At 49.5% G+C, this 53,943-nt stretch overlaps 3 protein-coding genes across 6 annotated transcripts; 2 read left to right on the top strand and 1 right to left on the bottom strand.

The window, feature by feature from the left end:
* Positions 1 to 3,860: 3,860 nt before the first annotated feature.
* Positions 3,861 to 13,938, bottom strand: MPST (mercaptopyruvate sulfurtransferase). 2 transcript variants are annotated; one of them, XM_006207048.4, is made up of 3 exons: positions 13,827 to 13,938; positions 7,845 to 8,469; positions 3,861 to 4,452 (listed from the first exon to the last, which is right to left on the bottom strand). In XM_006207048.4, the coding sequence occupies exons 1-3, from the start codon at positions 13,839 to 13,841 to the stop codon at positions 4,154 to 4,156; spliced, it is 939 nt and encodes a 312-aa protein (XP_006207110.2). In that variant the 5' UTR covers positions 13,842 to 13,938; the 3' UTR covers positions 3,861 to 4,153. The 2 variants fall into 2 exon arrangements, with proteins under 2 accessions (XP_006207110.2, XP_031527554.1); XM_031671694.2 differs by lacking the exon at positions 13,827 to 13,938 and adding an exon at positions 13,121 to 13,306.
* On the top strand, positions 13,401 to 20,389 carry TST (thiosulfate sulfurtransferase). 2 transcript variants are annotated; one of them, XM_006207047.4, is made up of 3 exons: positions 13,401 to 13,496; positions 14,168 to 14,783; positions 19,918 to 20,389. In XM_006207047.4, the coding sequence occupies exons 1-3, from the start codon at positions 13,401 to 13,403 to the stop codon at positions 20,214 to 20,216; spliced, it is 1,011 nt and encodes a 336-aa protein (XP_006207109.3). In that variant the 3' UTR covers positions 20,217 to 20,389. The 2 variants fall into 2 exon arrangements, with proteins under 2 accessions (XP_006207109.3, XP_072829565.1); XM_072973464.1 differs by lacking the exon at positions 13,401 to 13,496 and adding an exon at positions 13,503 to 13,736.
* A 2,675-nt stretch (positions 20,390 to 23,064) lies between these two features.
* CIMIP4 (ciliary microtubule inner protein 4) lies at positions 23,065 to 37,865 on the top strand. 2 transcript variants are annotated; one of them, XM_072973463.1, is made up of 7 exons: positions 23,065 to 23,185; positions 23,259 to 23,358; positions 27,105 to 27,164; positions 29,923 to 30,356; positions 32,360 to 32,504; positions 37,399 to 37,509; positions 37,706 to 37,865. In XM_072973463.1, exons 3-7 carry the CDS (start codon positions 27,143 to 27,145, stop codon positions 37,795 to 37,797), a joined length of 804 nt encoding a protein of 267 aa, XP_072829564.1. In that variant the 5' UTR covers positions 23,065 to 23,185; positions 23,259 to 23,358; positions 27,105 to 27,142; the 3' UTR covers positions 37,798 to 37,865. The 2 variants fall into 2 exon arrangements, with proteins under 2 accessions (XP_072829564.1, XP_006207108.1); XM_006207046.4 differs by lacking the exon at positions 23,259 to 23,358.
* Positions 37,866 to 53,943: the final 16,078 nt, after the last annotated feature.

Here is a 53,943-nt window from a genome sequence, read left to right as displayed (position 1 = left end):
GGGGAATAACCCTCCCCACTGCCCCGGCTCCCAGAAGCCTTCCGGGGCCCCAGCTCACCTGGGACCTTCTGGAGGCCCCTCCCCTCTCATTCTGGGCCACACGGTTCTGCAGTTTATCACTTGCTTCCACCTAAGGATTGTGCCTGGTTTTCAGCACCCAGTGATTGCCTCCTTCTTTGGGTTTTTCCCTGCTGACTGCTACTATGTTCTTTAAGGAGTGGGAGTACATCTTTTACAGCAGAGTCCAGGAGAAATGGATCAGAATGCGCACCTAGCCCGGCAAGCCACCGAGCTTCTGGTTCCCTTATTCCTCACCTGTGAACAAAGGTGTGATCATGTGTGCACGTGTGAGTGCATTTGTAGGGGGTTTATGAAACCCCCCCAACCCAGAAAAATGCCCCACTCCCTCTTCTCTGATCCCCCTCCTCAATCCCGTCTCACAGTGATGAACGCCATGGAGTCATTTCATCCAGGATTCCAGTCCCAGCCCTACCTTTCCTGGGACCTCAAGAGAGGTATCTGACTGATGGACTCAGATCCCAGTGTCCACTGCCCCTCACCCTGTTCCTCTGTCGGTGTTCCTTGTCCCCAGCTCAACATAGTGCTTTAAGCCCTGGAATTGGTGGCATCGTCCAGAGGGAGTAGGCTCCCCCAAGAAGAAGGGGGAGACTCCGAAGAACACAGAGAGTTACAAGGAAGGACGGCTGGTGAGGAGGATCTGGCATTGCAGGGACTTGAGGACTGGAAAGTCACAGCAATGGTGGCCATTTACTAAAGGGGCAAACAGCCCCGGCAATAAAGGGATAAAGCCACAGAGTTCAGGTACCCCCAATACACGGTGTCCCACCCCCAATAGGTTAATGTGTTAACATTTTGGGTGCTTAAAATTATAAAGCTTCAGTTCACCTGAAAATTTCATCTCCTCCCCGATGACTCATTCCCCATACATTAAGAATAACAGCACTCCATTCTGCTTATACACCTGGGGTGTGATTTCCAGTAGGAATGACCTACAATATGAAACACCTTATATTGCTTTGTGCTTTATCTTACCTGACATCACACCCACCCTGTGAGTGGCAGGGCAGTTTGCTCCCATTTTTCAGATGAGATGACTGAAACCCAAACTGGAAGGGTCTGGAAAGCAGAACTTCTGGGGCCTCATGCGGTGCCAGGACCAAATCAGTACGTCGATTCATTATTCGGCCCACTGTGTGGGGTAGGGGCTTCTTCGGGCCGTGACCCCTCGAGGCCCCTTGAGGCACTGAGCCAGGGAGTGAACTCAACCCAGTGCAGCTGGTTAGGCAAGCCTGGCAAACTTTCAGCTCTCCCTGACACAGAGGGTGTGCTCAGCAAATATTTGCCGAGTAGACAAAAATTTCATCATCCTCATTGTTCTGTGTTGAAAGTTTCTGCTTGGAACACACAGGGTGGGATAGGATGGGACCCTGCAGTGAGCGGTTGATTACTCTGGGAGTTCAGACTTGCAGGAGACACGGCAGGGCTCAGAGCGACCCTGTGTCTTTCCTAGCCAGCTCCTGCAAAGTTAAACGAACCGTAGCTCTGAGGATCAAAGAAAGGCATGTCTCCATCTCCCTTCTCCCGCCTCTGGGCAGGTCCTCTCTGAACCTGCCCAGACCCATCGAGAACCTTCCCAGGAGGACAAAGCCCCAGCTCAGATCAGCCAGGGTTCCTTACTGGGTGGGTAAGGATGGTGCATCTGGGGTGGGGGAAGGGAGCCTAACCTTCCCCCCCGACCCCCCTGCTTAAATTCCAGGGCTCAGCTCAAGGTGTCTTCTTGTGGAGCTGGAGAGACACTTGGCCATCTCCCATGAGCTTGTCACATGTGTTTCCAAACCCTGAGTTACACTCCCTTCTCTCTTGGATCCTGAATTTGGGAAAAAAAGCCCAGATTTCCCTGACCCATTGGAGAGGCTCCAGCCTTGAGAATTCTAACTCCAATTTGGCTCCTCTCTCAAAATAGCTGTGCGTCCTTAGGCAAATTACTCAACCTCTCTGAACTTGTTTTCTCACTTGTAACATGAGTCTGTTGTAAAATAGATCATTTCACCATTTCTTTCTAAAAGATATACCATGGGCCTGTTTCTCCTCCCTGGCTGGGAAGCTTTCCCAGGGCAGGAACACAATTCTCAGATGCATGTTCCCTCTCTCCCAGTGCAGGAAGTACAGAGGGCACTCAACATGCTGAATAAATATACTTTAAAAAATAACTGTAACACTAGATGTTGACTCTGTGCGGTCAGCAGTTTCTATGGATTCACTTATTCAGTCCCCCTATTGTTCAAAGAAGGTACAATTACTCTCACCTTAAAAATGAAAAAATGAGGCTCAAAGAGGCTCAGCAGTGCATCCAAGGTCAGGCAGCCTTGCAAGGGGCAGCTGATCAGAACCTCTCATGTTTGCAAACAAAGCTGGCTCCTTGAAGAGGCAGGGGTGCTTCTGGGAGAGAAAACGTGGTTTGTCTGAAACCAGCACAAAAGGAAGGTTTCTAAACTGCTGTATTCAGCCCCCAGGGGAAGGGGCTTATGGTGGGGTGACAGGGATCCCCTCCATGTGGGGATCCCTGTCTACACTGGGCCTGACTGCTGTGGTCGACTGTGGCCACCGCCCCTACAGCAGCGGTGCTCAACTGGGGGTGACTTTTGCCTCTCAGGGGATATTTGGTCATGTCTGGAGACACTTTTGGTTCTCAAAATTGGTTAGTGTTGCTGGCTTCCGGATAGAGGGCAGAAATGTTGCTAAACTTCCTCTGGTGCCCAGGATGGCCCCTACAACAAAGAATCATCCGGCCCGAACGTCAGTTATGCTGAGGTTGAGCTAGAAAGCTGGGACTCCGCATTGGGTTCTTGGCCAGATCCTCGTCTGAAATCCTTTCGTCTGAAGTTTGTATTATTCCCATTTTATAGATGAGGAAGCTGAAGCTTGGAGAGGTGGGATTTTTACATCTCTTATTCAGAAAACCAGGATTCTGCCACTAGTCCCCTGCCATCCCTGTGGACTTGGGAGAGACACAGCCTCACAGGAAGCGGGGTGGGGACTGTAGGCGAGAAAAAGAGTAAATTCAGAGCCTGGAGATCTGGGTCTGGTTCCAGCTCTGTCATGAACCCGTCATGAGGTCTCAGATAAGTCACTGCCCACTCTGGTTTTTTCCTTCTAGGGTTCCTCCCAGTGCTGGCTGACCCTGGCCCTTCACTACCAAGAGGTACCTCGGGGGCTTGAAGGTGGGGAGGGATGGCCCCAGTTATGACAGGGGGCATCTGGGGCCTTCTCAGACCCCTATGTCCACCTCTGCACAAACGACAAATACAGAGGGAAGAGAAAAGAGTCCTTAAGTGTTGCAAAGCCAGGGAGAGAGGCTCTCCTTGAGCAGAAAGGATCAAAGCCCCTGGATCGCCCACCCCCTGGTAGCGCCAGAGGCTAGCCTGCAAGTGTGGCTCTCAGGGTCTAGAGCTAGATTCTCCTCCAATTAGGCTAAACCCTGCCCTCCTCCAGGAGGTCCTAGCTGGGGTGGGACAGCCTCCTATTAAGTTCTAGACCCCTCTGTCTTGAAATGAGATGTACTGCTTACCTGTCGGGGTGCTTTGGGGGAGACTCTAGGGAGAACACAGCAAAGATTCACCCTCAAGAGCCCAGAAGCCAGAAGGGAGACCCCAGAATTATGGAGCAGAAGACGGTTTGCTGGGAGACATTCTGGCCACAGGAATGGAAGGGCTCTTGGGCCCCAGCACTGCTCAGAGGGCAGGGACAGGCTCCTCAAGACCCTCTGGCTCCATGGAGCTTTGCTGGGCATCTTGGAACCACAGGCCAAAGAGCCAAGGAAAGTCAAGGCAGCCCCACAGTTGGAAGAATTGAGCACGTGGCTGTTTTATTTCCCCAGTGGTAAAACGGAAGGGAGGTGGGGCTCCAGCACAGCACCATGCGGGCAGCTCCCCTCCCCCTGTGCCCATCACTACCTTCTCTCCTGCCTCTGCTGGGAGCCTGTGTCATGGAATCCTGGCCTCTGGGATGTCACCCCACGCACCACCTGAGTTGGAGGAAGAAACACTATCCTGGTGGAAGCAGAGTCAGAACCACCAGGCTGGGCACAGCTAGAGGCTGCGTGTCACCCAAGCTTCCTGCGTCTGGCCAAGCCTCAGTGGGTCTTCCCCCGGCCCTCGGAGATGATGTCCTCCGGCTGGGCACGCATGTACCACTCCACCCAGGAGCCATCGTAGACGGGTACTTCAGGCTTGCCGCAGAGGTAGGCCCCCAGTGCCACGTGGCAGGCTGTGACGCCAGAGCCACATGTGGCCACCAGGGGCTGGGACAGGTCCACCTTCTTGTCCTGGAACAGGTGGCGGATCTCCTCGGGGCTCTTCTCCAGGCCCTCCTCAGTCAGGAAGTCCGTGAAGGGGATGTTGATTGTGCCAGGGATGTGGCCGGGCTCAATGCCTGCAGCAGGAGAACAGGAAGAGGGGAACGAATACAAGGTTGGAATGAATGAGATGCAGCCACAGGGCAACCTTCTAAGAGCATCACCTCTCATGCGTGTAGCAGCCCTCACAACCAGGAAGCCCAGGCACTATTTACAAGAATCTCATTTTACAGGTAGACATGCTGAGGGTCACTATTGCCCAACGCCACGCACCTAGCAAATTGCTGCCTGGAATGTGAACCCAGGGCTCAGACCCCACCAGAGACACCCTCTGCCCCAGGTTTCCTGATGACTATAAGCCCCGGGGCAACAAAGATAAACAAGACCTCTGCCTGGCTAGGACTTGGAGCATCTGCTGTCAACAGTGTTTGATCTGGCAGGGCAGACAGGCAATAACTGAATAATTACAAGCATGATGGCTGTTACTAAAAGGCTGCCCTAGGTGGTAGCGGGGCATAGCATACATAACAGCAATACACAGTAATAGGAGTAATCACGGCTGACATTATTGAGGGGTTAATCTGTGCTGGGCACCGTTCTGAGCCCCTCAGCTGTATCTTCCCCTTTAAGCCTCCCTAAAACTCTATGGGAAAGAAATTACTATTCTCTGTATGTATGTATATGCATGACTGAGACATTGCGCTATACACCAGAAACTGACACATTCTAGCTGACTGTACTTCAATTAAAAAAAACAAAAGAAATTACTATTCTCCCTTTTGTACAGATGAGGAGACTGAGACACAGAGAGTAACTTGCCCAAGATAGTAGGGGCAGAGGGGCCTGCAGGACACACTGCCTGGGAGGGGGAGGGTCAGGGAAGCTTCTGGGAGTAGCTCTGAAGATTCCACCAGGTTGAGGGTTCTGGGCGGTGGGGGCTGAGAGCACCCCAGGCAGAGGGCATCAGGGTGGCAGGGAGTCGCTTGGAGCTTAGAGGGGTTAACAGTCATTGTGGCAAGAAGCCCAGACAGCGAGAAGGCTGAGGATCAAGGGGACACAAAGTGGGTGGGGACACCTTAGTGAGCCTGGATTAAGACTTAGGGCTTTGAACAGGACAGAAATGGACTCATGGACAGAGAATACAGACTTGTGGTTACCGGGGGGGGGGGCGGGGTAGAGGGTGGGAAGGGATAGACTGGGATTTCAAAATTGTAGAACAGATAAACAAGATTACACTGTATAGCACAGGGAAATATACACAAAATGTTATGATAAATTCACAGAGAAAAAAATGTGACAATGAGTGTGTATATGTCCATGTATGACTGAAAAATTGTACTGAACACTGGAATTTGACACAACACTGTAAAATGAATATGAATCAATAAAAAAAATTCCTTGAAAAAAAAAAAAAAGACTTAGGGCTTTGACATAACCCTAGGGGAAATCAGACTTTCGTTTTCAAAAGATTGTTTTGACTGTAGCTTGAAGAAGAGGATGTGGACAAGGCCAGAGGGTCCTTCATTAAGAGAGGATCACCCCCCACTCGCAGCTTCACACTCTCGGGGAGCTGCTGACCCATGTCAGTATCTACTCTCAGGACTTTGTGTATAGACAGCACTCCTCCGGGTCCACGGTGAGGTTGGAATGCGTCCTGCATCCCAACTTAACAGATGCAGAAACTGGGCTCAGCCAGAGACACTACATAGAGACCAGCCAGAGCAAGGAAGATGGGCAAGCTCTCAACCCACGCTGGCCACTGTCAGAGCAGGGCTATTCCCACACCTTGAACCTCACCGAGCAAAGCACGCTTCCCCTCCCGGCCGGACCAACATGGCAAATGAGAGGCACCATTGGCCAGATCTCAGGCTGTGGACGGGACTGAAGGGGACGGTGATATGCTCCATCACTTTAGCTGAAGCCTTTACACATATCTGCTTGTCCACCTTGACAACAGGCCTGCTAGGTGTTAATCGCTCTCTCCCATTTTACAGATGAGCAAGCCTGATGGAGGGAAGCATTAAGCACCTTTGTAAAGAGCCATAGCCAGGGAAGCACATGTTAACTGTATCACTTTCCATTTCTTGAGTGCATCCTGTATGGGCAAACACAGGGCTGAGTGGTTGACATACTTGCTCTCATTTGACCCTCACTACATCCTTTAAGCTCTGTATCCTGCCCTGACTTTACAAGTGCAGAAGCTGTGGTTCAGAGATTAGGTGACCTACCAGGTGTCACACAGCCAGCACAACCTAGGGCAGCGCTCTGAACCTAGGTCTGGCTCTGGCTCATCACTGTATGTTGCTCTACCACTCCCCACCCCTACCCTTACCCAGGGCTGCTGAGCTGAAGGATCCCACAGGCTCAAGGTGGCATCCCTATTGGGCTGAACCATATTAAGCTGCCATAAATGTAGGTGCAAAAATGGTTGGATAGTAGCAATTTCCTGCAGTGTGACCCAATGTCAACATTTCTCATGGTTCCTTCCATGTGGTAGGGACCATCCGAACTCACCAAACCTCTCTGGGGCATCGGCTCCATCCAGCTACTGGGTTAGTCTACAGGATGCACTGGGAGCATGGGTCACCCCAAACAGTGAGAGGACAGGGTGAATCCAAGCTGCTCTACAAACACAGAACAGAAGCTCCAACCCCAGTTCGGGGGCATAGGGGATGTGATTTAGGGAGTGCTTCTCAGAGGAAGTGGCAAGTTCCTTGCACCCTCCTGGAAGCAAGCACGAGAGAAATGGCTGGAGGGTTACTGGCTGTTCACTGTAGTTCAAGGGACTGGAGTTTAACGCCTGCCTGTGCCGCTTACTGAGACCTGGGGCAAGAGAGCCACTCTAAGGCTCCGTTTCCTCCTCTGTCCAGTGACAGCACCCAGCTAGAGGGATCATTAAAAAGCCTACACACCAAAGTGGCTCCTGACCCGCCTGCTTTGTGGGGACCCCTCGCTAACTCATACCGGGCCTCCCCACAGGTTCCTTGCCTGGGAAATCCAGCCCCCAGGCAGAAGGCCCTGCCTCAACCCAAGCCAGCAACCACCCTCTTGTTCAGTTTCTGCTCCAACCCAGGGCAGCAACCTCTCTCTCTCTTCTTAGACTCAATCATGCCTTGGCCCCTCTAAGTGACTTTCCTCTCACTCTCCACCTCAGACTCCTCCTCCTCCTCGGCTCCATCATCCTCAGAGACGGTAACAGACTCGATCAGGCCCCATCCCTTTGGATGGGCACTTATACTGGACACCCTGGATTCCCAAAGAGTTTGGGGCAGTCACTGCCCCTAGCGCAGTGGAGGTAGGGCAAGTGTTACTGCCCCCACTTTAGAATAAAGCCAGCAAAACTTAGTGAGGCGAGTAGAAACCAAATCGGGGCGCCCACTCCACCCGGTGTCCTTTAAAGGCAAGGGTGGGGCAAGGGCCTGATCCCGCGCCCCCAGGCCCTCCCCGGCCCTCCGGGCATCACGGTTACCATCTCGGGGCTCGGGCTCTGTGCCCCGGAAGCGGCCGGCGGCGCGGGCGTCCACCACCTGGAAGCGCCTGGATTCGAGGTTCTCCTTGATGTCCTCGTACGTCTTGACATAGGCGGGGTCCAGCGTGGCGCTGAACTCCGCGGGCGTCGGGAGGCTCTTGCCCGAGCTCAGAGGGAGGCCCTGGCGCAGCCAGTTGCGGAGGCCGCCGTCGAGCAGCGACACGGTGCGGTGGCCAAAGGCGCGAAACATCCACCAGACGCGCGGCGCCGCGTACAGGCCCTGGTCGCTGCCGTCGTAGATCACGACGTGGGTGGCGGCGCCCACGCCCAGGCGGCCCGCGTACTCGGCGAAGTGCTCCGCGCTGGGCAGCATGTGGTCGTAGGGCGACGTGGGGTCGCTGCACTGGTCGATGTCAAAGAAGGCGGCGCCCGGGATGTGGCGCTCCTCGAACTCGCGGCGCGCATCGCGGCCCAGCTTGGGCAGGTACCAGGACGCATCCAGCAGCTGCAGGGGCGCCCCGGCGCGCGGGGCCCGCAGGGCCTCGGCCACCCACTGCGCCGACACGAGCGCACGGAAGAGCTGCTGCGAGGCCATGGCGACGGCGGTGATACTGGGGCTGCAAGCCTGGGCGACAAGGAAGGATGTCAGGAGGGAATCGAGGAAGAGGCAGGCACGGGGCGGGAAACTTCCGTGCCGCTAAGGGCTGGGGCTGGGCCCGGGCCCGAGGGGGCGGTAGAGCCCAGGGAGAGCAGAGTTCATGGAACGCGGAAAACCGGTGGTGGTGAACCCAGATGCAGACTTTGGTCACCCGGACCTCCCCTCTCCTCCCCTGCCAGGCCTTGGGTATATACACAGAGTAGAGTGACCAAATGACCGTGACCTTGGAGAGGACCAGGTGGGGACCCTCACCGGTGCTTGCTGTGGAGCAGAAAGGGAGAGGGCCCCAGCAGAGGAAGGCCCGCTGGCACTTCAACGTAATTAGGGGCAAAGCCTCAGCCCCTCCCTAAGGTGCAGCTCAGCTTTGCTTGCAATCAGCCAGGCCCCTGGTGGAATTCATTCACTCATTCACCAAATATTTATATAAGCAGCCTCAGAAGAATAGTTGCTGAAATTTACTGAGTCCTCCCTGTGCTGTTTACTCCTCACAATACCTTAGGACATTGCAGGACACAGGACACACTTATTTGCTAAATGGGTAGCCTCAGCTCAGAGGGTTCACCAGCCCATCCTGACAAGTCACCCCACAGCCTTCCAGGGCCAAGATGCTCCAAACACACGGAGCCCCTGGGCAAGCAGCCCCCACCCCACCCCTGCCCTGTCCATTGGTGCAAGTTAGAGAAAGGCACCCCTTCCGCCAGGCAGAGGCAGAGCCCCTCCCAGGGCACCTGGCTGGGTGAGTGGGGTGCAAAGCAACACAGCCTTCAGTAGTGAGTATGTGGGGATGCCTGTTTCTTTTTTGGGGAGGGGGGTTGTAATTAGGTTTATTTATTTATTATTGTTTTTAATGGAGGTGCCTGGGGGACCTCGGGCACGCTAAGCACTGCACTCTACCACTGGGCTATACCCTCCCCACACATGCCTGTTTTCTGAATGAGGCAACTGGCCTTAGAGATGTAAGTGCCTTGCCCTCAGTCACCAAGCTGGTTAGGGCCAGCCTCAGGATTTGAAGCCAGGTTGCAACTTCTGAGGCTGGACTTCTGCCCCAGCCCCAGGTCAAGGATGACCAAGGCCTAATGACTCAGCAGTGTGACAGCCCCCTCCCACGGTCTCATTGCTGGCTGGCTTTTCGAATCATGTTGCCCACCCTGCTTGGCCTTATGCTGGACACTGAGAAATTCTTGACTCTGCGAGGCTCTGGGAGTTAAGGCACGCCACAGGCCTGCTCAAGAGACAATGGAATCGCAGAAAGTCTGGAGTTCAGTGGGAGTACAAAGGGACCACTAGCTCAGTCTAGGGTGGGAAGGCTTCCTCGAGGAGGAGGAAGTCCAAACCGATCAGAGGCTCAGGAAACCCCAGTCTGACCTTCAGGGTGAGACTGCCAAAGAGGCCTTGGCTAAGGGGCGACCCCAGTGTCTGTGGGTTATGCCAGAGCTAGATAATGTTGGAGGACACTGTGGTTCCCTTCTTGAAGAACCCATTGTGAACCACAGCAGCCCCTGCCCGCCCCCCATTCTGGGGGCTCCTTGGTTTTTTTTATCCCAAGGGTCCATTTTGAACCCTGATTTGGGAGTAAGAGCCCCTCCAAAGTCAGTGCAAATCCCATTCCCTTGCTGAACGAGTTACATGAGGGCAGGCATGTCAGGGTCCCTGTGCTGTTTCCATTTCTTAGAGTAAAGCTTCCAACCCTCACCTCTTAGGGTGAAGATTAAATAATGAATGCCGAGGTGCCACCATAATGCCCTGCCTGTGGCTGGCTTTAATAATCATTAAAAGCGGCTTCATAAGTTAGAACACTCCCCACACCACCCACAAAAATAAACTCAAAATGGCTTAAAGACTTAAACGTAACACAGGACACCATAAATCTCCTAGAAGAGAACATAGGCAAAACATTCTCCGACATAAATCACAGCAATGTTTTCCTAGGTCAGTCTCCCAAAGCAATAGAAATAAAAGCAAAAATTAACAAACGGGACCTAATCAAACTTATGAGCTTTTGCACAGCAAAGGAAACCATCAACAAAACGAAAAGACAACCTATGGACTGGGAGAAACTATTTGCAATGACGATGCAACTGACCAAGGCTTAATTCCCCGAATGTACAAACAGTTCATACAACTCAATAACGAAAGCAACAAAACCACCCAATCCAAAAATGCGCAGAAGACCTAAATAGACATTTCTCCGAAGAGGACATACAGCTGGCCAATAGGCACATGAAATCGGCTCAATATCACAAATTATCAGAGAAATGGAAGTCAAAACTACAATGAAATATCACCTTGCACCAGTCAGAATGGCCATCATTGAAAAGCCCCCAAACGATAAATGCTGGAGAAGACGTGCAGAAAAAGGAACCCTCCCACACTGCTGGTGGGAATGTAATTTGGTGCAGCCGTTATAGAAAACATTTTAAGGACGATTCCTTAAACAACTAAAATTACAGTTACCGTATGATCCAGCGATCCCACTCTTGGGCATATATCCAGAAAGAACTCTAATTCGAAAAGATACACGCACCCCAGTGTTCACAGCATCACTATTTACAATAGCCAAGACATGGAAGCAACCTAAATGTCCACTGAGAAATGACTGGATAAAAAAGACATGATATTTATACACAATAGAGTATTACTCAGCCATAAAAAATGAAATAATGCAATTTGGAGCAACATGGATGGGGTTAGAGATACTAAGTAAAGTAAGTCAGACAGAGAAAGACAATATGATATCACTTATATGTGGAATCTTAAAAAAATAATACAAATGAACTTATTTATAAAACAGAAACACTCACAAACACAGAAAACAAACTTATGGTTACCGAAGGGGAAAGGGAGGGGGACGGATAAATTAGGAATTTGGAATCAGCAGATACAAAGTACTATATATAAAACAGTTAAACAACAAGGTCCTACTGTATAGCACAGAGAACTCTATTAAATATCTTGTAATAACCTATAGTGAAAAAATATGAAAAAGAATACATTATATGTACAACTGAGTCACTATGCTGTACTCCAGAAACTAACACAACCTTGTTTTGTTTCTCCTAACACAACCTTGTAAATCAACTACACTTTAATAGAAACCAAAACCAAAACCAAAAAAACGGCTTCAAAAGTTTCATTATTTCTTCAAAGTTACTTTTATAGGAGGCCTTTGAACCATCAACGGCAAGTCTTAACTCTTAGAATTTCAAGGACTAAGTGGGACTTGGAGGTCTGAGGTCATCCTGCTTTACCTGTTGAGCTGCTGGCAGTTCTCTCACAAAGAACCGTGGGAGGTACAGGAGGGTCTGGTAGAGCAGGCTGTGTGTGTCACTGAAGGGCAGGGACCAGGTCCCTGGGCACTCGGCAGGCCTGGATGGCTGAAGGTGGGGCTGCTCTGCGAGTCAAGGGCTCCAAGACAGATAGGACAGCCCCAGGGCCATCTCTGTAGCGTATACAACTCCACTAGGGGAAGTGTGAGCCCTGGAACACTATCTGGGGTGGGCCCTGGAATAGCAGGGCTCCAGATGGACTGGGCATTCCGCAAGGGCCTGCCCCAGCCTCGTCCTTCCTGGCTCTCTCTCTCTCCTGACTGCAAAGCGTAACGTTCAGAGGATTCGCTGGGTAAATGCTGATCAAAGTACGAATTTTTGCATCTTTCGGTAAGAATATAAGAGTTATATTACAATATAATGTAATTCTTAATATAAGAATAAAAAAATTTTTAAAAATACAAGAGCCTTCCAGGTATATATAACAGCTTATGCAAAAGCTGAGTAGGGGCAGTGGGGTCCCATCGGCTTGCAAGAACCAGTTGTTAGATTTTCAGGACTTAGGCCAATGGGTTGTCAAACACAGCCATTGTTAAAAATTAAATTATATAAACTTAAAGGAGAGTAAGTTATGAACAAAGGCGGCTTTTTTTTTTTTTTTTAAGTGTGAGGCTTCAAGGATGAACAAGGGAAACAAAAGCAGCTCCGGCCATGTGGGCTTCAGATCAGGGATTAACAACAGTCTGGCCTCAGCGCCACCGCTCCCCTGGGCAACTCGCTGGGCCTCTCTCTTTGGTCTTTAAATAAGTTTCTGGCCTACTCCGCGGGGTTGTTGTGGGAAGTAAGTGACACTGTAGGAGTACCCAGTCAAGTGCCTCACCAAGCAGGCCTTGACAAATGTTAGTTTCGTTTCACTCCAGCAGGTGCTTTGCCAGTTTGTCCTCCCGGAGCCTCTAGGTCAGTTGGCCTCCTCTCCCTGGCCTCTCCGACAGGCTTTATTAGTCCTCCTCCCTCCCTCCTACCCCCGCTGGTGGCACCAGCTGACAGACCCCCTCCCCGCTGCCACTCGCTCCGACCCCACCCTGCGGGCCGCCCCCAGCTGCTGCGGACCGCCACCCTTAGGGCAAAGCCTGGGGCGCACCTTCCCTCCCGGACTGAAGCCCCCTCCTCCCCTCCTCGGCTCAGGCACCCCCGCGGGAGCCCAGCACAAAGCACCCCGATGATCGCTTCCCCCTAAAGAAAGGCGAGAGCCACGCCGACGCAGCAGTAACCCAGTCTCGGGTTCAGCCAAGGCCCCGGCGCAGCGCGCCCCCTCCCCTCGCCCGCAGCTGTCCCCTCCTCCCGCCACCAACCTGCCGCCGGCCAAAGGGAGGAGACTCCGGCACAGCCCACGGCCCCGACCAGTCCGAGCCGCGGCTGCCGGCGTCTTCCACTGGCCGAGCCTGGGGGGAGACGCCCGCGCCGCCGAGCCCTGCCCCGCGCCGCGCCCGCATCTCCCGCGCCCCGGGCGGGCCCCCGGGGGTCTGAGAGGCGCTGCAAGCTCGGCGGGCGGCCAGGGGCGGGCGCGGCGCGGCAGCGGGGACGCGGGTTGGGACGGGCGGCGCGGGATCCACCCCCCCGGGCGGAGGCCCGATGGTGTGGGCCGGCAGGGGAGTTGCGGGCTCTGGGTTTGAACCTGCCAACTTCTCCAGAGGGCAGGGGCGAGCGCCAGGGCGGCGGCGAGGGCGAGTGAGTGCGCGTGGTGGGGCGTTGGCAGGCGCTCGGGCCGTTCGGGACTGGGCCGCCGGCCGGACCACCTGAGACCCAGGGAGGGTTCCGGTGGCGAGAGCGGGGCGGGGTGCCCCGGGAACCCTGGACCCAACTGGGGCAGAGGGCGCCGGGCAGGGCTGGACTTGGGCAATCAGGTGGCGGGAGAGCCCACGATGCTGAGGGCAAGGAAGGTTTGCGAGACGAGAGGCTCCGGCGAGGGTGTGTGCGGGGCTCCAGCAAACCTTTCCTCATGCGCTCCCTCCCCTGCCCTCCCAGGAAGGGGGACTCTAAGCCCAAGATGCCTCCTACCCTCATCCGGGACATCCCTTCGCTGCTCTTTGTCAGGATCGTGAGGGCGAGTATGGTAGCTTACAGGGCCAGACACCTTTCCTGCCAGCTTCCCCAGCTGGAGCCCAGAAGCTCTTGCCCCACCCCCTTCTGTGCGGGCGGGGGGCGCAGGGAGAGGCGGAAGCAGGCTTTCCTTAGGAAAGATGCAAACCTAACCCCGCTGCACCGCCTAATCCTGCCAAGTTGCTGTAAACACAACATCCCTAGGGGAGTGGAGTGGGGAAAAAAGCTCCTTCTCCCAGGCCCAGCCCCCGCATCCACAGTCCTCATGCTGGTCTTTTTCCTGGTTCCCACCGCGCCAGGTAACACGCAGAGCTGAAACCATGGTTCAGCAGATGCTCTACCGGGCGCTGGTCTCCACCAAGTGGCTGGCGGAGTCCGTCCGGTCTGGCAAGCTGGGCCCTGGCCTTCGAGTGCTGGACGCGTCCTGGTACTCGCCGGGCACCCGCCAGGCCCGCAAGGAATACCTAGAGCGCCATGTCCCCGGCGCCTCCTTCTTTGACATAGAGGAGTGCCGGGATACGGCGTCGCCCTATGAGATGATGTTGCCCAGCGAGGCGGGCTTCGCTGACTACGTGGGCCGCCTGGGCATCAGCAACGACACGCATGTGGTGGTGTATGATGGTGACCACCTGGGCAGCTTCTATGCGCCGCGGGTCTGGTGGATGTTCCGTGTGTTTGGCCACCGCACTGTGTCAGTGCTCAATGGTGGCTTCCGGAACTGGCTGAAGGAGGGCCACCCGGTGACATCTGAGCCCTCATGCCCAGAGCCAGCCGTCTTCAAAGCCACACTGGACCGTTCCCTGTTCAAGACCTACGAGCAGGTGCTGGAGAACCTCGAGTCAAAGAGGTTCCAGCTGGTGGATTCACGGGCCCAAGGGCGGTACCTGGGCACGGAGCCGGAGCCAGATGCAGTAGGTAGGTGTCCCGGTGGGTGGATGGTCCCTGGGGAGCAATGCCTAATGAAGGGATGGGGAGAAGGATGCCTGGGACCCTCTCCAGGTTTTGCCCTCAGTACCCCCACCCCCATGAGACTCAGCCTTTCCATCTGTAAAATGAAAGGGTAGAGCCAAACCTAAAGGCTTTTCCAGCTCTGATGCATGAAGACATACACATGTGTTCCCATAGCCACATGCTAAGGAGTGACCTAGCAAAGGTATGGAGTGGCATCAACACAGGTGACTTTTGACAGATCCACCCACATTCATGCCCTGGCACCAGCTCCCCCATGTGCCCAAAAGTGTGTCCGTGAGCCACACATGCATCGCTGTACAGAAGCTTCCCACGGACACCGAGCTTCCCAGGACCCTTCTAGTTCTTCTTACAGGTGTAAACGATGGATGCTTGTCCCCAGCACACTTTCCCTCCCTCCAGCTCTCCCGCACCCCTGACCTTCCTTAAGTTACTTGCTCAGTTAAGTGACAGAGTTGGGATTTGAACCCAATGCTGCCTAGTTTGAAACCAGTGCTCGAAACCAGGATGTGCCACCATTCTGCCCCACCCCCACCTCCTCGGGCCAGCAAGGGGCCCCCTCCGCTAGGCAGCTTCGGGGAGATGGCTCATGAGTCCCCCGAGACAAAGGGGCTGTAGGTAGGAGGGTTCTACACTGCTGGAGGTGGAGGGAGTCTTCAAGAGAAGAAATGCTGAGTTCTAGAACCTACTAACAGAGGACTGCAGAGGTCTTGCCATCACTTTTTCTGGGTGCCCTCCAGCCCCTGCCTGGACACCTCAGGTGGCTGGGACCTCCCTGCTCTCATGGACTCTCGTGGCTCAGGCTGGCAGAGCCCTCAGGATGGCGGGAGGGGGCTGCAGCACCGTCCTCAGTCAGGCGCCCCTGTGGAATCCAACTCCTGTACAACATTTTGACTAACTTGTTGAAAACACTCTTCCTTTCTGGGCCTCTGAGAGGAGAACTCTGTGAAAGCTGTTTCCAACACTCTAAGAGCTGGAGGGCCTGAAAGGTCACCTCATCATAGACAGGGGAGACGCGGGCACAGAGGAAGAAATGGGTCAGTTAAGTCCACTTGGCCAGTTAGTGGCAGAATCAGGAAAGCGCAGGGCTCTGCCCTCCCCATCATGGCTTTCTCTGGGCCCCTGTTTTTCCTGCCTGGCTTGCTCTCCGAAGGTCTGGAGTTGAAGATTCAGTTTCTCTGGCACCTTCCAGAGACGCCTGGCACGGAACTCCTGCAGCCCCCTCCTGGCCTTGGCTCTAAGCGCCTTCTCTCCTTGGGACTTAAGCTGCCACCGGCAGGGAGGAGAGGTGGAGTTTCTTCTCTGGCTGCTTCCCAGCTTGGCCTGAAGCAAACAGAATAAGTGAAGGGAGGGTTTACAGATGCCAGATCCATTTTAGAGACAGGGAAACTGAGGCACAGAGAAGGAAAAAGCCTGCTGCTGTAGGTAAGCCTCCTGGAAGCCCCAAATTCTAAAGCCCCTCCCCCCTCCATGGCTGGCACCCCCCCCCTCAACAGTTCCCTCCTGGAGACCTGGGAGCATGGATCCCAATTTGAGCCCAGCTCCTTCTTGGTGCTGGGACTTCAATAAGGTAGTTGCTCGGCCCCTCTGGGCTCCCTGATTATGACAAGAAAAGAGGAACGCCAGCCCTACCTACCTGGCTGTGGATTTATTAAATGCAGCAGTGGTCGCAAAGGTATTTTGAGAAGGGTCCTTCCCCGATGGAGGACCCGGCATTTCCCTCCCTCGTTCTCTAAGAGGCTTCGCTGGCTTCTCATACAAGACATTTCGGGGACGTTAGGGCACATGAGGCTCTCCTGAGCTCACGGTCCCCGGTTTGCGGTGGGATCAGGGAGGAACACTAGGGGCTCAGCTGTAACACCCAAGGGAAGGTGGACGGCAGGCCCTGGGTGGCCCTGAAAGGAGCAACCCCAGGGGGAGCTGGAGGCAGGAACTTAGAAACATGCTGGCCACTTCCTGCCCACTTCAGGCAAGCAACTTCCCTTCTGCCTCAGTTTTGTGCATCCAGTGCCTTCAGTCCCGTTTGTAAGGGGCGCAAGAAGAGAGTCAGACAGACCTGAGTTTACACCATGCACTTATGTGTGGCCTCGGGCAGGTCCTTTCTGAACCCTCCTAGTGAAAGGAACACCGCGTACCTTGTAGGAGCCTTGAGGGAGGGGAGAGAGTAGAGCTGAGAGTTGATACAGCTCAGAGTCTTTATAAACCTTATTCTCCCCCCCCCCCCGGGTCCAGTGAGGGTGGAGAGGGTGGAACGGACTCCCTAACACATATTTTATTCGCAGGACCTTTTACACACATTCTCTCCTCAACACCTGCAGTGGCCCTGCAGGGGAGGCAGGTGTAGGGTACAAAGTGCTCCCACTCTGCAGATGGGGAAGGGGACAGATTTCTGTAGCCAGAGACAGTGGCAAACACTTGGCCCCAGTCGGCAGGCAATCAAGTGGGGTTGTTTCCCAAGGCCACCGCTATGTCAGCAAACACAGGGATGGGGGAAAGGTCGCAGCTCTGAGGTGTTGCTTCATATTGCTGCATGAGATGGTGTGGCCCCTCCACCTGCATCTCCTCCCAGGGCTGGGTGCTGGGGTTGGAGCGGGTGGAAGAGAGCTGAGCTGCCTCCCAGCCTCTGAGACTGCCTGCACTGGGTGTCTTAGTGTCTTTTTGATGAAAGCAAAAAAGAGCCAAACAGGTTTTCCTGGCTTGAAAACCCACACCTGTCAGTGACCTGAGGGATGTTAACTCACCAAATGGACTAGCATCTTTTTGGCCAAAGCTGGAACACAAAGTCCCAGACCTCTGAGCAGCTGAGGAACATGAAGGTCATCCCAATCATTCCCCTGCCTCGGCTGCTCTTTCCAGGGAGACCCAGGGTGCTCAGAGAACACAAGCTTTGGGGACAGACACACCTGACTTCCATGTCACATCTGTGCTGTGTGTCATGGGGCAAGTGATCTCACCTCTCTGAGCCTGTACTCCCCCCGATTAGTGCCAGGAGGCTAATCTCCTCTGCTTTGTGAGGACTGCGGAAGATAAAGTTCTCGAGATAACCCATTGTCTTGTGCCAGAGGTTCTGAGCATGGTAGCTTGTCTGCTGAAGGCAGGGAAAGCCAGGAGCCCGCAGCTGAGGCTGGACTTGGAGGAGCAGCAGGAATGCCTTTTCCCTCAGTTGGCTGTTCCCCAAGGTTCTCTGGCCAAGTTTATCTGGGCCCTCCCCCCACGCAGGCGGTTCCTGCTTATTTAAATTCCTTAGACAGGCCCTGAGCTCTCGCTGGCTGATGAAAGGGAGGGCCCCCACCTCCCAGGCTGGCCCAGTGCTGGGGGGCAAGATTCAAGGAACAACCACCCTCCTGTCCCTCGACTTCTTTACTAAGAAGAGGTGCCTTTTATGTAATTAGGAAAGAAAACAATGAGGCTGTTTCATCAGGGATTGGGGGAGGAAAGAAACAAAACAGCTTTCAGGACTCAACAAACGCTTGTGCTTTTAAACGCACTTTAAGTCCAGCCCACTGCCTGGATGCTGAAACATTTTAAAGTTGGATTTCTTGAAAAAGAACACCCTTGAAGCCAACTGATCAATTGTTCTTCATTGGTAGGGTCAGCACACATCTGATCTCAGATTAAAGTTTCCAGACAAAAAGATGAAATCACAGCAGGCAGAAATCACTATAATTTTATAAGTCAGGACATCTATTCAATCACAGGAACTCTTAAATGATGCCAGTGAGTTTCGAATCGTCTTTGATCTCGGGGTGAGGGGAATGGGACATCACTGGCCTGATTGCGCACCTACTGTGTGCCCAGGGTCATTAGGGGCTTTTATCTGCAGTAGATGACTTCCCCACAAGCCTGTGTGTTGGTGGGGCTATCTCCCCATTTCACAGGCCAGGTACTGAGGCTCAAAGTTACAGGGCCTGCCTGGCTGAACGCTGCCCCAGTATGTGCCCTGATCACTCCAGTCAGGTCCTCCCCCTCCCACTGCTGCCCACCCTGGTCCTGCCCTGCCCCACAGTCTGGGTTGAATGGAGTGATGGGGAATTTTGGAGGAAGGGGGGCCCAGAGAGACACTCCAGTGTTCCTCTGGGCCCCAGTCCCAGTGCCCAGTCTGCCAGGGTGTGGGGTGCTTGAGGAAGAGGAGTGACCTGGGGCATGCTGGGGGCTGGACCAAGACCTTGGCCCTGGGGGTGGCAGCAGGGCCCAGTCTCGTTTGCCCCACATGCTGGCTATTCTGAAGTCACATTTGGCAGAGGGACCTTACTGGGTGCATAGAAGTTTCTGGAATGGATCCTGGAGCTAGCCTAGACCCCCATTCTGCTTCCATCCAAGCCTCTCGGGGCGGCGAGGAAGGGCCTGGCAGGACCACACTGTGCCCCTTCTCACCAGCCCCCGAGGGTTAAGTGGAGAAGTGGTGGAGAACAACAGCACCGAGGGTGGCGGGCGGCCTCAGTCGTAGGTGCTTTACTCCTGACAGCAGCCTTTGTACATGTGAGCATTCATTCCCATTTTACCCATGGGGACAGAGGCTCAGAGAGGTGACATGACTTGCTTAAGGTCACCCGGCCAGGAAGTGGCAGAGCTGGGATTTGTACTTATGTCTAATAGCCGGTCACAGGCTCTTTCCACACTGTGTGCCTGGGCTCGGTCTCTCCCCTTTACCGCTGTGTTCTCAGCAATCGGCACAACACATGGCATTTGCATTAATTGTCCCATTTGCTCTTCTCTACAATCTACAAGATAGGTATGTACCACTGAGTCCATTTTACAGATGAGAAAACTGAGGTTCAAAGAAGTGAAGCAATTTGCCCAAGGTAAAGGTTAGTATATGGTAGAGCTGAAACTCCTCCCTGTCCTCTCAAGCAGGTAGGAGTTCGGACAGTCCTATTTCAAGGAAGATTAGGAGGAGGGGAGGAGTCATGAGCATCGGCAGTAGGGATGGAATAAATTGAGCTCCAAAGGCAAAGACGTTATTTTGCAAAGTTCCCTATTTTTATAGCCACAGTTGATTGCAGCCTCCAGAGCCCGTTCGCCCCCACCCCCTATGCCGCTCCTAACCCTGTCCTTCCCCGTGTCCTCTGCCCCTGCCCAGGACTGGACTCGGGCCACATCCGAGGCTCGATTAACATGCCGTTCATGAACTTCCTGACGGAGGACGGCTTCGAGAAGAGCCCAGAGGAGCTCTGCGCCATGTTCCAGGCCAAAAAGGTGGACCTCACACAGCCCCTCATCGCCACGTGCCGGAAGGGTGTCACCGCCTGCCACATCGCCCTGGCCGCCTACCTCTGTGGCAAGCCCGATGTGGCCGTCTATGACGGCTCCTGGTTTGAGTGGTTCCACCGGGCCCCCCCGGAGACCCGTGTGTCCCAGGGGAAGGGAGGGAAGGCCTGAGCGGTGGGCCTCTCCTCTCCTCGCCCACAACTCTTGCCGATGTAGTGACCCCGGCCTGGCCTACAGCTGGGACCACGCCTTATCGGCAAAGGAAATCGACAAGTTTTTAGAATTGCTGCGTAGAGCCCTCCTCTCCCCAATGACACTGGAATAAACTTGGCCTTTTCTGAGTAGCTGTGCGTGCCTGTTTCTCCCTCGTTCCATCCTTGCCTCATCTCCTTCAGATTCCTTAGAACCCATCAAGGAAAGGAACTCCAGAGCAACCTGCAGCTGGAGAAGCCATGCTGGGGACACCGCTTAATTATTTAGTTTTGGCAATGGAAGCCGCCTGCTGTGCCGCACAGGAGGAGCACGCTGGGACCTCACCTGGAAGGGGTACCAGGGAGCCAGAAAGAGATGAAATTCAAACTAGCCAGGTACCACCCCTTCCTGCTGTAGGCCCGGCCTCTGGGAGGCGGGGGTGGGAGAGGAGACTGCTGGTCTTCCACTTGAAATGAGTGTTCACAGAGGTGTCCCACAGGCTCTGGGCCTTTCAGAAGAGGTGATGCTCAGAAGAGGGCCAAAAGAGGGTGGCCTCCACCTGGGGTGTCCTTCCTGGATGAGAATTAGACCCTTTGGGGAGTGATGTGAGGAGGGGCTGGAGAAGCAGCTTCGGTCCCTGGGAGGTCTAAGAGCTTTGGCAGCATGAGTCAGGAAGTTAGGGGAGAAGAAAGTAACCTGGCAGACTAGGACTGATGTGGCTGGATTTTGAGTTTTCTAGAAACAGGCTCTCTAAACCCTCTTCGGCAGCTGGAAGGTGATTCCAAGCCCCACCTACTGGGGACTCTCAGGTCCCCGCTGTACAGACTTCCTGGATTAAGACTGGACAGGAGGAGGAGAGCCAGGGACAAGGTTGTCAGTGATGGACCAGCCCCTAGCCTGGAGTAGGGGCAATAAGGTGCCTTGTTAATACTGAGGAGGCTGGGTGAGAGGTGGGGGCTGGACGCCTGTGGGTTGTGCGGTGGGAGAGGGTCGGGCAGTCTGGACGGCTGACCCCTCTTGCCTCCATGTTGTCCTTCTCACGCCAGCTTTAAGTCTCTTATTAGAGCCTTGAGGGGCTGAAGAGCCAGTTTCAGGAGATAAAGACTCTCTCCCCTCCTTCTCCAATCCCAGAACTCATTCTCTTGACACATTCACTGAGAGTTGGGCACTGGTCCAGGTGCTAGGACATGGCAGTGAACACAACAGTCCACCTCCTTCCTCACATGTGGTTCATATCCTACCTGGGGGAAAGAACAAATGAATATATATACAGTGTGTCAGATGGTGACAAGTGCTGTGGGAGAAAAGATAGGGTAAGGGGAATGGGGAGTGTGGGATGGGTTAGGGTTCGTTTTGTTTTTTGTTTAAAGGTAGTCTGGGTAGGCGAGCCAAGCCCCTGAGGAGGTGAAAAAGCAAGTCATGTAGATATCTGAGGAAGGAAAGTTGCAGCAGAGGGAGCAGCCAGTGCAAAGGCCCTGAGGCAGGACTGTGTTTGGTGTGTTCAAGAAACAGAGGAAGCCGGTGTGTGGCTGGGGCCAAAGGAGTGATCAGGAGAGCGGGAGGAGCTGAGGTCAGAAAAGTGAAGGGGGCATCTTGGGTAGGTCTTTGCAAATCAATGGAAGGAATATACTTTTTACTCTGGCTGAGATGGGAAGCTACTGGAAGGTTTTGATTAGAGTGGTGATGTGATTCCACATAGGTTCTAACAACACCACTTGGCCGCTAAGGTGAGACTGTAAGGGGACTTGGTGGCCAGACCCTAGAGCGGTCCCCATCATCTATGCCTCCTGATGTCCACTCCCTGTGTGATCCCTGCCCTTGAAAGTGAGTGGAAGCTGTGACTTGCTTTTAACCAACAAAATGTGGCAAAGGAGTGGGATGCTGTCTTGAGCTGATATAATGGGACTGGGTGGCTTAAACCACAGGCATTTATTTTTCACAGTTCTGGAGGCTAGAAGTCCAAGATCAAGGTGCCGACAAATTTGGTTCCTGGTGAGAACTCTATTAACCCTAGCTGTTTCACATACAAGGAAAGTTCAGCTAAAGAACTTGGCCAAAGTTACTCTTCTAATAAGTGGCAGGCCCAGACTCTGGGGACCCCAAGTTTAACTATGCTCTGTGCCTCCTTGGGAGACCCTGAAAGGCTGGGCATGCAAGAGGCATTTCTTAACTCCCCAATCCCTCTCTCTTTCCCTGCCCTCAGCTGAGCAACAGCCAGGCAGGACCAAGCTTGTTCAGAACAAACTGCAGAAGTCATTCAACTTTGTTAATCTTCTGTAGCCCTTGTGGTTTAAGGGGAGGAGGGTAGACTCATGCTGTCCCACCTCTGCTCTAATTTTACCCCTGATCCCTTCACTCCCTGTTCAGGCAGCTCCAGGTGCATCTTTCTGTCCCCTCCCTACTCCTCTTGACCTAATTTATGCTCATAAGCACACCTGTACCTTTAATATTCCAGTCCCTTTTAAACTGTTAAACTCCTACACATCCTTCAAGATCCAGCTCAAACGGCCCTTCTGTGAGCCCCACCTCCTCTTCCCTAGACAAAACTAATCACCCTCTCTTCTTAATCCTTTGTAATCCTAAGAACATCCTTCACACTTGACAGCATCTGAGCCATCTGTGCCTGGCACACAGCCTGGCTCATGGTGGGTGCTCAGGGGACATTTTGAGTGGATGAGAATGAACAACACCTGAAGGCCCTTGCTGCCCCCTCAGTACTGACTCTTCCTAGCCTCTGTCCCCCAGGGTGGGTTTATCAGCCCTCTGAGGTAACAGAGCCCTGAGGACAGTGATCACCATGGCAACTCCAATAAAGGGGGAGGGCCACTCCTCAGCAACCATCCATTGGTCTCCAGCAGCAGTGGTGCAGCGCAGATCTGCACTCTTGGGCTTCAGCGCACACCAGGGTGGTTCACGTGTTTTCTAAAGTGATGAGAGAGAGTGGAGAGGTGAGGCGGGGACCCGGAGGTGGGTCAGGGATCTGCCAGGACACAGGACTTCATCTTCCTTCTTTCCATGCAGAGTTGCTCGTGAGTGGAGTGCCAGACCTAACAGGACCTACTTTCTCTCCCTCCTTGACTGACATCTCTTGGGGCCTTTCTCTCCAGATCAGAAACTGGCAGTGAGTCCACAGTTCTTTTCAAGGCAGTCCAGGCTGCTCTGGGCTGAGGGTGCCACTGGGGAGATGGGAGTGCTGTGGGCACATCAGGTGGGGGGCTGGGGATGGAGCACAGCGACAGGAGCAGAAAGTGAACTTGAAAGAGACAGAAGAAGTAGGGCTTGGTTTCAGCACCTGGGTGAGGTCCTGTTTCTTTTCTGAGCCTCGGTTTCTCCACTTGTGAAAGAGGGTGAGCTAATACTTTCTTTGAACACCTCACTGAGTTCTTGTGAAAGAGACTAATCAGCTAGATGTGAGAATGCTTAACATATGAGCTGTATTCGTTATCTCCGGCTGCGTAACAAATCACCCCAAACTCAGCGGCTTAATACAGCAACATTTATGATCTCATAGTTTTTGCGGGTCAGGAAAATCGATGTAGCTTCAACAGGTCATCTGTCTCAGAGTCTCTCATAGACTGTGATCAAGGTATCGGCTGGGGCTTCAGTCTCATCTCACAGCTCAACTAGAGAAGGACCCCTTTCCATGGCCACTCACATGGTAGGATTTGGTTACTCACAGATTATTATTATTATACAGTCAGTTACAATGTGTCAGTTTTGGGTGCACAGCACAATGTCCCAGACATGCATATACACACTTACATTCATTTTCATATTCTTTTTCATTAAAGGTTATTACAAGATATTGAATATAGTTCCCTGTACTCACAGATTACTAAACTGAGGGCCTCAGTTCCTCATGAGTTGGTGGCCAGAGGCCCTCAGCTCCTTGTCATGTAGGCTTCTCCAGAAGGCAGCTCACAACATGGAAGCTGCTTTCATCAATGCAAGAAAAGCCAGAGAGAGTGTGAACAAGATCGAAGTCACAGTCTTTTATAACGTCATCTTAGAAGTGGCATCCATCATTTTCACCGTATTCTATTGGTTAGAAGCAAGTCAGTAGATCCAGCCCATCCTCGAAGTGTTGGAATTATACAAGGGTGCCAATACCAAGGAATAGGGGTCATTAGGAGCCACGCCTACTGCCCACTGGGTCCACCCTGTAGCCTCCAATGATAAACATCCATTCCACACACAAAATACATTTTTCCCCTCCCAAGACCTCCAGAAGTCTCATCTTATTACAGCATCAGCTTACAATCTACAATCTCATCCTATAAATTGGGTCCAGGTGTGGATGAGCCTCCTTGGATGTCACTCTTCCCCATCAATAGCTCTGTGAAACTAAGCCATCTGCCCTGAACACACCCAACATACAATGGGGTGGCAGAAATGGGATAAGAGCTATAGACATTCCTGCTCAAAAATGAGGAAAACGGAGACACGAAGGAGTCATTGGTCCATAGCAATTCCGAAATCCAGCCAGGCGAATGCTGGACTTTCCTTGATTGGCCTCAAGTCCTGGAGGTAATTCTCCATGGCTCTCTGCTCTGCCATACGGACTGTCGCTTTCACTTACTGTGGTATCTTTTTGTTTGTTTATTTTTTGTTTTTTTGTTTTTTAAAGAAGCATGTGTTTGCAGCTGACTGCTTTTCTCAGACTGCTTTCTGCCGGTAGAATTTGGGAGTCCACTGGTCTCTCTCTTTTCATGTTGTACTGTTTCTGTCCCTTTCAGTCCAAGCTGGCAGTATTTTTGCCAACTTAGTTTTCTCGAAAGCTGTGAAACTTAGAGGTTCACTCCACTAGACAAAAGTCACATTAAGCTTCCAAGAGGCCCTATTGTTCCACTACGAGGATCCGTGAGTCATGTCTTTATCTCTTTAAAGGGCCCTTTGTGTGACTGAATAATACTCCAAGCTTTCCTCTTTCTAAGGGTTTAGCAGTCACACCCTTGGCTGCATTTTCCCAACAGTCCTCTGAAGCTATTTCTTAATTTTGGCATCTTTTGACATCTGGAGAGGATGAGAATTTCCAAAACGATTGAATTCTGTCTCCTTTTCTTTTAATAATCTTTCCTTCAATTTCTCTCTCTCCTCTCATGTTTCACTACAAACAGGAAGAAGAAACTGGGAGGCACCTTAAATATTTTGCTTGCAAATCTCCTTCACTAGATCACCCAATTTGATCTTTTTCCATCATGGTCCTCAAAATCCTTCCAGGCTCCACCTACTGCTTGGTTCCAAAGCCACTCCCACACTCTTAGGTATTTGTTACGGCAGCACTCCACTCCTGGTACCAAAATGTACATTCTCTACTGCTGCGTAAAAAATCTCATAAAGCTTAGTGACTGCAAATCATATGCTAAAAAAAAAAGGTACACATTTATTATCTCACAGTTTCTATGGATCAGGATGCTGGGTGTGGCTTGGCTCACGGTCTCCCACAGGCTATAATTAATGTGTTGGCTGGGCTGTGCTCATATCAAAGCTCAACTGGGGAAGAACCATTCAGGTGGCAGGATTCATTCAATTCTTTGAGGACTATTGGAACAAGATCTCTGGTCCTTATGGGCTTTTGGCCACCCTATGTTCCTGCCACGTGAGCCTCTCGCTAGGGCCACTCAAAACATGGTGGCTGCTTCCATCAGAACGAGCAAGCCAAGGAGATCCAGAGAGCAAGACAGAAGTCACTAACCTAACCTTGGATGTGACACTCTCTCACTTTTGTCTTCTTCTTTTGATCAGAAGCAAGTCACTAGGTCGATCCCACATTCATGGGTTGTGGGGCAACACAATACCAAGGGGATAAGGGTCATTAAGAGTCCTATCAGATGCTGCGTAATCACCAAACCACTAGGTGTCAGAATTAATAGGGTGTTTTGCTGGCAATTTTTCAAGAGAATAAAATTGATCTAGCTCTTAGCCTGCTCTGAGTTTACTAGCTGACAGACCTGCTGAGTGACCTCAGACAAGTCACTCCCTCTCTCTGGTTCTCAGTTTCTCTATCTGTAAAATAAAGAGATTGGATGAGCTAACCTCAAAGACCCCTTCCAGTTCTGCCTCGCCGCTTCTGTGCTTTCTTTATGACGAAGATATTTATTACTTACATCTGGGTGTCAAACATCCATTATACAATAAATTATTTTATTCATATTACAAAATTCATAAAAGCCTTTAAAAAACATGGGATAAAATAAGAGGCTATGAATAAGAAAAAGATCACCTAGGAAAAAGGAACACAAACCTGAAAGCTGCAGAGGCTTATGAAGAAGCCAGAGTTGGCCCTCAGATTTAACCCGAAAGCTTGTCCTTTAGAGGGAAGACTGAGATTTCCTCAGAGTCAGTTCCTGTATGGAGCTCTCCTCCACGTTGGCCAAGCTGGTTCTTTCCTTTGAAGGACCAGCTGGTAAGATGGGCAAAATCCTATTTGCAGGGAGGCAGATAGTCACCAGGATGGGGGGCTTGGGGTCACGCTCCCCTAGCTGGGGGTCTGCTGGGGGCTCCTAGGAGGGTGTTGGGTGGTGCAGAGGGGGGAGAAGATGGAAGAAAAAGATTGCCAAGGAGGAAGAGGAGCCCTGGGTCCTAGGCTGTTTGGGAGGGCCTTTGAGGCACTGGCTGTGGGGTGATGAGGGCTTTTCAGAGAGGGCACAGCCCACAGGGGTCCAGGAGACAGGCCCAGTGCTGGAGTGGTGGCTGGATGGGGCAGGGGGCGCTTTGGTGCTAGAAAGCCCTAGAAGCAGCATGGGGTGACCTCTGGCCAGTGGCTGGGCAGATGGCCACAGGCCTCCCTGTTCAGCCTTCAGTTCATCCTTGTTTACAGAGACTCTGTGTCACTTGAAACGACCGTATGTGTTTCTTTGTCTACAGGACTAAGCTCAGAATTGCCTGTCCCAGAGCAAGAGCCGATGGAGCTGGGCCACCAAGCAGGTAGGACAGGCCGACCAGGGACGCACTGAGCAGGGACAGGCTAAATGTACGTCCTCACACTAGCAAGTGATGTAGGACTCACTTTGCCCATTTTATAGTTGAAGGAAGGAAGTGGAGGAAGGGGGGCATTGCAGTGAGACTGTTAGGATGCCAGATGCAGACATTCATTCATTCATTCAACAAACAGCCCAAGAGGACCAAGGTTTGTCCACTTAGCTCGCTGTTATGTCCCCAGCACCTGGCACAAGGCTGACACACAGTAGGTGCTTGCACAAGGGGTGAACTGGTGAACACAGTGGCTCTCTGAACCAGAAGACGCAAGACACGGTCCTGGCCGTTACAGCTCCCCTAAAGGGCAGGTAGAGGGTGAGCAGACAATCACAATATGCCGCTCTTAGAGGAGGCGGGCAGGAGTACAGCCTGGGGGAAACGTGAGCTCGGATCCTGGAGTCCTGAGTCCTGCAGGCTCAGGAGGAACCCAGCCCTGTGCTGGGCCGCTGTCTTCCCATGAGCACAAGGAGGGGTTGTGGTTGATCAGATGGGTGCCGAGTGTTCTTAAAGCTCTCTGCCTCCATTCTTTTGAGAAGAGTCACCGTCCCCATCCTGGAAGCCTTAGTTGTCCTCGGAGGAGGTGCCCTTTTGTTTAGTTACCTGCTCGCTGGGGCAGAACCCAGGACAGGAGGGAGGGAAGGCAGTCTGTTCTCTGAGGGGCAGGTTTTTCCTCTGCCCTTTGTTTGGACAACAAAGGGGCAAGAACAGAATACTTTGACTTTAGCTCGATGGGCTGGTGATGGTGGGAGGAAGAAAGGCGAGGAGGAAGCAGGCAGGACTGGACCTCAGTCTTCCCCACTGCCCTGGGGAAGGGTCTGCAGCCCCTGACGCATGGGCAAAAGGAGTTTTTCCAGAGCATCACTGCTTGGTGGCAGCAGAGCAGGATCCGGTGAAAGTGCAATAAAAGCCCCAATGGCCAGCAAAGCCTGCCAGGGCCAGCAGCCTTCTCTGAAACAGAAACCTGGAACCATCTGAACGTCCACCCGTGGGGCAGCGGCTAAAGCCTGCGCAGTTTAAATGGAAAGTTAGGTCTATGTCTGTTGCTAAGTAGGTCCCTAAGGCATAGTGTTTGATTTTTAAACAGCAAGTTACAAAGCAATACATGGACTCCGATCTCATTTATAATCATGGGTGAAGCCAAACTGTGTATCTTTCAAGAGCGCTGGAGGATGCATCTAAAGTGCTTTTGGTGGGAAGCTCACCAAACAAATTCACAGCTATAACCTGGGATGGAGGACTGAGGGGATGGCTGTGTGTGAGGGGAAGGCAGGGATAGACTGAGCTTTATTTTGCACAGTAAGAAGGAATTTATATGCTACTCCAGGACTGTGTGAAATGTTATATACATGTGTATTTTAAGTTGCCATCCAGTGTGTTGAAAGATGCACTGTAACTACGTTACTCACCTATCACTGAGAAAGAAAACACTGCTGGTTAGACCAGGGCCCACTGGTTGTCAGATGCAGCCTGATGCCCAAGATGCTAACATGAGAAGAAAAGACATCTTAGAATTGATGAGATGCAGGGTGACCCTGGGTCTGACACCCCTGTAGTCACTTACTCATTCACTCCCTCACTGATGGACACCAGCACCATCTCCAATGCACAGGGCTCTCCGGTGGGTGCTGAGGGAGGCCCAGGACTGACTCACCTGTGGACCCTGCCTCAATGACGCCTCCCAAATACACACACATCAAGGAGAGGAAATGAGATGGTTTGCACTCACAAGGATGGAGAAAGGGAAAACTCAGAGATGCGTGGAGTGTGGTGGGGACAAAGTTGTGGAATTGAGAGGAGGCGTTGGCTCAGCCAGCTTGGAGTCGGTATCAGGGAGGACATCCTGGTGGGGCTTCACTGGAAGGAGCCAGTAGGATTTTTGACTTAGGGAAAAGGAGGGGCTGGCCTTCTAGGTAGCAGAACCAGCCCGGGGAAATGCTGGGAGGTGGGACATTGTAGGATATGGCAGGGGAGAAGCAGCAGTCTGTTTGGCTAGAGACAGGGATGGGTGATGAGAATCAGGAGATCTTCAGGCTGGGAGCAGGAGACTACCCCCCCCCACTCCCCAGAACTGGGAATCAGGGGCTGGACTATGGGTAGGAGGAGGGGAGGGGAGAGGTGGGGGTGTGAGAGCTGGGATGACACTGCTCCATTAGCTGGAGAATAGAGGAGGGGAGTTGGGTTGGGGAGAGGCTCTGAACGGGAAGCGAAGGCCAGCCCAATCCAGCTTGGGTACTTTCCAGCCATGCAACTCGGCCAAGCTGAGGAATGCCCTCTGCCAGCTTCCGTAGCTGCTAGCTCTCTTCACTGGACTGCTGGGGGGTTCAAGGTGGAGAAGGGGACGAAGCAAATGGAGCCCGGTTCACTAGAGCACAAAGACGTCACATTCCTTGCTGAAGGTTGCACAGCTAGCCTCAAGGTTAGACAGGCTGGGGCTGCAGCCCCTGTTGTCAAAAACAATGAGGGCTGATCTGTGCAGTCAGAGGCTTGGCAGGCCAAACTACCTTCTCTCTTTGTGTCTCCTCCTGATTTCTCATCCATGTTTCTGGTTCCTCTGACTTCTTTCTGTCCCCATCTTTCTGCTCTGGATCTCTGGGGCTCTCTGCCTCTCTGTTCCCCTTCCCTGTCCCCATTGCTGCCTTGCTTCCTGCCCTCCCTGTCTGCATTTGTCTGTCTGCCCTCTTTCCCTCTCTCTCTCTTCCCTGTGTAGGTACGACCACTTTGACCAGGGCCCAGCTGAACAACAACAAGGAAGGCGAGCAGGACATGGACCCCTGGAGAACTGCCCATCGCCCCCTGAATACGTCCAAGTTCAAGAACCAAGTCCCAGTCTCCCCGCAGCCATCCCTGTACCAGGGAGACAGCCCTCGAGGCAGCCCCCTCGGACAGGCCTCCATGGAGGAGATCCCGCCTCCACCCCCTACGGCCGTCAGCCAGGGCGCCCCCTGGAGGGACTCACAGCCTGGGTCCCCGAAGAAGGGGAGCTACAGACCCTCCTCGAGGGAGAGCAGGGCGAAGCCGTGCCAGGGGCTGGAGGAAGGCTCCAACACAGGGTCCCAGGGCCAGAGGAGCAGCAGCATCCCTAACAACATTCGTCACAAGTTCGGGAGCAACGTGGTGGACCAACTGGTCTCCGAGGAGCAGGTGTCAGAAGGGAGCATGGAGGTTAAGGGTGGTAAGAAGGTTACATGTGGGGACTTAGAAAGAGGATCCCTAAGGAAGCTGCTCTTGAGTTTAGAGTCCCTCTAATAGTATCATCAGAAAGCCCTGTTTACTGAGCACTTGCTATATGCCAGGCACTGTGCTCTATTTAAAATCGTCACATCTAGGCACTCCGTCTTCCCAATGGAGGAAGTACTATAAATGACCCCCAGCATGGATTAGCAGCTCAAGGCTTAGAGGGCTTAGGTAAGTTAACCAAACTTAACCAGCTGTGTGCGATGAGGCTCCGAACTGCTTAGCAGATTCCAGAGCCCTGGCCCTTAGTGACCTTGCAGTTATAACTCTGGTGCTTGAATAAGATGCTTTTAACTTAAGTCTCCTAAGGGGGACAGCATTGACTGGGAATCAGAAGACTTGGGTTCGAATCCCAGCTCTGCCCCTGAATACTGGGTGACTTTTCATAAGTCACTTCCCTCCTCTGGGCTCTAGTTTCTATACATCTGTAAAGTGAGACAGTTAGACTAGGTCTGGCTGGCAAATACATGGCGTGCCTTCCATAACTCTCCTAGCCTGCACTTGTGGCAGACATCACTAATCAATGCTGGCACTTTTCCGCACTTGATACATCATTCTAGGAACTTACTGCTGATCGACAGAAAGTTGAACTAAAACTCATCTGTCATTTCTAGTCAAGTGATCACCTGCTCTGACATTTTGGGATATATTTTCAAAGCCACCCTCTCAGCCCTTACAGTGACTACATTGTGCTGCAGGCCAAGCAGAAGTCACTGCTTCCTTTTTAACAGATGGTAAATCTGAGGCTCACAGAGGTGATATGATTTGCCTGGGGTCACACTGGGAAAGTAGAAGAAGACCCAGGCTCACAAAGGCTGTGGGCGTGGTCCCTTTCCACTTTGTCTTCCTAAGGTGGTATGCCCCCCCACCCCGGCCACCTGCTAGTCTGGGAGGTCACAACCCTAAATGCCCTGCCCCACTTGGAGGATCTTGTCCCAGTCTGAGGTTGGCTGTGTGGTCACTATCTCTCTCTGCCCCTCTTGGCTTTGGGAAGGTGTCACTTCTCTCTTTGGCCATCATAATCCTGGACTTGAACCAAGAGATCTGATTCTTCTGTCGCTGTGTTCCAGATCACAAGTGTCATCAATCCAGCAAATTTCAGCACTGGAAGCTACTTCAAGGCCATCACTGGGGGTGGGGGTGTATAGCTCAGTGGTAGAGTGCATGCTTAACGTGCGTAAGGCCTTGGGTCCAAACCCCAATACTTCCGTCAAAAAATAAATAAATAAACCCAACCCTCCCCCACCCAAAAAGAATCAAAAGTAAAGCTAGAAATACGTTTAAAAAAAAAAAAGACATCCAATTCTTCCCTACCCCCATTTTACAAGTAGGAAAACTGAGGCCTAGAGGGCAGCAGAGCGTGCTCAAATCAGCAGCTGGTATATGTTAGAGTTGGGACTCCTACCTAGGTTTCATGGCTCCTAGGCCTGGGCTCAACCACTCTGGGCCTCAGTTTCCCCATTGGTATGAGGAAGTAGTTGGCCCTGGTGAGATCTAAGAAGCCACCTAGAGCTGACCTGTGTGATGCCTCCGTGGTGGGCGGGGCAAGCCAGGGCTGTGTGAGTCCCTGTCCTGAGGCCCAGGTTCCTTACTTAGAAAATGCAAGAATAATACCCTCTGAGAAAGGCATTTGATGCTGTTCCAAAGTAAGTGCCCAAGGCAGGGAGGAGATTTCCTGATCGCTATCGTTCTTGATCCCCCAGGCCTGTGTGGGAGGTGGGATGGTGTGGGAGGGTGGACCGCTTTCAGCTGTGCCAGCTCCCAGGCCTGGGAGCTGGGTGACGGCTGCAGGCTGAGGGTGGGATGGGGGTGGGGAGGGCCAGGTCAGAGGAAGGCCGAATTAGAGGGGAAACTTGGGATTTGACCCTGCTTCTCTAGCCTTTGTGTCTCCTCCCTCCCTCCCTACTCAGGCTCGAAGGGCCATTGGTGAAGCCTTCGAGGGCCGAAAGAGGACAAATTCCTGGGCCAGCAGGATCCAGAGTCCCAAGCAAATCACCTCCATCTTTTCAGACTACTACGATCTGGGCTTCAACATGCGGTCAAACTTGTTTCAAGGTCAGGCGGAAGGGCACGGTGCTGGGGGTGCCCGCGAACACCCACGGCCCCCAAGGCCTTTGGGATGTCGATCCCTTCCTAAGCCCCAAAGGAAATCTTAAGACCCCAGAATACATCCCCAGGGACACTCATTTCACAGCTACCAAGGGCCTCCACCACGCCGGGCCTGTGCTGAGTGCTGGGACTGTCCAATCCCCTGGCAAGTCTGTCCTCACTGCAGACACTCCATCCCTGCGGGCAGTCAGCCCCTCACCCCCTGTACCTTGGTGTCCTAATCTGCCAAGAGGAGGCCTGGGCACCCCTGGCCTGGCTACTTTTGGTCACAGTGACAACATCACGCTTCCTGGGTTCAAAGCTCGGCTCAGCTGATGGATGTGGCCTCAGGCAGGATCCTTAACCTCTCCGAGCCTCAGCCTGTCTCCTTGGCACAATGGGGCTAGTAACCCGGCAGGATTCTGTGAAGAGTTGCATGGAGCCCCTATGCCCGCAGCACATAGTGGGTCCATAGTAGGTGATGGGCTAGCATTTCTCTTTCCCAGAGCCCAGTGGTGGCACTTCTGGATCAAAGCGTGGGTTGGAGGTCCGGACATCTGCAGTGTGTCCTGTGGGTCCCCCGCGTCCTGTTTGTCAGGGGAGCGCTTTTCGCTCCAATTCAAAGGCAGATGAGAAACGGTTGGCCCAGAACCTCTGCAGTAGTAGGAGGTAGATCTGAAACTCAAATCCAGGTTTTTCTTCTGCCGCCAAAGCCCCAAAGCTTCCTGGCACTGGGTCACCTGTCAGTCTATGACCCTGTTCCCAAGGGTTTAAACGATTGCTGGGGTGGGGGCCTCCCGTCAACCAGCAGCTGCTTCCCTCTGGTCCCACGTTCTAGTTCGACCTCATTGCAAAAGGTCATGTCTCTTGTCCTCTTCTTCCCTCCCCCCTTACTCCATGCCTTCTCTAGTGCCCCCAGGGCCTGGCAGCCCTCCTACCTAGCTCAGATCTCCATCATCCAAGGAACCAGGCAGCCACTGGAACCTTTCTGGGTTTTCCTTTCAGCTGGAGAAGAGGGTGGTGCTGGAGAAGGGAAGAGAGAATACAGTTCAGATTGTCCTGTTCTGGGCCTTGGGAACCGATCTTCTACTTGTGGCTTTAACAGTCATCACCCAATAGTTCATACATACGTCTTTATATGGTGATGTCTCTGTAAATATAAAAGAATGATATAAAAAGCATGTGTGTACCCGTCATCCTGAGCAGCACAGCTGTGCCAAGGGGATGCTGGAGCTGGTGTGTACCAACTTGCACCAGGTTCTAAGAGTTAACTGTTCAATTTTACTGAACTGGTTGGTATCACAATGCTATCTTAAAATTGGCCATGGTAGTACAGTTGACCCTTGAACAATGGGAGAGTCAGGGGCACTGTCCCCCAACAGTCAGTCAAAAATATGAGTACTGCCTCAAAAACAAAGGAACTGACAAATGATTCACCCAAGAGCAGGAAGCTGAGACAGGCAGGATGGAATCAGGACTCAAACCTCAGTTCTTTTGATTCCACAGACTGTGATCTCTAATCAAACACAAACTTCCCCTCACACCTAGTTAATTTTTAAAGATCCACCAAAGGAAAATACAGGTACTATATTGATGGAACAAAAAATATGTGTATAGGTGGACCCATGCAGTTCAAGGGTCAACTGTATTTACACTCCAGAAATTGGCAAGTGCTACAAACGAGGGCGTTGCCTTCACCACCTGGCTGTCAGTGTCCCCTCCCCACCCTGCCCGCCGTTTCCCACCTGCCCAGGTTGGTCTTTGCACTTGCTGTCCCATGCTAGGGAGGTGCTTATAGCTGGATAGATGTGAGGGGGAGGGAATCAGGGAGGAAATGGGCTAGATGGGGAAGGCCACTGGAAGGTCTTTTCTCTTAGTGAGATGGGAAGCCAAGGAAGGGTCTCAAGCAGAGAATGACATTGTTTGACTTAGGTTAAAGAATCACTCCAGTTGCTATGTTGAGAATAGATGTAGGGGAACTGGGGCGGAAATAAGGAGACCAGTGAGGAAGTGAAAGCAAAAATCCAGGTGGGGTAAATGAAGGGGGCTTGGTCTCGGGAGCAGGGCTGGTGCACCGCAGGACTCTGGTGGGCACCATTGTGCAATATGGCAGCCCAGAGAGGTAATGGTGAAGGTGGCCTGGGTATTTGTGTAAGACAGAGCAAATGGAGTATGGTGATGAATGAATCTGGGGTGTGAGTGAGAGGAATTAAGGTTGGTGTTGAGGATTTTGACCTGAACAGCTGAAAGGATGGAATTGCTATTTACTGCAATAGAGAAGGTTCTAGGAGGAATGAAGAAATCCTATGCCAACCAGATATCAGACTACTTAAAATAACCTGAAAATTAAAGTCATAATCTTTTATCTGCTGAGTCATAAAGATAATCTTTTATATAGTCTTCTAAAATATTTACTTTTGCTTATCACATTGACATCTTTAATCCACCTGGAGCTGATTTCTGTTTTTAGTGTGAAGCAGGGATTCATTTTAAATTCCTCCTTTGTGTGGATTACCAATTGTCTCAGTACTTTTTGTTGAATAATCTCTTCTCCCCTCCTTGACCTGCAGTGGGAGTATCCTTCAAATTTCCCTACGTGCATAGATCAGTTTCCAGGCTCTCTATTCTGCCCATGGGTCTAATATTACACTTTTAATTATCAGGGTATATAAGTAATCTGACACCTGGTTTGACAGTCCCCACTCCCCACCCCGCCTCCACCACTACCACCACCACCACCACCACCAGCTAATGTCTTAACTGTTCTAGGATCTTTGCTCTTCCATATAAATTCTAGAATCAGCTTGTAATTTCCATGACAAACTCTGTTGGCATTTTGACTGGAAGTACATTGAATCCACAGCTCAATTTAGGGATGGTTGTCAGCTTTATGATAGTGAATTTTCCAATCCATGAATATGGTCTACATCTTCATTAATTTAAATCTTCTTTTAATATCTGTCAATGACATTTTGTAGTTTTTTCCTATAAAGATGATGCAGTATTTTGTTAGGCTTATTTAGAAGAATATTTATTTATTGCTGCTTATTGCTAATGGTATCTTTCTAAAAATCACATTTTCTAACTTTGCTGTCTGTATACACAGAGGCATTTTAATTGTTGCACATTAATCCTATATCCAAAAGCCTTACTCAGCTCACCTATTAGTTCCAATAATTTGTAATTCTTTGGGACTTCTTTGTAATAATAATAATAATGGCTAGATTTATGCCTAGCATGTAAAATGTGCCAGGCACTGCTCTAAGCACTTTATATACATTTTAATTTTCACAAGAACCTTATGCAGTTAAGTGCTGTAATTCTGTATTTGTCTAATGCAGCAGGCTCACCGATTATTTCTATACAAATCTTCTAACTCCTTGTTAAAATTCTTTGCTTGATTTATTACTTACAAAAAGATATGCGTGTAAGTTTTTTCCCTGTGATAGCAGATTTGTCAATTTCTCACTGCTGCTCTGTCAAATTGGCTTTACCTATTTTGAGATTATTCCAATGTGGCTAGTTTAGAATTATTACATCACCTGAATGAAATGCAATTGTTTTATTTCTCATAGTGCTTCTGCCTTACAGTCTATTTTGTCCACTATCAAAAAAGTGTGATCAGGTTTGCTTTTTCATGGTACATCTTTTTCTATATTTCCATGTTTAGCCTCTCGCTGTGCCCTTTTATTGTAAGGTCATAGGAATAAATCCAAATATAGCAGCAATTAGAATAAATATAAGTGGAGTAAGTCAATAAATATTATTTAAAGCATATTTACAACAAAAGGCCTTTTTCATATTTTCCACATCTTTATTTCCCCCTCTCTGTGCTGTATTTTAATTTCTTTAGATATGTCTCTAGTTTACCATATTTTCTGAGCTGTACCTAATTAGAGATTTTACCTGTCCATTGAATTTGTTTTTAAATGTTATGATGGCAACTTTTAAACTTAGAGAGACTAGTTTAATAAATAGGTGGCTTATCATCCAGCTTCAACAATTATTAATATATGACTAATCTTGGTTTATCTTTTCTCCCACCCATCTATCCACCCTGACCCCAGATTATTTTGAAGCAAATCCCAGGCCTCTCTGATCATTCACTGAACTTATCTTTCAACTATTATATGTTTAATTTCCAAAATTCCATTTGCTTCTTTCACTAATCTGTTTGTTCTTTCTAGGTACTATTTTATTCTTTGCTTATAGTTTTAGTTATCTTTTTCCTGACTTCACACATTATACTTATTGTTTGTTTGTTTTTGGTGAGGGGAGGAGGTAATTAGGTTTTATTTTTTTTTAATGGAGGTACTGGGGATTGAACCCAGGACCTTGTGCATGCTAAGCATACACTCTACCACTGAGCTATACTGTCCCCCAACACATTATACTTATTTTATATTCTGCAACTGATCATTCATGTCTTCACTATCTTTTGGAATTTGGTCCTCTGTGTGATTCTATGGACTCTTGATCATGTTAGCTTATTTCTTTGTGTGTGTGTTTTAACTTTACACACGGACATGAACATTTTCTGAAAATACAGGGATCTATTGCCACATGCCAGATGTTCCAATGAATGTAATCTTCCCAGCCTTGCAAGAACATTTTATTACTTTGAATAGATGAAGAGACCAAAGTTCTGAGAGGTTAAAAACTTACCTGAGGTCATACTGTTCATAAATGATGGAGCTTGGGTTTGAGCCCAGGCCAGCCTCCCTCTACCTTGCCCTCCCCAGTCCCCTGCCTTCCCACAATCCACCATCCATAGGGGAAACTGACACCCAGACATGAACCCTGGAGTACCTGACTTCTGTTGACTTAGGGCTTCTGGGAATTTCTTCATGGGGTTTCACAGGAGCCCCACAGGAGACGAAGAGCCTCATGAAGGCCTCCTACACCCCCGAGGTGATTGAGAAATCAGTGAGGGACATAGAGCACTGGCATGGCAGGAAGACGGATGATCTGGGTAGGTGGACAGCTTGGGGTATGGGAAGTGGGCACTCCCTAGGCAGGGTGTGCTGGCCCCATGGTCCCGAGGGAAACCAGAGCAGTAGATAATAGCCCTGGGGTGGGCCTGGAAGACATATGGGTTACTACTGGGGCCTGGACACTTCAGAGATCCTCTGGATGATCTGCGCTGGCTCCTTCTCTGCTCTCTGCAGGACGGTGGCACCAGAAAAATGCAATGAACATGAACTTGCAGAAAGCACTGGATGAAAAAGAAAAGAGCAAAAACAAGAGCTCGAAGTACTAGATACAACCTAGAAGAGGTGCCCTCCGCCCAGAGAAAGTGCTACCAATAAAGGAAGGCACACATGTGAACCATCTCTGCTTGGTGCCGCTCTTTAGGTTGGGGGCGGGGTGGGGGGTGTGCAGTGCTGGAGAGACCAACTGCCAGAATGGAAGCCCTGAAAACTGCCCCCACCCCAGCCCTTCCCCCTGGACACACACACACACACACACACACACACACACACACACACACACCCCGTACCTTCCCCTCACAATCCCGGAAGGGACATGAGAGCTGAGTGGAACTCCGCTCAAGCCCAAGATGTCTTGCCCTGTGTGGAGGGTCCTGTAGCAGACACCGCTGGGTCTTACCCTGCATGACCTCCCTGGCAGAAGCCCAATTATTTCCAGACATCGATTCCTTCCCCAAGAACCCAGGGACTTCGGGAGAACTGGCCACGCCCCCTCACCCTCCAATCCAGGGATAGTTTTGATTGGGAGCAAATGATCCTAACTCCTCCCCCTACACACAAAGTGATTGGTTCAGAAAAGGGCATGTGACTCGATTTGGGCCAATGAGATGCAAGGGAAGGTGCAGCTGTGTGGCGCCTTCTGGGAAATTCATTTCTCTACCGGGAAAGCTTGGGAGTGCTCCTCACTCCTGTTTTACTGATTGAGGAGCCATGCCCTGCAGACTCCCTGTGAACGGAGGATGCAGACACTGCAGCGCAATCTGGGTCCTCCATGGCCTCACTGAGCTGCTCCGCATACCTGGCCAGACTCTGTTTCCCCTATCCCCAACTCCAACTTCTTATAATGTGCATCTGGGCATCTTCTCATTCTTTAAGCCAAACTTATCTTTAACTGATAAGGGACCCTGGTAACAACAGGAGAGGGACCTGGGAATTGGGGCTCCAGAGAAGAATCCCCCAGAGAAAGGGTTCCAGGTTAGACAGCCATACCTACCATCTGATCCTGAAGCTTATTGCCTGCAGGGTCTCCAAGTCACAGCACATCCCACCCCAGATCACTGACTTGCACTCTCAGAGCACGCACTGCTCGTGGGTTATTTATTATTTGCTGTGTTCCAAATCAACCAAAAAATCTAGTAACTTAAAATGACCATAATCATTTATTTGCTTATGATTGTGCAGTTTGAGCAGGGCTCAGTGGGTGTGGCTCATTTCTGCTCCATGTAGCTGTGACAATGACTGCTTCTCTCGTGCCCGATGCCCGAGCTAGGGGCTGGTTGGGCATCACTCTCTCTTGTGAGGCCTCTCCTCGTGGACTTCTTCCTGCCATGGTGACTGGGTTCCAAGAAGGAGCCTCTCAAGGAGACAAGATTCAGTGTGTAAGACCTTATCACGCCTTGCACTGGCTTGTTAATTTCCTTGTAGTAAAAAGACATACGGTCAAGCCAGGGTTATAATGGAAGAGGCTGCACAAGAGTGTTCTTATGCACAGGTGTAGGTCACTGGGGACTCACCACGGTAACAGTCTACCATGTGAGCATGACGCTCGAAAAATCAAAAGGAAAGAGACTTCCCCTTCTCCTACAGAAGGCATTGGAGCAGAACGCAGTACAGAGTGGTGACTTTGGCTTGATTTAATAATCATTGAGTACCTAACTATGTGTAAGGTGCTGAGTTCAGCTCAACTTCTTTATTGAGTACCTGATTTCCATAAGAAACTGTTCTTGTGCTGGAGAAACCAAACTTCATCTTATTGAGGAGGTCCCATCTGCTCATCACATGTAGCAATTAAAAAAAATGAGCCATGCAGAGTATTGCAGCGAAAGCAGACCCCACCCTGTCCTGATGTGGAAATTGTAATTAGTCAGATTCATATAAGTATATGCCATGTGCTTTATGTGCACAATCTTATTTCATCCTTACCCCAGTCCTCAAAGCTATTATCATCCTCTTTATGAAGATGAGGAAACTGAGGCTTGGAGAGGTCAAGTAAATTGCCCAGATTATCCCCATAGGAAGCTGGGATTGAAAACCCAGGAATTTCTGATCAAAGCCATTATCTGCTGTACCAGACAATCATACTGTCATGTGAACAGATAGGTAGTGAACGCCACGAACACTCGGCCCTGTTAGACACCATGGGGGATCAGTGGTATGAACTCTGTACTGTCCTTGTCCTCAAGGGGATAGTCTGCAAAGGACTGATGTGGAAGGAGCTGGTTTTGAGGTTCATCCACCCATCTGACGAGCTTGTACTGCACATCCACCCTCTGTTCAGTCCTGACTGATGAACCAGGAGTTCAGAGAGGAATAAGATGTGGGTCCTGTCCTCCAGGAGACCGGAGTGTGCTGGGGGGACAGATCTATAAATAGAGGCTCAGAAGGTTTACACAGGCAGAGAGAAGTTCATACGGGGCCAATGGAAGCACCAAGGTGAAACTTGAATGGGCTGAGGGCTGGTGGTCATAGAAGACCTCACAGAGGAGGAAGCTCTTGAGATGAATCTTGGGGCATGAGTAGGAACATTCAAGTGGCCTGGAAGAGGCACAGCACTCCAGACCAAAGGCACTGTGGGAGCACAGACCGAGCATTTGGAGAGGTGGGAGTGGCTTGCTAAGCTTGGACGGTGGGGCTCCAATGCTGGACATGGAGGTACAGGTGGGAAAGGTAAGCAGAAAGAGAATTATGCCTGGATGTGACTGTGCCTTGTGAGGGTTTTAGATGTGAGACGCAGCTCTCCCTCCAGGAGCTGACAGCCTGGCTGGAGCATAAAGGGTTAATAATGACTGCCGAGTTGAACAGATACTCAATATCCCCAATAATCAGGGAGATTATTATGCAAATTAAAGCCATAAATTCACTGGGTTAGCAAACATTAAAATGCAAGTGTAGATGAGGAGAGAAATGAGAACTCTCGCACACTCGATGAATTATGAGCCCAGAAGAGTAAGGAAGAATTTCACAGCGTTGAAATTCAGCTTCACAACCTAGGGCTTCCATTTCTATGTAGCCTAGAGAAACTCTTAAACACACACACATGGGACGCTGCACAAAGATACTCATTGCTGCGGTCTTTGTAACAGCAAAGCAAAGTACTTTTCTGTTAGGAGAAGAACGCCCAAGGCGGGCAATCTATGACCGTAGAAAGGGCTGAACCGCATCTACTTACGCCAACGTTCGAAGATCTCACAATACATCAGAGTAGCTGGAAATGACAGTCTGCAGAATGAACCCTGTGGTATGAAATGTGCCGTTTATGTAACTTTCAAAAAGCATATACCCAATCACTCCATTGCTCATGAGGGTATGGATTGTGGATTGGAAGGATACTGCAGGAATTCAACTTTACATTGTATTTAGTTTAGTCCTTTTCAGATGCAGCTTTGCTTCCTATAATGGCCAGGAGAGCTGGCAACACGCCCTCTGAGAGAATTTGGATGCTAGGAAGAGTGGCCAAGTAACAGAATGCAGGGAGCCGATTTAAAGTTAAACGAGCAGTTTCAATTTTGACATAAGTGAACAAATCTGATACGTTTTATGACTTTGCCTCAGTTAAAGATTACATCTCTGGCCATTAAGGGAAGCTCTTTTAAATTAAACACTGACTATTTTGGAAAGGGAGAAGGTGTCATCTTGGCAAAATAAATAAAACATGTACAGATTTAAAAAACTTAAATAAGCCCTTTATTTCACTGGTGCTGTTTCCAACAGCATTCCTTGTATTTCCTGCTCCTGAGAGACTTAGATGGTAGAATTCTTGGCAATTCTTAAATTTCAAGGAGGTACAGGGATCAGTTTTAAGTAACATTAATGCACGTAGTGGAAAAGCTATTCAGCCTTCATTTCATGCAGGGGCTCATGGACTCATAGCGATTCAGAACCATCTTCATATTTTCTGTGCTATCCAAGTACCACCTGAGGGAGGAATCTATAAATGCAATTTGGGATGCTCTAACCTAAACACTCAGAGGACCAGCTCCACTTGGCTGTTATCTTAGTCCAGCTCGCCCCCTGGTGTCAGTGTCTCTAAATTGCAGGCCAAGACCCCCTTTCTACAAGGGTCCTGGGGTCTCATAGAAATAACGGCAACAGGAGGGTGATAACAATCAGGGTGTGAGCAGGGACTACATTCCTTTCATCTTGATAAGAACTCGCTGTTGTTATGGGGGAATCTAGGAGCATCTGCCCATTTTCTTGAGGTCATCAGTCCATGACCTTCTTTCAAGACCTCTGGGGTAAAAGGAGAAGTTATTCTAAGAAAAGAATGCACAGGGAGGATCCCACGTGGTCCTGCTGTTTCAGTCCCTGGGAAGACCCCCTCCCATGTCAGAGCCTCGTTCTCCCTCACAGCAGGGGTAATAACGTCTCTCTCAGGGTTGTTGTACAGACTGCCCGAGAAAAATGCACGTCCAGGACCAGGCACAGTGCGTAGCCCTCTACAAGCATGTAATAAATGCTTCTTTTTTTCTTTCAGACCTAGGTTTCCCAACTATGTTTCAGGGAACTCTAGGACATGGTAATGTGAAGGAAAAGCTGGGCTGGTCTAACAAGATAACTCACAGGTCTAGGAATGTGAAGGAGAGGCTGGGCTGGGCTAACAAGATAACTCACAAGTCTAAGTACTGGAATACTGATCTGAGCTCTGCTGGACTAACTTGTAAATCTAAGTTTATCAGTGTTGGTTTGCTGTTTATGTTTTTTGCTAGCCAGCTGGATTTTCAAAGATACATATCTGGCTTTGGAATGTTGGTTTGCTGCCTCCCTGCCTCCACTTTTGTGATGATAATGCTGCTAAAGTTGTTCCATGCCTATTGGCCAAATACCCCAAGCTTGTACTTTACCCTATAAAACCTCATGCGCATGTCTTGGAGGTGCTCAGAGCTTCGGAGCAGAAGCCCCTCTGAGCCCGCCGGCGTAATAAATCTGAGTACTCCAACCCTCCGAGGGGTGCTTGTTTCTTGGCTGGCCTGTCGTTTCCGTAACAGTAATAGGTATTATGTGAAAGAAAAAATAAGAAATTGTTCTATTGTCAAGGGAATTCAGGTTATGCTGATTTAAATAACATGAAGCAGTTTTCTTTTGTGCAAGACTTCCTAGGACCTGAAGTAAGCTAAGATTCATCGTGAGACTACAAATTATTGCACAGTATTCACTGGCCCCCACTGTACCTTGCTCAGACAGAGCAAGCCACCAATAGCTGTGACAATAAAAATGATTTGATTAAAATTGCAAGTTCAGAAGTCATCCAGGGGAGTGTAGCTCTGTTTTTTGGGGGCGGTAGGTGCACCGATGTGTAAACCAAGATGCTCATTATCAAAGTCAAAGCCCGCTTCCTCTGGCCAGGCCTGAAGGCATCCCCACTGGGGAGCAGATAAGTCATAAGAGAAGATGTGAGCCCGTCCTCAGGACCAGGGGGTGAGTTTCACGGTGACACCCACCCCTACCCCCCGCACTGAGGCTTCTTTGATTTAGAGATCTTGCTTGATTTCAATCTCTGACTGACCATTTGGGGCACTTGTTCCCAAGCTTTAAATTCCCCTTCTTATGTTTTAAATTCACCAGTAAAAAGTGAGCCCCTTGAAATCTGGACCCCCCCCCCACCCAATAAAAGCAGAACCCCAGGCCCTCCTGTGCTCTTTCTCTCTTCCTGCCCATGACCTTGTTGTGTGGCCCCAGTGAGTGTAGAGAAGGGACTGGAATTTCAAGGGTCTGAAGTCTACGCCCTTAACAGCTAGGTTTACATTGCTCGGAGGAAATGTCAACAATTAATTTCTCAGGAATTCGTTCTGGCAGGGGCAAGGCTTCTAGAGTGTTTGTATCAGAGTCCAGAGGAGGAAGTTCACACAGGGATTTTCCTGTTGGCTGCTAGTCTAAATTCTTCCTGATAATGAAATACCAGTGATCTTGCAAAGCTGGGTGAAGGAGGAGGGAAGCTGCAGAGCATTTGATCTGAGTAAGAAACATCCACAAGAAAAGTTAACCCAGGTAACGTATACAGGTGACCAGGTGTACAGGGCATCTTGGACTGTGGCCTGAGGTCATCAGATCACGTGCTCCGTCCCTAAAAAGGAGCATGAAGGCAAAGGCTGGAAGGACTTTAGAGAACCCCCAGCTCCCCTTAATTAACAAATGGGGAAGCTTTGCCATATGACATCGAGTGACATGGCGACCTCTCACTCAGTGACCTCCTTACCTTTGCTAACTCAGCTCATGGTGGTGGGCAGAGCTGGGGCTTGGGTCTCAGGAATCTCCCTCCGGATGCAAGATTCAGTGCCAAACAGCTGTAAGCCCCCGGGCAGGTTACTTAAGGCTGCTCTGAGCCTCGGGGTCCTCATCTGTAGCAGGAAAGTCAGAGGACCCACCACATAGGGCGGCCGTGGCGTCAACAGGCTGCCTAAAAGCAGTGCGGCAGTGCCTGGCACAGGGTAAGTGCTTCCTAAATGCTGCGCAGTCTTCCCATTTTCCACGTGCTCTTGCTCCCCAGAAATCATGCACAAAACAGAGAAGCAAAGAATGGAGAAAAAGGAAGAAACCCCTTCCACTCAGAGTGTGAATGAAAAATACTGCCTGCCACACCAGTAAACAAAGGACGCTGCAGCCATCGAGTCATCCTACCTCTACCGCCACCGCTACAGTGAGCGGAGGGAACTCAGGATAGAGACCAGTAGGCAGCTCGGCCTCTGCAGCCGCCCCCAGTGGTACCCTTGAGGGAACTTAGGATGGGGAAGAACAGGATACTGGCCCTAGACAGCTAGGTGTATAGCAAAGGAACAGTGTCAGTGATCCCAGACCCTTGCATCTCCCCATACATAGAAAAGCGCTAAATTCCTTGAGGTATCTGGCTTTCTTTAATTAACAGTAGTCTTTTAATGTTCCGATTGCCTGGTCTTTGTTGCAAAACTTACATATCACCCCTGCTCTTCCCCAGCGGCTGGTGGAGAGATTGGAGTATTGTCAGATGCTGACCTCTAGGTGGCAGCACCAAGCCGAGCCAAGTCTCAGCTCTGGCGGGAAGGAAAGAAGAGAGGCGGGGCGGGCGGAGGAAATGGGTGTCACTGAGCTGCTCCCGGAATCTATCCTTTCCCAGAAAGCCCTGAGATCTCCCAAAGCCACAGATCCTCCAAGGGATTACTCGTTCCATTGTTCTGTGCCTATAATTTCAACCGACTCATTTTTGCCCCTTTCAATATTTTTCTTCTTTTGTTTCTTAAAATTTTCTGATTACAAGTGCAACACATTGTATGATAGAAGATAGTACATGCAAAAGAGTGGAAATCATCCATCACTTGGCATTTTTTAAGGCTATGAATGCAAGTGGCAGTATCTCCCCTCCCCTAGTGGCATACTCTACTTCAACACAGTTTGTTTTGTCACAAACATACATGTAAGTGTTCTATTTCCCTCCTAAATAGACTCATGTTCTATACACGTTCTTCAGCTTACTTTTTCACTTGATATGACTTCGTCATGTTTGCAAGTCATCGTGTGTAGGTAGATGGGCCTCAGCTTTTAAACATTTGGAATCTAATATTCCTAAGTCTCGATTTCGTGTAACTTAGGCAGTCGGTTCATTGAATAGTTGGCACTCAGTGAGTGCAAACATGAGGCTGTTTTGTTTTCTCCCATTGTGGCGTCCCCACCCGGCTCTGTGGACTCTCCTTTTCACATCTGTTAATGACATCTTGGGCAAGTTCTCCAGCTTTCTGACTGCTGCCAATCATTTAAAAAGTCCATCTCTATTCAGTCTCACTCTTCTTCTGCGAAGACTTGACCCCTGGCTGAGAGAACCAGAAGGCGAGGGCCTTGGTACTTGGTCCCTCTCACCACTTCTTATGGTTCCAGCTTCTCTGATGTCTTAGGGTGGGAAGGCTGGAGGAAAGGGTGTATCTCTTTTCTGGTGTTTCTGTGATGGGCTCTGTTACTTGTTGCTGCTCCTCTGGCCAGCCGATTCTGACCAGATGTTGGGGTTCTCTGTTGGAAAAGGGGTGCATGCCCTTGAGGACATCTCCACTGCAGTGTCCTAATGAGGGCAGTGCAAGGGGCTCAGCCACTTCCCATTTCTGCCTTCAGTCCTGCCCTCCTCCATGGAGCACCCCACAGCCTCTGCCTCCTATGTGTCCTCATCCGGTGGTCTGCCCTCTTGGGTAGGCGCTACTTGGCCCCTCTGCATGGCCACTTTTTAATGGCATTCATTTTAGCAATGACAACATTCTTAGAAAAGCATCATTTTAATAAGCCTATCTGCTCAGATACTTTAATTAGCAGTTTTCACATATAAGGATTTACGAATCGTCTTTGGTGCTCTTGGAGCCTATAGAAGAGATAACATCATACAGAGAAATGAAGTTAAGTTGCAGCTTGAAAAATATCACATGAAAAGAATCTGGCTCCTGCCTTAACTTTTCTGAAGTTGACCATAAATAAGCTACCTGCAGTAGGGGCCCTAAGACAGATGACAACAGAAGACGATCACATGTGAAGAACTGGTTTCCAGAAGAGTTCTTCTCTGATGGAGGCAGTAAACAGGTAGCAGCTCACTCCTTGGGAAAGGATTCTTATTAAACAGCCAGAAACAGCTCTCAGACAAAGCCATCACATGCTCTCATCACCTCTCTGTATCTACAGAATTGGAAGCAGATTGAGAGGCTGTACCTTCCTCAGAGTCCACTTGAACTTTGAGAAGCTCCCTCATGCTTGTGCCATCAGATGTTGGGGGGGGGGGAATAGGCATCCTTTCCCCCACTTCTTCACCCATCGTCTGTCTCCATCTCTCCTTCCTCCCTGATCAGAGGTTCAGAAGGCAGAGCAGCAAGCCCAAGTCATCTAATGGGATAAAATGTCAGTCTCTCTTTCCTGCAGGTACTCCCAGTCTCCACTAGAGGGACTCCTGGAGGCATCTTCTCCTGGCTTAGGGTGCTAGGGAGCACCCACCCTTCCCATGAGGAAGGAGAAGAGACACAGCTTTTTCCACGTGGCCACTCATCTCTCTGCCAATCTTCCCTCCTCTCCACCCGGCTTCTGGAATGGAGGGAGGGGGAGAGTCAGGGTGTGTTGTAGATGATTTGGGGTTACAGAACACAGAGAGAGCATCTGACCTTCATTATTTATGGGATCCTTTGATGTTTCTTTGTCTAAATTTGGAAAAAAAAAGAAATTACATCTTCATCTTATGCCATGTACCAAAGTTAACTTAAAATGGATTAAAGTCTGAAAATTGTAATACTCCTAGGAGAAAACAGGGAAAAAGCTCCTTGATGTTGGTCTTGGCAATGATTTCTTGGATATGACACCAAAAGCATGGGAAACAAAGGGAAAAATAAACAAGCAGGGCTACATCAGACTATAAACCTTCCATACAGTGGAGAAAGCAATCAACAAAATGAAAAGGCAACCTATGAACGGGAGAAAATATTTGCAAACTATATATCTGATAAAGGGTTAATATCTGAACTATATAAGAAACTCTTCCAACTCAATAGTAAAAAGACAAGTAGCCTGATTTAAAAGTGAACAAAAGAGCTGAATAGATTATTTTGTCCAAATAAGATATACAAGTGGCCAAAAAGTACCTGAAAAGGTGCTCAACATCACGAATCATCAGAGAAATACAAATCAAACCCACCATGAGCTGTCCATCACCTTACGCCTGTTAGGATAGCTGTTCTCCAAAAGACAAGTGCTAACAAGTGTTGGTAGAGGGTATGGAGCAAAGGGAACCCTTGTGCACTGTTGGTGGGGTTGTAAACTGGGGGTGGGCAGCCACTATGGGAAACAGTATGGAGGTTCCTTAAAAAATTATAAGTAGAACTACCATATGATTCAGCAATCCCAGTTTAGGGTATTTATCCAAAGGAAAGGAATCAGTATCTCAAAGAGATAATTGCCCTTCCATGTTCATTGTAGCATTATTCACAATAGCCAAGACACGGAAACAACCTAAGTACCCATCAATAGATGAATGGATAAGGAAAATACAGTATATAGACACAGTGGAATATTATTCAGCCACAAAAAGGAAAGAAACCCTGCCATTTGTGATGACATGGATGAACCTGGAGGACATTATTGTCAGTGAAATAAGCCAGACCCGGAAAGACAAATATTGTATGATCTCACTTACATGTGGAATCTGAAAGGTGGGACTCATAGAAACAGAGAGTTAGAATAGTGATCGCCAGGAGCTGGGGGTGGGGGAAGCAGGAAGATGCTGGGCAAAGGTACAAACTTTCAGTTATAAGCTGAATGAGTTCTGGGGATATAATGTACAGCGTGGTGACTGTAGTTACGAATACTTTATTGTATGCTTGAAATTTGCCAAGAGTTTAGATCTCAAGTTTTCTCCCCACAAAAAAAAAAAAAAAGGGAACTCTGTGAGCTGACGATGTGTCAACTTGATTGTGGTGATCATTTCACCATGTATATGTCTATTAAATCATCACGTTGGATGAGAAACATCACACTGTACAACTTAAATATATACATTTTTTTACAAATAGACATCTCTTTTATTCATTTATCTTTTAATGGAAGTACTGGGGATTGAACCCAGGACCCTGTGCATGCTAAGCATATGCTCTACCACTGAGCTATACCCTCCCCCTAAATATGTAAATTTTTATTTGTCAATCGTACCTCAGTGGGGTGATGAGTGTGGTGAAGATGGGGAAGCCTCGTTGCCATCAGTCATCCAGGGACATGGAGCTGCACCGCAGTGCAGATGTGCAGCTGCACGAGACAAAAATATCTAATGAGCACGCAGAGCGCCTGCCCAGAATGAATCGTTGTCAGGACAAGTTCATAGCAGGACATAATTTGTGATGATGCGCAAACACTTGGTAACTGATTAAACTAGCTGGGTCTTTCAGGTGTGACCTCCCCCCACCCCCGCAACCTCTGTAGAGGCACTAATGGAAGGTGTAATTTCCTGTTAGAAGGTCGGAAAACCAAATGCTTACCTGAGGGACCGTTAGCATCACCGTAACTCCTTCTTCTCTTAAGTCTATTTGCATCATTTTCTATCAAACACACCACATGCAAATGTGATAATCCCTGTTTCAGTGGTGAGAGGGACACCATCTCTCCTTGAAAGGCTCTGCAGTGGTTTTTCTTTGCGGACCAGGATGATAGTGGGAGATGCCACTTTTGCGATAGATGCCCTGAATTCAGTGGGGCAGGACGGAAGCCAGGTGCGGTGGAGGCTAAGAGAAAGTACTTGGAAGGTGGATGTGGTTAGCATCATGGGAAGCAGGGCTGAAGTAGTTACGGTGCAGCACGACCTGAGAGAACTTAACAGAAGTTAAGCCATCATGGTGTACGTGGGACAGACACAGCTGGGCAGCCTATGAAAGTTTTAACCTGTGCGTGTGAAAAAACTCTTAGTGGACGGTGATGTGATTTGAGTCGCCATACTAGGGAGCTTTTCCAACCTTGTCCAGGTCCAGAACCAGGTCAGCTCACAGACCCAGAGCCACTTAAAGTGGCTGTCACCTGGCCATTTGGGGTTTCTCATATGACTGAACCAACAGGTAAGAAAGGAGTCACTGTCCTGTTGGGGTGATGGGTTGTGACTCTCAAGCAGAAAGGAGATTGTTATTTCATAATGCAGAAGGAAGAGCACCTCTGGAACCCAGGACCCTGTTTGCAGTGCCTCTTAATATTACACGTTCAGTGGTAAAAGCTAGTTCAAAACTACAGCGACCCACCAGAGGCAGTACCACCTTCAAGGATGGTGGGGGTTGCCCTGCCAGGTAAAGAACCAGGAGTGTGGAAGTGCTGGTTGAGGGCAAGGAAAACAGAATGGAGGCAGAAGGAAAAGTTATTAATACTAGCTGTGTCCATGTGGCCAGTTGCAAAAATGAGGACTGTGTAGGGACTATTCAGTTTTTTCTCCTTTGTTTTTGAAAAAAGAAGAAACCTATACTCCATTTTTATTATTTATTGAATTACTAAGAGTATCCTGATGCATCGGCATCCACAAAGTTAAGTCGGTGTTATAAGCTCTGATACTTGATTGATACAAATTTCTTTTAAGGAATTCCCCAAAGATGTCTCCGGTTTGAAATACATCATTAAATGGCTCATAAAAAGTATCCCAAAATTTTGCCTACCTCTTCTTCGACATTTTTCCTTTTTTTAAACTTTCCCCCTTTCCATTTCTATCTAGTACAAGGTATGTTTGATTCAACACTTACGTTATAAGATATTAAAGGGGAGTTGTGACTGAGATAAGAAAGGTTAAAAGATAAATTGGACTTTGGGGAGAGATGTAAGTCTCTTCTTTTGACTGAGAGAGTTGGATCATGTTATGCAGAAGAATGATGCTCTCACTGCCTGTATTTGGCAATCAAATGCGAGTGTAGGAGTGTGTGTGGATCCCGGTGGACGGAGCTGAACTCTCTGAATCACCTTGGCATCACCACCATTGCCACATGAGGTCTCTCATACATTACAGAGGAGAAGTGGAAACTACAGTTTCCAGAATCCCTTTCTCCTGTGGTCCAGGATTAAAGTTTGTTTGTTAGAGACCCTCTGTGAGAAGTGGGAAGCTTAAGAGATGACAAGGCATTATTCACTGGAAGCAGGTGCAGCCAGTCCTGGGAGTGTATGTTAGGCACAGCTTCCTGGAGAACGTCCAAGAACCAACTGCTTGCTTGAGGCTGGGATCTTCTGTTCTTAGCTTCTCTGATCTTGGCTTTCTCTGAGCTTCCATAAACGGCATAAGCCCCCAGTTCTTGTACTTAGTCCTTCACACATGGAATGCATAGAATGATTTCTGATTTTCTGACTGAATCTTGATAAACTTGCTCAAACTGAACACCTGTTGTAGATTAGCTTTGATGTGCTTTTATGCTACAAATAATCTTTGAATGGCCAGAAGCCTTCTCCCCACGAGGAGTGAGATGGTCCAGGAAAGGTGAGGGGAAAATATTCTCATTCTGCTACACTTTCATCGGCCATTTGTATTTCTTCTGTAAATTCCCCACCCATCTTTCCCCTTCAATTTTATTTTGCTCCTTCATTTCCTTGAGGGAACCCTTTGTATGTAGTGACCCTCTGTGGCTGCACCCGTCGTGAAGTGTTGAGAAGAGGGAACATCTCTCCTCCCCCAAAACATACACACACACACACACACAGGCGCGCACACTCACTCAATGATCTCCACAGAGGAGAGGAATTCTGACCCCTCTCTCACCCTCTTCCTCCATTTTTTCTTTCTCCTACCCCGGGGAATACCCTGCTCAGACACGTCCATGTCTACCTCAAGTTCTCTTAACTCACCTAAAATCAGTTACAGCAGACACTTCCTCTCCTTCCCCTCTTCTTGGGACAAGCCCACCACATTCCCATGGGTTTATTCATGGGTCACAGAGTCTAACATGTTTTACCAGAAGGTTTGGAAATTGGGGATGTTGAATAGTTTTCAGCCACTTATAAAGCTAACATTTTTTTCTCCACTTGCCTCAGTTCTTTACATTTTCTAGTGAGAAGGATCTGGAAGGGTGGGTAGGAGCAAGGAGTATGACTGAAGTTCTAAATGTCTTGCACAAATTGCTTGGTGGTTTTGTTTTTAACTTTATTTTTAGTGTCCACCACCACCTACACATTTAAAAGTTGTATATAGTCAAATCTGTCAATATTTTCTGCTAGAGCTTTTGGGTTTCATTCCTTCTGCCATTACTCACCAAGTATTATTGAAGCATTTATAACATGCCAGATACAGTGTCTAGTCCTGGGAATGTAACAATTATAATAATGCCTGAGGGTTTCCTTCCCTTGCGAACCGTTCGCACTAGTCACATTTAGAAGGACAGTCCCATCTGAAGATCATAAAAGCAGTTGCCTGTATTTTCTTCTAGTACTTTTATGGTGTTGTATTGTTTTATTTTTAGATTTTTAGCCAATTTGGAAATTATTTTTGCCAATAGCGTGAGTTAGGGAACATAATTTCCAAATGAGAGCTAATTATCTCAAAACTTTCAGGGTATGTCATCCACACTTCCACTATGATTTGAAATGACCCCTTGTCTTAGTAAATTCCACATGTACCTGGTTTTATTTCAGACTCTTGTGGTAGGCAGCCTTCGAAAATGGTTCCCAATGATCTCTGCCTCCCGGTAGTCGTGCCCTTATGTCTCCTCCCCCTGTGTATGGGCTGGACCTCGTCATTGCGTCTAATCAACAGAATACCACACAAGCGCTGTGACATCACTTCCGAGGGTAGGTTATAAAGGACCGTGACTTCCTCCTATTGGCCCTCTCTTGGTCTCTCTTTTGTTAACTTTGATAAAACGAGCTGCCATGCTGTGAACTGTCTGATGGAAGGGCTCATCTGTGAAGAAACTGAGCATGTCAGGCTCTGGCCAACAGTCAGAAATGAACCGAGGCTCTTATTCCCACGGTACATGACGCACTGAGACCCCCAACAATCACTGAGCTACCCTGGCAGCGAATCCTGGCTCAGCTGAACCTTGGGATGACTGTGGCCCCGGCTGACACCTTGACTGTATCCTCGCCAGAGACCCTGAGCTGGAGGATCCAGCCGAGCCACATCTGGTCTGACGCAGAGACTGTGAGATAATAAAGGATGTTGTTTTAAGCTGGGCACCCTGACACTCTTCCCAGTCCTCTGCTCAAAGGTGGGGTTCTGCAGCCTTCAAGGCAGTCTTAGAGTCTGGCTTTATCCCAGTTCTCTTTCCGATGGTGGTAACACCAGTGGGGTTTGCTCTTGGCCCAAGAGACCTCCTGCAGTGGCCAGATGGAGAAGTTACCAGGACCCATGTGATGTCCAATTACAAGTTCCTTTGATCTCACTTGGGATAATGATGCAATCACTCACTTTTCTCTAATTTTTAAGAAAAGCATATACATATATAGACAGCAAGCAAGTAGAATTCCAACCACAGCTCTGAATTATTTTTAAACATAATTTTGAGAAGGCAAATGAAGAAATTGCAGGCATGGTGTAATTCCTTCATTTTAGAGATAAGCAAGCTTTACTTGGAAGGACATGAAGCCCTTGACATAGCCTGCTGAAGGGAAGTAGGCAACAGCTAACAGGAAGGAAGGGAAGGAGGAAGGAAGGATGGATGGGAGGAAGGAAGCAAGGAAGGAAATAAGAGAGGGAGGCAGAGAGGGAGGAAGAAGAAGGAATAATTCCCCTCTTCCCACCAGAAGAAAGAAGTCCTGATACTTTGATATCACGAGTTTCCCTGTAGAGAATTTTCCAGAAAGAACCTGACAATGACACACCAAAGATGGAGTGTTAATACTGATAAAGTCATGACCAGGACCTTTTCTGCCTCCAGGTTAGAAAACATTTTGCACTAAGGGCATCAGTGAGCTTATTCATTGCATGTAGATTTTACCAATAGTTTTATTTTGAGTGTTTTAGAAGACTTAATGCTGCCCTGGCCCACATCTAACTTTTAAAAGAGAAAATAAAAGCATGTAATGTACAAATAAGAAGAGTAGATACTGTCATAGAGATAGAGAAAATTAATAAAAGTCTAAGAAAATGTTATGTGCAATTTCGTGCCAATGATTTGGAAAATCGAGACGAAATGTCCAATTATCCTGTGAAATATTAATGCACCAAAAACCAATTCAAAGAGAAGTAGAAATGCTAATGAAAGAGAAAAAAGATGAGAGTCTTCGTGATGTTGGTTTTAATCTGATTCTCAATTTAATAATATTATTAAAGAAGCATATTAAATTAATACTATGCCGCAGAAATCAAAGATACAGTTCTCAGGGGGCACTTTTGCTCTGGACACAGATCCTTGAGAGGTGAAGGTTTGCTGTCATGTAGAAAGAGTAGTTTACAGACACCAACAACAGGTTTCCTTTTAAGTTGTAAAATATTGAAAAACAGAATAATCATAGACACAAGTGGAAAAGCATTTTGAATAATTAACCACTTACAAATGTATCGGGTCCAGACAGTTTAACAAGCAAGTTCTTTCAAAATTTTAAGTTCATTTAAGTTTTTAAGTTCTTTTAAGACAAGTTACTTTTTTTAAGTTTAATTTTTAAATTTTTTATTGAAGTGCAGTTGATTTATGATGTTAGTTTCAGGTGTACAGCAAATGATTCAGTTATACATACACATACATGTATCTATTTTCTTTTCAAATTCTTTCCCGTATGTGTTATTACAAGAAATTGAATATAGTTCCCTGTACTATACAGTAGGTCCT

Source organism: Vicugna pacos, chromosome 12 (assembly GCF_048564905.1).
Source record: "Vicugna pacos chromosome 12, VicPac4, whole genome shotgun sequence".
Lineage (NCBI taxonomy): Eukaryota > Metazoa > Chordata > Mammalia > Artiodactyla > Camelidae > Vicugna > Vicugna pacos.
Note: the sequence above shows the minus strand (reverse complement) of the source record. Positions and strands in the feature narration are given on the sequence as shown.

Coding starts and splice junctions, on each gene's coding strand:
- MPST (XM_031671694.2), bottom strand. CDS start 13,261: ATGCGGGCGCGGCGCGGGGCAGGGCTCGGCGGCGCGGGCGTCTCCCCC. Junction 8,470..13,120: donor CTCCCTTTGGCCGGCGGCAG/GTTGGTGGCGGG, acceptor CTTGTCGCCCAG/GCTTGCAGCCCCAGTATCAC. Junction 4,453..7,844: donor AGAGCCCGAGCCCCGAGATG/GTAACCGTGATG, acceptor CTCCTGCTGCAG/GCATTGAGCCCGGCCACATC.
- TST (XM_006207047.4), top strand. CDS start 13,401: ATGGTGTGGGCCGGCAGGGGAGTTGCGGGCTCTGGGTTTGAACCTGCC. Junction 13,497..14,167: donor CAGGGCGGCGGCGAGGGCGA/GTGAGTGCGCGT, acceptor CCACCGCGCCAG/GTAACACGCAGAGCTGAAAC. Junction 14,784..19,917: donor GCCGGAGCCAGATGCAGTAG/GTAGGTGTCCCG, acceptor GCCCCTGCCCAG/GACTGGACTCGGGCCACATC.
- CIMIP4 (XM_006207046.4), top strand. CDS start 27,143: ATGGAGCTGGGCCACCAAGCAG. Junction 32,505..37,398: donor GCGGTCAAACTTGTTTCAAG/GTCAGGCGGAAG, acceptor GGGGTTTCACAG/GAGCCCCACAGGAGACGAAG. Junction 37,510..37,705: donor CAGGAAGACGGATGATCTGG/GTAGGTGGACAG, acceptor TGCTCTCTGCAG/GACGGTGGCACCAGAAAAAT.